At 43.4% G+C, this 72,089-nt stretch overlaps 1 protein-coding gene across 1 annotated transcript; it reads right to left on the bottom strand.

Annotated features, from left to right (window-relative positions):
* Positions 1–11,959: 11,959 nt before the first annotated feature.
* Positions 11,960–44,427, bottom strand: Frrs1 (ferric chelate reductase 1). Its single transcript, XM_051165835.1, has 16 exons — positions 44,274–44,427; positions 40,983–41,206; positions 39,518–39,654; positions 37,640–37,734; positions 36,088–36,235; positions 32,966–33,148; positions 25,064–25,162; positions 23,338–23,485; positions 20,353–20,466; positions 18,546–18,661; positions 16,032–16,118; positions 14,439–14,536; positions 14,118–14,176; positions 12,694–12,837; positions 12,160–12,221; positions 11,960–12,086 (listed from the first exon to the last, which is right to left on the bottom strand). Exons 2-16 carry the CDS (start codon positions 41,176–41,178, stop codon positions 11,994–11,996), a joined length of 1,779 nt encoding a protein of 592 aa, XP_051021792.1. The 5' UTR covers positions 41,179–41,206; positions 44,274–44,427; the 3' UTR covers positions 11,960–11,993.
* Between the last annotated feature and the right edge of the window lie 27,662 nt (positions 44,428–72,089).

The following is a 72,089-nucleotide window of genomic DNA, read 5'->3' as shown; positions in this document are numbered from 1 at the left end:
GTTATAGAGCAAAATCAAGACAGTGCTTCAGGCAGCAAGACTGACTCCAACCAGAACTCTAAACACTGCATTGAACACATCTAAAAATGTCTATCTTAAGAATGCTGGAGACATTCATGATCTTCACTTATCAGGAAAGTGGGACAGAGGGGAGGACATCCTATTGGGACTCTAGATGAGAGAAGCATGGGAGAATGGGGAAATAGAAGGATCCAGAGAGTCCTAGAAACTTTATGATGGGCGGAGCTGGGCCCAGGGGTCCCGCTCAAACTATGGCACCAGCCAAGGACAATACATGCAGTAAACTTTGAACCCCTACCCAGATCTAGCCAACGGCCAGGGCATCCCCCACAGTTGAGTGGAGAGTGGGGTCTAACTTTCACACGAACTCTAGTGTCCCATATTTGACCATGTCCCCTGGAGGGGGAGGACTGGTGGAACTCAGAGGAAGGATAGCTGGATACCAAGAAGAGACTTGATACCCTATGAGCATATACAGGGGGAGGAAATCCCCCACAGTCACAGTCATAGGGGAGGGGAATAAGGGGAAAATGGGAGGGAGGGAGGAATGGGAGGATACAAGGGATGGGATAACAATTTAGATGTAATATGAATAAATTAATAAAATATATTTTTAAAAATAAAAAAAAAAGAATGCTGGAAAACTAAAAGCCAGGCAGAGTGATGCATGCCTTTAATCCCAGAACTTGGGAGGCAGAGACAGGCAGATCTCTGTGAGTTCAAGGCCAGCCTGGTCTACTAATCAGGTCCTGGACACCTAGGGCTCTGTTATACAGAGAAAACCTTCTTGAAAACCCAAAAACAAAACAAATCAAAACAAAAAGAATGCTGGAAAACCAGCCCACAGCTCTACTCCACTCCTTTACTGACGGTCACTACTGTAAGGACTGACTTCCACACTTCTGAGTTGCAAATACAGGGAAGTTACACAAGCTCCTCTCTCCTTGGAGATGGTTCCAAGTGAGAAAAAGACACAAGTGGGGACAATGGCAGTATCTCAACTTACTCAGGGCAGTCCACTGCGGTTGTGGCATTGACATCACTTGCTGTTAGCACTCATGCAAACAACTTTCCTGAACTTGGTTTCTTATCTCTCAAATGAGGTCAATCGTCAATTAATGTCACATGCCCGGCAGGGTTGTCTGAGGACTCAGTAGGTCAATCACTGAACCATGTCATGTGTCTCAGCCAGCCAGGGTCAGTTTTGGCTGAGAAGTCACATATTTAGAGCTAACCCCACAGTACCTCTTATGTACACCTTGCTGCCTTATAGTACTTAAGTTAGAGAAGTAAATGTTTAGGGAGGTATGAATGAAACAAGAAATAAGGTGAGCCAGGTATGGAGGCTTGAGCCTATAGCCCTAGCACGCAAGCAAGCAAGGCAGTGGGATCACAAGCTCAAGGCTAGCCCGGGCTGCCTTGTTAAATTGTCTCAAGAAATAAAAAAACAAATAAATTTTCAAAATAAGAGAGATAGATAGATAGTTGTGCCAGGCAGTGGTGGTGCATGCCTTTAATCCCAGCACTTGGGGAGGCAGAGGCAGGCAAATCTCTGTGAGTTCAAGGCCAGCCTGGCTTACAGAGTGAGTTTCCAGGACAACCAGGGCAGCATGGAGAAACCCTGTCTCAAAAAACAGGGGCGGGGGGGGGTGGTCCGCAGGGGCAGGGAGACAGGGGGAGGTACTTTTTCCCAAGAATTATTCAGTTGTTGTCTTAGTTAGGGTTTCTATTGCCATGAAGAGACCATGATCATGACAACTCTTATAAAGATAAACATTTAATTAGGCCAGGCTTATAGTTCAGAGATTTAGTCCATTATCATCATGGTGAGAAGCATGAAGACACATAGGCAGATACGGTGCTGGAGAAGGGGCTGAGAGTGTTACATCTGGATCAGCTGGCAACAGGAAGAGAGAGAGAGAGACTGAGCAGGGTTTGAGCTCCTGAAAACCCCAAAGCCCACCCTCCAATGACACACTTCCTCCAGCAAGGCCACATCTACTCCAGCAAGGCCATACCTTCTAAAAGTGCTACTTCCTATGAGCCTGTGGGGCCATTTTCATTCAAACCATTACAGTTGCTGTAGTTTTATTTAAAAACTGTATTTCCCACATTGAATTACTGTGACATTTTTTGCTAAAAATCTATTGCCTTTTTAAATTTTGCTTTGTTTTGTTTTTTGTTTTTCGAGACAGGGTTTCTCTGTGTAGCCTTGGCTGTCCTAGACTCACTTTGTAAACCAGGCTGGCCTTGAACTCACAGCGATCTGCCTGCCTCTGCCTCCTGAGTGCTGGGATTAAAGGCGTGCATCACCATGCCCAGCTTATCTATTGCCTTTTAAGTGTCAACCTACATACAGAAAGAACATTTGTTTGGTTGTATTTGTCTGTATCCATCATGCCAAGACCACATTTTAACCTCTAGTTGTAACAAGAACACAGATCAACTAGGGGTGGACCTTCCAAAAAACAAAACGGTGTTGGGCTCTATCTGGCTGTCTGGCTGTCTATCTATCTATCTATATCTATAGATATAGATATATACATAAAGACTTACATTCATACATACATATATGTGTGTATGTATGTAGATAGATAGATATAGATGGATAGATAAATAGATAGATAGATAGATGGATGGATGGATAGATAGATAGATAGATAGAGGATGTGGGTTTTGAATAAGCTACAAATATAAAATGAGATTTTCATCATGTATCAAGGACGTGTTCATTCATCATGATTGACTATGGGCCCAGGAAGCCATGCAACTAGGAGAGCTGTCCTGGAGCAAGAGTGAGGTCACAGGGTGTCCAAACCCCAAACATCTCATCTTGAGACTGGCAGGAGGACCATTCCCTCCCTCTCTCGGGTCTGCATGTCCCAGTGCATGTAGCTTTACACGGCCCCCCTCACCTCTGCCACCCTTGAGGTGCTGAACCTCTGACAGACACTCAGGTGCCAATGATGTGGTGGTCATTGCCCCTTGGCAAGACGGCCTAGCGAGAACACAGAGGAAAGGAGTGCAGGCTATCCTGATGAGATCTAATAGGCTACCGCCAGAGAGTTGGGGTGGAAGGACCACCCCCACCAGAGGTCTAGGGGAGGGGAATAGGCAGAAGAGGGAGGGAGGGGGGAATGGGAAGATAAGAGGGAGGGCATAACAATCGGGATGTAAAGTGAATAAATTATAATAATTAAAATATACATTAAAGAAAAAGAAATGTGAACTGAAAAAAAGAAAGCAAGCAAACAACCTGAGCAAGCAATGAGGAGCAGCCAGTGGGCAACACTTCACCATGGCCTCTATTATCAACTCTGCCGTCAGGTCCCTGCCCAGCTAGAGCACTGTCCTGACTTCCTTCAGTGTTTGACTATGTGGAAGTGTAAGCCAAATAAACCCTTTCCTCCCCAGCCTGCTTTTAGATATGGTGATTCATCACAGTAATAGTAACCCTAACTATGTTAGGACCGGTTTATGTAACTAAGCTCACCTAGAACTCAAAGTAATGCTCCTACTTAAGCCTTCCAAATGCTGGAATTCCAGGCATGAGCCACCATACCTGGTCTTTGTAGTCTTGATATGGTGATTTGAAGCAAACACATTTTCTATGTCAGTTTTTTCTTCTTTCATCTTTTATGCTATTGATGTTACATCTAAGAAACTAATGTTTAATCCAAAGCCAGGAAAATTAGCTTTATGTTTTCATCTGAAGTCTATGATCAAATTTGGATGAACCGTTGTCTCTAGTGTGAGGCTAAGGTCTGAAGTCATCCTGCTGCAGGACGTCACATAACCATCCTTCAGATGCCTCGGCGCCTTGTTCAAAATGTTCGTATGAGCTGAAGAGATGGAAAGAATTAAGGGCACTGGCTGCTATTGCAAAAGACCTGGGTTCAACTCCAGCACTCACATAGAGGTTAACAACTGTCTGTAACTCCGGTTCCAGGGACTCCAATATCCTCTTCTACCCAAATGCCAGGTATACGCATGGTACATGGACATCCATGCAGGAAAACCGCCCACACATAAAATATTTTTAATGATCATAATGTGAAGATGTACTTCTGAGCTCACATTGTGTTCAGTTCCTGACTATCTATAAATGGAACTTTTAATCATCTGTTTCAATTGTTCTCTCAGATGCTAACTGCTTCTGTCTACTAAAACCTAAGCCTAGTCATGGAAGTTTCCAGCCTCTGTACGATCTAACCTAGGCCTAGAATGTTTTCAGCCTCTGAGACTTGCTGCTTAATAAGCTCACCCTTTCTTGTTCTTTCTGAGCTCCGACGGCTGGTTCGTCTCAGCTGTTCTGGCTCAAACTCCTCACCCAGCTGACTCAGTCAAGCTGGCTTCTCTCTCAGGCCCCGGAATTGCTCTGCTTGTCCTCAAACTAACTCCAGCCATCTTTTCTAGACCTCTGGATCCTCTCTCATTCTCTGGCTCGTTTGGTCTTCATCTGATTCTCCTTCTGCATCCTATCTCTCTATTTACTGTCCCAATAAAACTGACTCCTCTCTCTCCCTTTCTCCCTCTCTCCCCCTTCTGCCCCGCCCCTGCACCGCCCCTCAAGTAGCTTCCCTTTCCTCTTCTCCTGAGAGTCGAGTTTATCCTATTCTGTCAAATCTCTGGTTTGTCACTTTCTTTTTCTGTCACTCAATTAGGCATCACTTTCAAACATAGGCACTTCCTTTTACAAACTAACTTTACCTTCATTGTTTAGGATTAAAGGCACTGTACCAAGCTTTTCTTTACCTGCAACTTGCTCTATCCCAGGCTGGCCTTGAACTCAGATCTGCTTCCCTCTGTCTCCTGGATTAAAGCCGAGTTTGCATTCCAGCCTAATCACACAGACCTAGAAGGTCTTTAGATGTGATCTCTTGCTAGAACAGCCACGCTCTGAATTAAAGGTCCTCTACAAATATCTATCCTGGTACCAAGATCACGCTGCCTGTTCTGCTATGGTTTCAGAGGTTTCAAAACTGAAAAGTGTGTGTTCTTTATTGTTTTTAAAATTATCTGTATTACCTATAGGCCCGGCTAGCGATCAATTAAGACACAGACACTTGTTATATTTTTAAATAGCCTTAGTTACCCTGGGGCAGAGCAGATATTAATCTTTTAAACTACCTCCCATAGTGGGGCAGGCATGGAATCCTTGTCTCAATCCCATGTCATCTGTTTCTAATAACTTCTATCAAGTTACCTCCCATCCATAATCCTAAATACTTGTTCTTCATCTGGGCTGGATTCTCCATCCACACCAGCCATGTGCTTCTCCTCCAGCTGAGCCATGGCAGCCTCTTCTCTTCCCTTCAGGGTCTCCCTTCTCCTCATGGTGGTACTTTCTTCTTCCTTTTCCCAGGATCCCTCTCTCTCCTAGCCCCACCTATCTCCTGCCCTGCCCAGGTGGGATGGCTTTTTATTAAGCAAAAGCTGGGTCAGAGAGACAGCAAGCCGTAATTAGCTTCAAAATACATCAGACCATCCCCCAACACTTTCCCATCACTGTGCTTTTTTCATTCTGCTTTGGTTATTCTCGGTCCTTAGGGTAAGGGGCTGGAAAGATGGCTCGGCCTGTTTAGACTGCCTATTGCTCTTCTGTTGGAGCATATCAGTTCACAGCTGGTAACTCCAGTCCCAGGGGTACTCAATGGGTGGGCATCCACATCCACATACTAACACACTTATACACACATCTAAAATATTTTTAAAAAGAAAGGTTAGGGTCAGCTTTACCAACTTCTACAAAAAGGTTCAGCTGGCACCCTGGCCAAGACTGTGTTGACCCTGTAGAATTATTTGGGAAATGATGCCACATTACTGTCTTCTGATCCAAAAGCACCATATTTGTTTGTATTCCATTAGGATCCTCTTTGATTGCTTCCAGTGGAGCTTTCTAGTTTTCCTTTTTTCCTTTCTTTCTTTCTTAAATTTATTCTTAGGATTTTTGATTTATGTTATTGTGGAGGGTACCGTATTTTTCAGATTTCACGGTCACAACCAACATCTGGAGATGCTGTTGCTTTCTGTGCATCGCTGTGTACCCAGCCAGTTTTCTGAATGCCACCAGTCGATTGGTTAGTGGGTCTTATGTCTGTCCACACAGAGGGTTGTGGCATCTACGTGGTCTTGCTTCCACCCCGGCTACACCATACAATCGTCTGGGGAGACCAGACATTCTTGTCCTGTACTGATCATAACGACAAGTGTTCAGTCATTTGCCACCAAGTATCAAGTTGCCACAGGGCCTGCCGCAATTCCTTTCATATCCACAGTCTAGCAGAAATGCAAACAGGCAGGAATTAGGGTCTCCCTCCCCGAGACATTTTTCCCAAGATTCTTTGCAACCTATCCCCGGGACCTGCCCTGAGTCCTCCAGGTCTCTGTCCCAGAAAGCCTCTGCTGGTTCCCCTGACACTCAGCAGCACACTGACTGACGGCCACTATCTTGAAGTGATAAAAGCAAAGCTGGGCTCTGGCTGCAAAACAGAGATCCCGGCCCACCACCCCAGAGTGTGCATTCCTTACCAGAACCTTCCTACTTCTGCTGACTCCAGAAACTAACAGTTTCAATGTTTACACCAGTTGCTTGTCTGTTTGTTTGTGAGGGCTGGGCAAGGGCTCACTCGAAACATTGGTTTTTTGAACATCAAAATATCTGATGTCCAAAAAAGTAATGCTAGAGATCATCAGACATTTAGAATTCATGGTTTCAGGAAGTTTTACTCTGAGCACCATTATCAAGGCCTGAATGAAAACCTAAACAGCTATGGAGGACCACATAGGGAAGCAGAACCCAGTGTAGTTTGTTGCCTTTAGATGTGAACACACTGTCATATGAAAAAGACAAATTTCTTAGTATATCCTGTTGGATCATCCTTGTCCCCAAAACAGAGTTAAAGAGCAGGCATTGAGTGCAATCACATTAACTTCTAAGAAACTGAACTGAAACTTAGTTTATGGCCAGCATGACCTCTCAATCTTTTTCTTTTTTCTTTCTTTCTTTTTGTTTGTTTCTTTGGTTGGTTGGTTGGTTTGGTTTTTTGGTTTTTCAAAGCAGGGTTTCTCTGTGTAGCTTTGACTGTCCCAAAGCTCACTCTGTAGACCAGGCTGGCCTCGAACTCGCAGCGATCCACTTGCCTGTGCCTCCATGAGCGCTGGTATTAAGGGCCTGATCCACCATGCCTGGCTAATCTTTTTCACCCAACAGTATAAATCCCAGGGCAACAGGCAAATCTGCTGAAGGCAAATCCAAATAGCACCAAATTTAGCTGTCTTAAAATGGACAATCCTTGGCATTCATCTTGTGCCTCTATCAAGGTCTAAGACATTTTTCTCCAATCAAAATAAAGGTGCGCACCCACTAAGGAGTCGCCTTCCCCTTCTTCCCTCCATCTAGCCCCTAGCAAGCATCAGCACTCTTTCAGTTTCTGCTGGTTTAGCCATTCTGATATTCCATACACATGAAATTATACAATAGACAACCTTTGTCTCTGGCTTCTTTCACTTAACATAGTATTTTGAAGGTTTGTTTATATTACAGCAGAGACCAGTGCCATATTCCTTTCTGTGGCTAACAACATTCCACGGCATTCACTACAGTGCATTCATCTGCCCACAAACATGTGGGTTGTACCACCCGTCATTTGATGTGAACGGTGCTGCAATGCACGCTTTCCTCGGCTTCCACTTGCTTCTTCCCACTTCAATCATGCTTCGGCGCAGAGTTCAGTTCACTGAGTACAGCCAGAACATCTTACAACCGCCACTACCCATTCCCCAGACGCAAACTTTGTATTCACAGGATGACAATTCCCATCCCCTCGCTACCCACCCTCCACCCACTGACCTGCAGTCTACTTTGGCTCTCCACGCATTTGACCCTGCAGAATCCCATGACAGGAGAATCATATAAGAACTGTCCTTTGTGTCTGGACTATTTCATCCAAGATAAGCATCATACATTCCTATAATAAAAAAAAAAATACACACTTCATATGCAAAGCTATTAATGTTTAACACTGTAATCAAGTGGCAGAGACCTTACCAGCAGCATGTACAAAGCAAGCACCTTTGGTATCATTTTACTCAGTCCTCAGGAAGCTCAGTGAGATAGATTTTTTTAAAGATATTTATTTATTATTATACAGTGTTCTGCCTGAAACACTTACATACTAGAAGAGGGCACCAGATCTCCTTATAGATGGTTGTAAGCCACCATGTGGGTACTGTGAGTTGAACTCAGGACCTTTGAAAGAACAGTCCATGCTCTTAACCTCTGAGCCATCTCTCCAGCCCAGTGGGGTAGGTTTTTAAAGATGACAACGAGAACTCCTGGGATGCAAATGCCATGAACTCAGAAGTAAATGGTGTTCTCGGGCCTCCCAGCTCCTGGCCGTTTCTAATTTACAGTGGCATCTGCCTCCCATCCCATCACCCACTTACAAAGATGCCAGGACAAGGAGTGAGCAGAGAGAGGCACCAGAAAGATGAAAGAACATGAAGTAAAACAGAAATCTGCCAGTTCTGGCTAGGATGAGAAGAGAAAGGCAGTGCGGGCGGGTGAGCAGCAATGTCGTGGGCACCAGAATGAGTGTGGTTAGATAAGGAAGGAAGGAGGGCATAGGAGATGTGAGAGGGCCAATCCAGTTCATAACGAACTTGAAAGATTCGTTTCTCTTTTTCCATTAATAATGGACTATCTTGAATGAGGGCCTTTGTTCTTTGTTGCCCCCCCCCCTTGCTTCTCTAGAATACATAGATAAATAGACTTTCAGCCAAGAGCCACATGGTCCCCCACGGCTTCCTAGTTGGCATCTTCTGTGTTGTCTTTTCCATGGCCTCCTAGGCTGGTGCCGGATATGGGCAGGGGTGAGATATCACCTCACCTGCAGCTCCAAATCCTGATACAAATTGAGAAGTACTAACACGCACGTGATTCCCGTATCCAGTAACAAGTTATAGGACACCTGTTTCCTGGTTTAATCTCTCTCCTCAGACTAGAAGCTAAGAAAAACAAAACCAGACTCAGTGTATGCATGCTAACTTAGCCACAAATTTTTTTTTAATTTTTGTGAAAAACATATTCATCTCTATTTTACAAAATATCCCTTCTTTAAGAGAACATGGTTTTACTGACTGTTTTGACAATATACTTAAACAAAGAAAAAAAGTAGCTATCAAGATATATATATGTATACATATGTATATATATACATATATATTAGGTATATAAATATATATACGTTTTACCCAGATTGTTTACAGAAACAAGAAGAAAAACTGAAGGGCAAGCAGCACCATTTGTACCGTATGAGAACCATGCACAAGGAGCAGAGCTGAGAAGTTTCTAAGGGAAACAACGGACACGCTAAGAGTAAGGGATAGCTTTCCTTGCACAAGTCAATGGAGGAGCAAACCAGAGCAAATATCGCTCCATAAAAAAGAACATGCTATACAGAAACTCACAGCTGGTTGAAGTGCACAGAGTAAGTGCCTATGGTTGCCTGCTCAACATTTGCACAAGATCAAGCCTGTCTGAACTCTAGCATAGGGTTGGAGACGTCCATGAGCCCCATCCCTACCTGAGGACCAATGAACAGTTGATGGCTGCTCACGGGAGTGAGTCAGTATTCTTTGTGATAAATTGACCTTGCTCCCTAGTGAATGGCTCAAAACCCAGGAGTGTATAGATTTAAAAAAAGAAAAGAAAAGAAAAAGCATGCAGTTTGGGAGTAGGGAAGTAATGGAGGTCTGAGAGGATTTGAGGTGACCGTAATCAAAATACAATATATTAAATTGTATTAGCTGGGCATGGTGGCATACACCTTTAATCCCAGGACTCAGAAGGCAGAGGCAGGCGGTTCAATGTGAGTTTGAGGCCAGCCTAGTCTACAAAATGAGTCCAAGACAGCCAAGATTACACAAAGAGACCCTGTCTCAAAAAACCAAAAAAAAATTTAAAATTTTAAATTTTAAAAAAGAATTAATAAAAATATGTCTTTTGAAGTATTATAATATAGGCCTGGAAGTAGAAATCCAGCAAGTTTACCTATCTGTGAACTAAACCAAAGCAAAGTCTACCTTTTCCTGAAAAGAATTTTTCCTAAAAAAAAAAAAAAAAAAGAATTTTTCCTTGACAGACTGAATTAAACATGACTTATTAAGGCATATATTTAGCCTTTAGCACTTACAATGAAAAACTGAAAGAAAATGTTTTCATATAGATTTAAATTGTTGCTCCGAATGTCATTTCTCCTGGGCCACGATGGAGCCTCACACATGCCACTCGGTGACCGTGCCACTGAGCTACACCGCCAGCCCTTTTTCTTTGAAATAAAGACATTCTCAAGGGATAGTATAAACTGTAACATGTCATTCACTGAACATGGACACAAGGTATTCATACCTAAGCTATTCTCAGCTAAGGTCTACATAGAGAAAAACAGAAAATGTTCACTTTCTTGGTTAGAAATAAAAACCTGAAGTTGAGGTCATTGCTCAGAGATGAAAACAGAGTCTTGGGGCCAAGCAGAAATTATATCATAATGCAAAAGAGTAGCCATAGAAATAAAAAATATCCTCCCAATTGTTTTATTTCTTAAATGTGCAATTTTGTTTGGCTAAGAAAATTATCTTCTTTTGTTACAGGGTTGTAAGAATATAAAAGAAAACGTCAGTCATTATAAATAATCAAAGAAAACAAATAAAATATTAAATCAGAAGGTAATAACACCAGTCACTAATTTACGTCAACCCAAAACAGAAAGAAAAAAAAAATTCAAGAGCCATATGTAGAGTGTAAGAAAAATAGTCCCATAATAAAAACATTTAACATGAACAGGATGAGTCCTTCGGTATTACAGCGCCACCCACTGGCTGTAAGTCCTCATAGCAAACATTGAGATGGAAAATGACTAAGTAGGGAAGAAAATAGCACCACCTGTGCTAAGTCACTAGCGCACCAAGGATGTATTCCAAAGGAACCCATCCAGATCATTTCATCTTCACAAGAGATGAGAACACCCTTATTCTGTGTTAGATACGCTGGGCACACTCACAAGAGTGAGTTTTAGCAAATGTGAAAGTCACAGTTTTGTTCTCTAGCTCCTATAAGAACTGATCATAGAGCTGAAACAAGACAGCTCCATGGGTGGGAAAAAAATCAGTGAGATCCCTAATCTCCAAAACGTCCACTGAATAAATCAACCACACATCTACTTTTAACCAGAAGTAATGGAACACACACAGACAGTAAAGAAAATATCCTAACCCCCTGGACTGGAAAAACATGTTTATTTTGGGGAGATGAGTGTTTGAGTGTGTGTGTGTGTGTGTGTGTATGTGTTTCTAGCTATGTGTGTATGTATAAAAACAACAAAATGAAATAATTTTTTTAAAAAGCAAACACCTCTTAAATACGCTAGTCAACATAAACATATCCTATAAAGCAGCATTGGCACCAAATTACAGTCCCCTTAAAACCAGATATAGTGCTGCACACCTGTAATCCCACCACTCAAGAAGCCGAGGCAGGAAGGTCACAGGTTTGGGATTATCCATGAAGACACAGCCAGTTGGAGGCCAGCCTAGGTTACACAAGCCCCGTCTCATTCCCAAATACACAATCTGCGTTTATTCTCTGCCTGATAACTATCTTCATATCCCAGTTTACCATTTTACATCTGGATGCTGAGGGTCACATCACCTCAAGTACAATGTTCCCTTCAAGATGCAGAATTACACCCAAAGGCTTGATTGACGTCAGTGCACAGGCTATACAGCCCACTTGGGTGCGAGCTGGGAAAAGCGGAAGTCAGAATTCCTCTACAGCAACATCTATGGGTCCTTCCGAATTAAAACATGCTCCAGGCAGTCAGTACGAGCTTCAGGTCTCTTTGCTTTGATGATAGTCCAGACCCAAGTCCACCAAAAAAAAAAAAAAAATTAATAGCAACGTCTTTGCGTGCTCATATGTGGCTGATCGCAGACAAGAATATGAAGAGAAGAATCACATTCCCACATAGGTAAATCGCCAACACCGCCTTCTTAAAAACATGGCCCTGAAATGAAAAGGTGAGATTTAGCAGAACGCCCCGTCATTACAGTCTGCATCACTGAGCAAGACACTCTTACCTCTGCTTCCGCAACAGTTAGGGACTGAAGGATCTGAACTCTATCGTCATCCAGGATTTCAACTGTCAAGAACAACGTTAAGTTTATAAGGATGGCAACACACCAGGAAACTAGTCGTCACAAAAATAACATAAAACCTGAGGCCTAGCATGTCCCAGTTTTCTAGGATATACATTTGGCCATTTCAAGCTACTAAAGTGTTGCAAACTTTCTGAACCTGACATGTGTGCACATGCATGCGTGCATGTCTGTTGTGTGAGTATGCATATGCATATATAAATATAGGCACACAAACACACATGGGGACTCCCTGCTTATTCCTTCATTCACGGTCTCTGAACGTGGAGCTAGGCCAACAGCCAGCAAATTCCAGCAATCCTCCTGTCTCCATTCCCTCATAGCACAGGGGTTACAGACACACATGCCCATGCCTAGCTTTTTATGTGGGTGCTGGGGATTTGAACTCGGATCTTCGTGCTTGCACAACATGTACCATCTCTGCGGCCCCACACTAGGGCTTTCCAAGCAGGTTACCTTTTCGAGAGAGCCGGTAAGCGTGTATCTCCAGAACCACCTCAGTCCCGATGTGCCAGACTACAAACCCCATCATTGCATAGGTCTTGTGTGGACTGGGAAGATTCAGTCCTGGTAAATCCATCCCTAGGAACATCGCTGCCACTGCGTAGAAAATAAAAAAGAAATGTGTTCAAATACAGTGCCCAGGAAAAAGAATAACTGTGTACACTACATCAATTAAAACATATTAAACAGCCAGGCAGTGGTGACACACGCCTTTAATCCCAGCACTTGGAAGGCAAAGGCAGGTAGATCTCTGAGTTTGAGGCCAGTCTGGCCTAAGAAGTGAGTTCCAGGACAGCTAAGGCTACACAGAGAAACACCGTCTCGAAAAAACAAATATATATAATATATATTAAACATTTATGAAAAGAATAATCTTTAGGGCTATTTTTAGGGCTTTATTGTAAGATTTATAAGGCAAGAGGACATTGTGATCTGTCAGTTGCTAAGAAAGTACATACAAACTGAGGCTGTAGAGCAGGGACAGAGCACAAGCCAGCAGGCACAGAGCCCTGGGTTCAATACCCAACATCAGTAACAACAGCTGTACCTAACTGTTCCAGAAATGTAAGTCTGCAGTGAAGAAAAGGGGAGAAAAGAGGGAATGACCGCTGACCTCACCACTGGCTCCACACTTAATCCCGAAAGCAACAGAAATAAATATACGGGTGACTGGTGCCTCCCTAGGAACTAAGTAGAAGATGTGTCTGGCACAGGCTTACATACGCAGGTATTTGGGAGGCTGAGACAGGAGGATCACAAGTTCAAGAACTGTCTGAGCTACAGAGTAAGCTCAAGGCTAGACTTGGCAAACTGATGAGCTGTATCCTCAAAACGAAAAAACTATATAAAGGCCAGGGGGTGTAGCTCAGAGGCAGTGTGCTTGCCTGCTATCTATGAGGTCGTGGGGTCCACGCTCCAGTGCTGAAAAGAAGAGATGCATGAGATAACACCACCTGCCTTCAGGGAACCACCGGCCCAATGAGTGCAAACCGTAGGGAAATGGCCTGGCGTTGGAGGGCTTGTACGAAGCTCATTTCACCCACTTCGACCCACAGGACCATCATTTGCCCTGCTTGAGTGCTTGGTCATTATCATAACCTCATTTGTTTGCAAAGGCAAATGTGGGGACATGAAAAAAATGGCGCGGGGCCAAAAGCAATTTTAAAGTCATTTTTTAAAAAAACTTTAAGCTTAAATAATGACTTAAATAGTTACTTGTAGAAATTACTTTCTGGATTTCAATGTTCCAGGCTAATTTCTCCTCAACAACCAATTACTCCAATTACTAATGCATCTAAAATCATTTAAGCCAAATTACAACTTGCAGTGTAAACAGGCAGCAATTATATATGAGCAAGTGCATTGCAGTTACTTACCTGCTATTATTCTAGCAGCTGTCCCCACACTCCAATGAGTCCAGTTAAACACTTTCCTCCTACCAAAAATAAAGAACCAGCCGGTAGTCTTTAAAGCGAAGGAATAATACTTGATTCCCAAGAGACTAAGAAGCATGCAATTTCGCTATTGCTGGGGAACTGGGGAACTGAAACCCATTTTAAAATCCAATGTAGACTGATGTAAATACAATCAATCACTGCATTCTACAAAACGCAAAGTGGTTGTACTTTGAAAAAGAATTAGTTGCCCATCTAACGACACACACATTGAGGGTGTTTATATGTAAGAGCCATCCATACCTCGGGTCATGTAAAGGTGGTCTGAAGGTCGCCAGCAGAGGCTGAAGGACAGCTAAAACCATCACGGTACACCCGAGGTACGGGTGGGAGCCTGCACGCTGAACAAAGGCTGCCGTTAAAATAGTCAATCTCATCTGTCAATTTAAACCTAATTTAAAATGATATACATTGCAGATGAGGGCGTGGAGTGATAGGAAGAGCCAGAGGACCAGGAAGTCGGCTGTGAGCTTGTGTGTTCTGGATGCGGCACAGAACCTTCACCTCATGATAGCTCAGTAATATGGCTGCCTAACTAAGACTTGAACACCACTACCAAGAGGCATGCTAACACAGAAGGGGGAAACGTCACGAAGTCCCACAGGCATGACTGCTGAGAGAGGGAGAATGAGCCTCTCCCCCAGATGAGTCCCCTAGTTATCCAATATAAAGTGTCTGCCCTGAGACCATAGATACACAATCAACACCAAATGGGCACAGTGGATATATTTATATATTTATGTTTGTGTGTAGTATAAAGTATGTGTGTGAGAGAGAGACAGACAGACAGACAGAGAAAAAGAGTGGGGAGGGAGAATTAAAGAAAAAAGAGCAGCGGTGGTGCATACCTTTAATCCCAGCCCTTGGGAGGCAGAGGCAGGTGGCTCTTTGTACATTTGAGGCCAGCCTGGTCTGCAAAGAGAGTCCAGGACAGCCAAGGCTACACAGAGAAACTCTGTCTCAAAAAAAAAAAAAAAAAGGAAGGAAGGGAAAAAAGAAAGAAAGAGGCCATCAATTTGAAGAGTGAGGGAAAAGCACGTGAAGAGCTGGCGGGAGGAGACATGGAAGGGGTTGAAGGGAAGAAGGGGAAGGAAAGGGAGGAAGTGATGTAAGCATTGTATTTTAATTAATTTATTAAAAATAGTACTTCAAAGTGAGTCCAGGACAGCCAAGGCTACACGGAGAAGCCCTGTCTCAAAAAACAAACAAAAACAAAAAAAACAAAACAACAACAACAACAACAAAGTATATATAAGGCACTAAGCACTGCTGGTCATATAGTAGAGATGCAATTTCTATTAGCTTAATTATAATCATGAGAGATTTAATTGATCGTGTTCCTTAGACATCACACTTGGGCTGGAGAGATGGCTCAGCAGTTAAGAGTGCTTACTGCTTTGCCAGAGGACCCAAGTTCAGTTCCCAGTACCCACATCAGGCAGCTAACCACCACTACATTTGCCCTTGGTGCTGAAGTTACATACATGTATACACACACACACACACACACACACACACACACACACACACACCATTCAAATAACAGAAGCAAATCTTAGCCATCAACATTCTATAAGGAAAACCCACATGCTAAAAGAAATGTGTAAAATGTAATGCAGCCTAAAAATACATTTCAGTACCAAGTAATCTGTACTCATAGTCTCCCTTCATTCCTGAGCCCCAACCAGGTGACGTCATCAGATAACTCAAAGAAAGGAGGAGAAAAGGAAGGATATACCCAGAAATGTCTCACTATCCACCTCTGAGAACAAAACAGCAATCTGCTTTGACACCATAATAGATTTAGAGGGCACATCCACTGGAAGGCATACTTACCCAACTCCAGCCCCCTCTGTACACAAAAGGCAGAACAAAAGCGATGCAGGTGAGCGCAGATGTAGCAAGCATGAGCATCCGGTGCACCTGCAAGAGGAGATGGCAAGGGAGAAAGATGGCTAACTTTATCAAAGACAGCTGGTGTCACAGCGGGGCGACCACGGGGGGATTTGCCGAAGGTATACATTCCACTTCCATCACAACAGTAGAAATAAAACATCATAGACCATTAAATTAAAGAAAGCTAAAGGAAGCTAAGGCTGCCACCTCATCATTCGAAAGGACTCATAAGGCTTTGCCTACTCACAGCGGAAGGAATGGGGACCTCACACACAAAGCACGCTTACTTGAGACCTTTATTGCCCTGCAAAGGCATGTATTTACCTCTGTCACCATGCAGGGCGCTATGCCATGCGCAGAGGGACAGCGGGGAAACAAAACATACCGTAGCCTGGAAGGCTTGTGGTATAATCAAAGGAAATAAATGAAAACTATATGGAAGATATAATTCTTTGTGGAAAGTCAAGAGAATCCTGAGAGTGAAAATAGGCACTGTTATGTGTTGGGCAACTGGTGTCAGTCAAAATTATTGTAGGGAAAGGGGACCCTACATGGTACATAGTATAGAACATAGTGGCCCCGTAAGTTTCTGTGAATATGTGGATGTCACCACACCGCTCCTATACACGTGTACATCAATACCGTATGTTTAAGAACAGCAGAAGGATGGACTAGATGGCGCCATGGGTAAAGCCGCGCGCTGCACAAGCCTGGTGACGAGAATTCGATTCCTAGCAGGTTCTGTATCCTCCCAGCAGCGGGAATGGAGATCTCACAGACAAAGCCCACTTACTTTGTACGGAGAGAATCAATGCCACAAAATTGTCCTCGGACTGCCACATACTCGTTGCGGCACACGCTCCCATACGCACACATCGTGACCATGCATACCCACATGTGTGCTTGCACATGCACGCACACACACACACACACACAGACACACACACACAGACAAATAAATAAATAAATAAGTTTAAAGGTAAAGGCAGTAGAAGACTTGGGCTGATAAAGGAGATGGTCTTCCAGCTGGAAAATCTCCAGAGCAGATTGGAGGAGGAGGAGGGGAAAAGAACAAATGAGTAGGCATGAGAGAGCTCACAGGCAGAGACACATAGCCAAAAAAGAGAATAAATAAGGGGCTGGAGAGACGACTCGGTGGTTAAGAGCACTGGCTGCTCTTGTAAAGGACTCAGATTCAACTCCCAGCACCGACATGAAGGTTCACAACCATCTATAACACCAATTCTAAGGGATCTGGTGCCATCTTCTGGCCTCTTCAGGAACACACATGATGCAAAACACCCATACATATAAAAAGTAATAATAATAAAATAATCCTTAGAAAATGTTTTAAAAGAGAATAAATAACCCTGTCAACCAAAACAAAAAATGAAATAAGATAAAAGAAACCTCAAAAGCGACAGTTCGTCCATTTTTTTTAGAGACAGGGATCTGCACTCTGCTGGCATACACTGATGGCTCACTCCATAGGCAAATATGCATAATCTACAACCCTGGAAGATAAGGCTGATCTTCCGTCCAGCAGAAGGTTCTTGCTGAACCTCACTATGTTCCATAGGACCCCGTTTTCCCATGCACAGGAAGGCTCATTGCGGAAACTTCCAGTTTCTCTCCCCACACATAATCAGATGATTTTGACTGTTAGGTGGGGAGAGTCCAGCTCGCACAGGCACACCTCGCAGAGGACAGACATGTTGTGAGCACCATCATGTCTTCCTTCTGTTTTCCAGCCCTTCTTGACTCAGACTAACGTGGTGCAGTGAGTCTTTCTCAGCTTCTCCCACTACAAACCTGGGGTAAGGAAGGGTGATTTGTTCCTGACATGTTCCCCAATTCAGCCTGCTCCTGGAAAAGCCATATTTTTGTAAGTAATCTTGCATGAGCTCTCAGTTGGTTAGGAAGCTAAGAGGATAGAAAACCTACAATAGCTGTAATTGAGAAAAGAAAAAGGAAAGCACATGTGGGCCATCAAGAAGGCTTAGCAGGACAGCCAAGACAACACAGAGAAACCTTGTCTCTCTCAAAACACTAAAAAAAAAAAAAAAGGAGAGGAAGAAGAAGAAGAAGAAGAAGAAGAAGAAGAAGAAGAAGAAGAAGAAGAAGAAGAAGAAGAAGAAGAAGGCTTAGCAGGTAAATGAATCTGCTGCAAAGCATGCTGACCTGAGCTCTGTCCTAAAAACCACATGGTGGAAGAAAACTGACTCCCAAAAGTTGTCATCTGACTTCCACACAAACACTATGTGCACACACAGGACACTCGCGCGTGTGCGAGCGCGCGCGCGCGCACACACACACACACACACACACACACACACACACACACACACACACACACACACACAAAACCAAATAAATAATGTAAAAAGCACAAAAACATCATGTTGCAATTTCGAGCAACATGGAAATGGCTTTAAGCCTTTTTTTGTCACCTACCTGAAACCAAGCTGCTTGACCGAGGAAGAAAGCTTTTGACCAAACAGATCTGAAGAACCGGGCAACCAGGACTCCTATGCTAACTGTGGTCATCCATGCCACAAACATTAAGGCACCTACAGGAGGAAAAAAAATAATGCAATGATTCATGCTACACAGTAGTAAGCTGCTGCATCAATGGTCAAGCCAAGTGGTCAGAAATACAAACAGCAAAGTACATTAGGGTGATGGAAATATGCTCTCCTCCCCCCCACCCCCGACTCACCCACCCTCACCCCCCGGCAAAAACTCCACTCTATGTCATAGGTCTTATTAGGCCACCACTGTTGCTTATAACAACCAGCAAGGTACCAGCACACACACACCCCACCTGAGTGCTTTACATCTATTAATCAATCTGGTATTTGCCACAGTCATATGGGTATTTATATTACTATTCCCGTTTGGATCAGTGGGAAAACAAAGGGTCCAAGCATTCAAAAAGCTCAACTATCACAACTGTGTCCTAACCATCCTTCCAACAGTCTGTCTGCAGCTTTCTTCTCCTTAATCTTTACAACAAACAAAAGGCAAAGGCATGTGACTTCAAGTCTATTCCTGCCCAACTGGAGGTACAGCAGGAGCAGAAGTCCAGCTGAAGATAGGAAAGTGGTTTTCAAGGTGAGCTGTGGTGGAAGTCATGGGGAGCCACCGCCATGACGGAGGATGCTGAAGAATATGAAGGGAATACGGTAAGAAAATCCCCAGAGAGGTTAATAATTTGTAACAGGAGACGGCTCTCAGTGTTTCCCTACTTTTGAATTCTACCTTTCAGACAATAAGCCAGGGCATTTTGCAAATGGAAATCAACTTTCCTTGGTAGACCCAAAGCTTATGGGAGCCTTTTGTCCCAGATTGGTGATATCCCTCAACCAAACACCCATAACCTAAGCACGACACTGAGCACTTCCTGTGTTCAACTACTGACACGTCATCAGGATCCAAGAGTGAAACTGCATTTGTCAAACCAAACCACTGCTACAAGTAAACAACCAAAACTGCAGAGCACTTTTTAATTAGCATTTATTTTGATAAAAAACAAAAATCATAAACATTAATTAATCCAGTAATATTCAACTCTGGCTACAGTTAGGAACTAGAGCAATGTTTTAACTATAGATGGAAGGATTTAAAATTCTCACAGCTGGGGCTGGAGAGATGGCTCGGAGGTTAAGAGCACTGGCTGCTCTTCCAGAGGCCCTGAGTTCAATTCCCAGCAACCATATGGTGGCTCACAACCATCTACAATATGAGCTGATGCCCTCTTCTGGCTCACAGGTGTACAAGCTGGCAGAGCACTGTATACATAATAAACAAATAAATAAATAATAAAATTCCCACAGCTGATTTTAATGGGTCACCAGTGATAATACTACTGAATTAGGCTTCCTTTCCACTTTCAGTTTAAAAAATGGCAAACAGCCGGGTGTGGTAGGCAAGCCTTTAATCCCACACTTGGGAGGCAGAGACAGGTGATTATTGTGAGTTCAAGACCAATCTGGTCTCCAAAGCGAGTCCAGGACAGCCAAGGGTAACACAGAGAGACCCTGTCTCAAAAAAAAAACAAAAACAAAAACAAAAAACAACAACAACAAAAAAAAACTTGGCAAACATTCAGATAGGCAATCTCCCTGAAAATGTTCATGTTTAAAGATAAGAATCATGAAAGTTTGCTAAGTGACCTGTGCCACTGTTCCTAATCCAGCCAACACCTGCTCATTGGTTAGCTTATTCCACAAAATGTAATAACGATGCCCCGCTAACTCACCATGAGCCTTCAAAAGCAGTAAAGAGTGGGATCCTCCTACGTTCTTCGGAGTGCCTGTCACGTCATATTTTTCGTATGTTATCAAAGGTTGCCGCAAGTGCCTAAAGATTCGGCCTGAGAGGTGGACACAGAATAGAAAGAAAACATCTTGTGGTAATGAAAAGCAACCAAATAGGAAAAGTTGGCATTCCCATTTTGTAAATGCAACATAAAGATATATATATCCACATGGTGGATCACAACCATCTATAATGAGATATGGTGCCCTCTTTAGGAAGATAGAAATCTAAAACAATTTTTCAGAAAAAAAAAAGAAAACATTATTATTATATTTTCCCTTTCTCTTGTTCTTTTGGGGTTTTGTTGTTTGGTGGGCTTTTGTTTTGTATTGTTTTGTTGAGATAGGTTCTCACTATGTAGCCCACAGTGTAGACCAGACTAGCCTTGAACTCACAGAGATACACCTGCCTCCGCCTCCCGAGTGCTACCATGTCTGGCTTTATTTTTGTCTTTTATTACTATTTATTGTACATAAAATTAAATCAGAAAAATATGGGATTATTCCAAATGTGTGTATATATATGTATGTATATATGTGTGTGTGCATATATATGCATGCGTGTGGGTATATGTATTATGTATTATGTTTATGCTACTCTACAGGAAGAATGACTTTTAAACCCTGACATGTGGTTGATGATATACCCAGTGACATTGCATTTGAGAAAATCTACTTTTCCTTTCCTAGCAGGTATCAATTACAAATATCCTCTTGGTTAGAAATAGGGCTCCATGTCTACCTCCCGTTTTCCTTGCTGAGAGTTTGTTGGCTTGAACCTGTGCAGGTCCTGCGCCCACTGACACCATCTTTGTAAGTTCATATGTGCATCAGCCCTGTTGTGTCTAGAAGCCGCTGTTTCCTTGGAGTTGTCCACCTCCTCTGGCCCTTACAGTCATCCTGCCTCCTTCTACATAATGATTTGGAACCGAAATACATGCACATGAATATTTATAGCAACATTTTACATTGTCTTAAATAAAAATATAAACTAAATGCCCATCACTAGAACAGAATAAATTACAGAACCTACATAGTTTTAGAAAGCTATGCAAAAAACAAAAACAAAATCAAAAAAAGAAAGAAAGAAAGCTATGCAAGTACAGAAAAGAGTTAAGAAACTTAATATAATAGACATATAAGCTTTTGTTGAAAACAAATGATAGATATCAGGCAACAGGCTATATCACAGTAATTTCAGAAGGACAGGGCTTGTGAATGTCTCAGCAGGAAAAAGTGCTTACAGTGCAAACCCAATAACCGGCCTGGAAGGAGAACTGACTCAGCAAAGTTGTCCTCTGACCTCCACAAGAACACCACAGACTGCGTATACCCCTACACACATACACACACACACACACACACACACACACACACACACACACAAACATACAATGGAATTAACTAAATTAACTTATAAAAACTTTATGAAAGATACAGGTTATACTGCCTGTATAACAAAATGAAAAATAAAAATAAAAAGAGGGAAGATGGTGCAGACAAATGCTTAAGCTTTTTGGGTAGGGGTGCCGGGGGGTTGGTTTTTTGAGACAGGGTTTCTCTATGTAGCCTTGGCTGTCCTGACCTGACTTTGCAGTCCACACTGGCCTCGATCTCACAACGATCTGCCTGCCTCTGCCTCCCAAGTACTGGATTAAAGGCGTGGGTCACCATGCCCAGCTCTTAAGCTTTTTTAAAGCTATCCGTTTAAATGGGAAATCAAAACTAAAATTACAAGTCTTCTTAGAGATGGTAACAAAAAAGACACTTCAAAACTTTTGGTTACAAACAACCAGAGTAAAGGCAAAGTATTGAAGTGATCACTTAACTTGTAACTGTGTGCAAAAATGTAACTGGCTGGGCATGGTAGCCCATGCCTTTGATCACAGCACCCCAGAGGCAGAGGCAGGCAGATTGCTGAGTTCAAGGACAGCCTGGTCTACAAAGTGAGTCTAAGACAGCCAAGGCTACACAGAGAAACTGTCTTGCCGGAGGGGCGGGGAGGAGGTGTAACTGTGCTGGCTAGTTTTTATCAACTTGATACAAACTGTAGTCACCTGGAAAGACACCACAACTGAGGAATTGCTACCATCTGACTGGCTATTAGACATGTCTATAGGTCTTTTTCTTGATACATGATTGGTGTGGTAGGGCTCCACCCACTGTGGGCAGTGCCATCCCTAGACAGGTGGTCCTGGGATATGTAAGTAGCTGAGCAAGGCAGAGGAAGCAGTGATCCTCTGTGGTCTTTGCCTCATTCCTGTCTCAAGCACCCACACTGGCTCCTCTTAATGGTGGAGAGTAACTGACAAATACAACCTTACACACACACACACACACACACACAGACATTGCTTCTGGTTGGAGCAACAGAGAAGCAAACTAAATCAGGAATGTAAGCATCGGGAATGTGACGTCAATAGAATCAATTAAGTGCTTTGTAATCCTGACCACAGGTAAAATTAGTGTCATAATGAATGTTAGAAATAAACAAGGTAGCCAGGTGGTGGTGGCGCACACCTTTAATCCCCCAGAGGATTAAATGCCAGGGAGGCAGAGGCAGGAGAACACTGTGAGTTTGAGGGCAGCCTGGTCTACAAAGCGAGTCCAAAGAAAATGAAGATGAGGCTGAACATGGGGTACTGCACGCCTTTAATCCCAGCCCTTCATAGCTAGAGATTGGCCAATCTCTTATTAGTTCAAGGCCAAAGCAGGGGCTGTTGGAATCATAAGCAACTCTGCCTTATAACCTGGCTGACACTCTGTGTAGTCTTCAGAGAAACAAAGGCAGAAACACAATGCAAAGTCAAAAAGAACCCCTTCCACACCTTAAAATGAGCAATTGTAGTCAAATTTGCAAAGGAGAGGGAGGGAGGGAGGGGAGAGAAACAACAGCGTTCCAAGGTAGATTTAACCCAACTGCTTACCGTCATGAGCTGCGCCTTCCGCAAGGAATATGTAGTAGCTTGCATTTAGCACAAATCTGTTCTTAACCCCGGGCAGGGTGATGTTTCTTCTGAATGAACACTGTATGACACCATCCGCCAGCCTCCAGGCCATATCCTCGAGAGTCCCCTACAAACACACAAGGGGGCTCCTCAACACTTTCCAAAAAGTTGCTAAGAATAAGGTATGCTCAAAACCCTGGCCGGTTGTTTCCTTCCTCTAAGGTTGGGGAGGAACGTGTTTTAATGGCAGTACCCTTTCTTGATTGTCCCCTTCAGAGAATATCAAGATTTTTTTCACTATTATTCCAGTTCGCCTTTATGCCTCTTGGCCAACGTTATTTTTCACTTTGAGCCAGAACTTCACGGTTCCTCTCCTTTGATTAGAACATCTACCTCGTGTGTTAGGCCTGACTGACCACCAGCACAACAACACAGAAATGGAAATGATGAAGAAGAAGGGAAAAAAAAAAAGCAGCAAGCCACACCCTGGAGGCCGGTGTGCAGGGCATCCCAGAAAGGCCAGGCACATGGTGACGTCATGGCGAGAAGCTAACGCTTAGTCACAGTTCATTCACTGCGCCATTAAGGAAGAGCCACTGCTCCTTCAGAGCCCATTGGCTTGTCAATTGTCCTATGAGAGAAAAAGAACTGCTTCACATTGGCACAGATGCCAACCAGGGGCACACAAGGCAGCCACCTGGGCATCGGTGCCTGTATGTGTTCCTCCTTCCCACTAGCCAAGAAATACATCTGCCAAGAAAAATTAAGTAAATAAATAATATTAAATTTAAATTAAAAAAAGAAACATGTCTGCAAAAAAATTAAATAAATAAATTAAATTAAATTTAAATTTTAAAAAAGAAACATGTCTGCAAAAAAAATTAAATAAATAAATTAAATTAAATTTAAGTTTTAAAAAAGAAACATGTCTGCAAAAAAAATTAAATGAATTAATTTAATTTAATTTAATTTAAAAAAAAAAAAAAGAAATGTGTCTGCAACTAACGGAAGTTTGACTGTTTATCTGTGAGACAGGGTGCAGTCCAGGCTAGCCTTGCACGTACTAGGTAACCAAGGGTGATCTTAAAACAGTTTCTTTTCTTCTTTTTCTCTTTTTGGATTTAGAATTTACTTATCTTTCTTTATGTGCATGTACGTATGTGAATGCCTGGTGTCCACACTGGTCAGAGGAAGACATTGGATTCCCTGGAACTACAGTTACAGAAGGTTGTGACCCACCATGTGGGTGGTGGGAACAGAATTGGGGTCCTCTGAGAGAGCAACAAATACACTCCACCCCAATCTAGAACTTTTGACCCACATGTTCCACAGGGTATGCACTAGCATCTGTCACGTGCCAGCACACCCACGCTATATGCATGCGGGAGACTGAACCCAGGGCACCCTGTCCAACCCGTCCTATAAGCTTTTCAAAAGGTGCAAATAAAATACATTTTCATAAGATGTAACAAAATAAAGGATTTAAGTGGCATAAGCAAGACTTAATCGTTTCCTAGCAGAGAGCATTGTCTTGTGCTTTCTAAGAGCAGGGTGTTTCTTGGTAATCATCCTGTGAACAGTACTGCTGTGGGGCCCCTGCCTGGGCTAGGCTAACTGTCAGGGCTGGAGGCACAAGCACATCAGTGGCAGCCACACAGCAGGAAGGTGGACCAACAAGATGCGTTCTCGGCATGTTCTCACTCACCCTGGAGTCCATCACAGGATGAGTTCGCCCTGTCAAATGGGAAGGCCGTATAAACACTGTCTGGTCCTCACGAATGCACAAGTAAGCATCATCGTCACCCTGAAAAACAAGTGCATTATTCAAAGGGGTCTCTAATCAGATAGCATTTGATACTTTGAAAGCATAATTGACTCAGCAGAAAATGATCTATGAAGTCTGGAGAACCGGTTGCTTATTTGCTGGCTAAAAATATAATGTCTTAGCTACGTGTAGTATCGCACACCTTAAACCCCAGTTCCCAGGAGACAGAGGCAAGCAGAGATTAAGGCCTCTGTGAGCTTGAGGGCTGCTGACACAGCTACATAGTAAGACCCTGTCTCAAAAATAAATAAGTAGTTAGCTGGGAGTGAGGGCACAGACCTTTAATCCCAGCACTAGGGAGTAAGATCTCTGAGATCTAGGCCAGTCTACCCTACACATCAGTTCCAGGCCAGTCAGGGCCACACAGAGAGACCCTGTCTCAAAAGCTAGTTAATTATTTAAGAATAAAGGAGCACTAAAATTTCTATCTAAGATAATAGATCAAACAGACATGTTGGAAGCCTTGTACAACCTAACAGTAGAGCACTAGCCTGGCATGTAAAAGACAGACTAAATTCTTTACAAAACAAAACAAAAACAAAAACAAAAAAACACAAACACACACACACACACACACACACACACACAGCATGCTTTCTTGTTCCTATACCCACAAATGGATGCCACCATTAGCACTGCCATGCGTACACATTCAAACATTTGCATGTATGTCTATCTTGTCCTACTCAGTGGGGAAAATAAAGTTTTGTTATCTTCTTTTCATTTAACTGTGAGCACTATACAAGAGGCTGACTTACAAATAAATGCACATGCCCTACATACATCAATGACATGAATTGTAACACATATATTTTGCTAAGCTATCAAATATTGCTGCATATTGTATATATTCACTGGATTTAATGTGGCATCACTGAGGTAAAAATACCAGAGTCGAGGGAGGAACATTTTTGTCTGTATAATTCTCACTGGCCCTTTGGTCTTCAATAGTCCTTAACTCTGAAAGTTAGGTTGTTTCTCTTTAGATTGGCTATAAGAAGACAGGCTGCAACTTCAAAGTACATTGGAGCAACAGCACAAATTAATAACGTCAGTCTGAAATCACTGTCCTATGTCCCATTAAGCTAACAAGGCCTTTAGTTACTGCCTTCTTTTGTATTCTTTATTAATTGTTGCTACATATCTGCATATACATGCTCATATATGCATATACAATGCACATATACATTTGTATGTGCATACGGTGGGCAGGTGCACACCTTTAAGCCCAGCACTCAGAAGGCAAGTGCAGGTGGATCTCTGTGAATTCAAGGCCAGCCTCGTCTATAGAGTGAGCTCCAGGACAGTGAAACCCTGTCTCTAAAAAACACAACAAAAACAAACAAAAGCATAAGGTGGAAAGTAATTGAGAAAGACACCTGGCTTCAACCTCAGGCCTCCACATGTACCTGAAAATAGGTGCACATATCGAAAAAAATTTATTTTTTAATACAATCAAAATGGTAGCATAAGAGGCAAGCTGATTAGAATCACAGGCATCCTGAATATCAGAGAAGACAGCAAACCAAAGAATAGGGGCAGGGAACTCAGTGTTCACTCTCCTAAATGAAGGTGAGAAAAGACGCTACTATTTAAATACTGATGTTACAGAAAGCCATGTTTGGAGCATGGAATCACCCCATACGGGAACCGCAGCCAGGAGATTTTGGAGACAGGAAGACTAGGGAGGGGTTCTGGAACAATACAGAAAGACCAGGTAGACCAGGAAGCCACATCATAGATGGTGGCAATGCAGTAGAGAATAAAAGCACAATGTTGGAGCTGAATCAAAAGTCCATAGGGGAAGGCTGGTGAGGGCAGGTAAAGTCCATAGGGGAAGGCTGGTGAGGGCAGGTAAAGTCCATAGGGGAAGGCTGGTGAGAACAGGTAAAGTCCATAGGGGAAGGCTGGTGAGGGCAGGTAAAGTCCATAGGGGAAGGCTGGTGAGGGCAGGTAAAGGCCTTCAGCAACAAGGGGGGAGGAATGGGAGGATACAAGGGATGGGATAAACATTGAGATGTAACAAGAATAAATTAATAAAAAAAAAAAAAAAGAAAGAAAGAAAGAAAAGAAAAATAAATAAATAAAGGGAAGACTGAGAAAGTGTTCACTGCTACACAAAAAAATGAGGTCATAAAGTTGAATGGGTAGGGTATCTTGGAGGAAATGGAGGAATAAAAGTGATCAAAATATAACATGAAATTCTCAAATACATAATAAAAAATTAGCAACACACACACACAAAAAAAAAAAAAAAAAAAAAAAAAAAAAAAAAAAAAAAACAAGCCTGATGACCTAAGTGTCATCTCCAGAACCTACATACTAGAAGGAGAAAACCAACTCCCACATGCTAGCCTTTGAGCCCCACAAGGACACATTCAAAGTAAGAAAGTGTAAAGAAAATAACAGGGCCTCTCTGTGTTAGCTTTAGCTGTCTTGGACTAGCTTTGTAGACCAGGCTGGCCTTGAACTCACAACGATCTGCCTACCTCTACCTCCTGAGTGCTGGGATTAAAGGCGTGCGCCACCACGCTTGGCTTGAAAATAACATTTTTTAAAAGCACATGGGAGGGCAGAGGTGGGTAGCTCCGTAGTCCAGTTCCCACCTGTCCCAAACAGCACAGTCATAATCAATCCATGGAAGCTCAGGAACATATTAGCACTCAGATCTTGACTTCTACTAATTATTCCTAGGAAAAAGAAACAGGTTATTTTGAGGGATGGTGAAAAGTATGAGTGGAAAACATCTTTTGACCCCAGAGAAAATTAAGACATGCTTTAAAATGGATAGATGCCAAGAGGGGCCAGAAGGCAGGCAGAAGAGGCTCCATCAATAAACTACAACGCAGTAGACAAGAAGTTTCTACTCATCGCTGAGCGGCGGGGTGGCTCAGCAGGTAAAGAGTACGCCTAATGGCCTGAGTCCAATTCTCAGCACCCACAGAAGCATGGGAGGAGAAAGCTGACTCTAGAGTTGGCCTCTGATTTTCACATGCATGTTTTGCATACATGCACACATGCGTGAACACAGAGGGGGGGAGGGAGAGAGAGAGAGAGAGGGAAGGAGGGAGCGAGGGAGAATAAAACTTTTAAATTAAAAAATTAAACCTATCGATCCATAGTTCAAGTCTCAACAAGAGGAAGAAAGCTCATCTTCTCAGAATATCAATTGGAAAGTTAGTTAGAAAGTCTCTACCCTGCAAAACCAGATGTGATCACTGGCTGAGGAGTGTCTTGCGCTGAAGACATTTGGTAATGGGTAACTGAAGGGCAGAAAGTTCACAAAGAGTTAAAATAGCACCTTGCGCATTATTTGCTAAATACAAAGACCAGCATTTTACACCTGCCCCATAGAGAAAGCTGGCAGACACCACTGTCAGAACAATGTGCACCTTGATTTGATACACTGATTCACTATTAGTGAATCATTATCAGTACTGTGCCAAAGAACAGTATTAGTACTGTGTGTGTGTGTGTGTGTGTGTGTGTGTGTGTGTGTGTGTGTGTGTGTCCAGTACCTAAGGGAAAGTCAGTGGATGATGTAAGCTCCTTTCATTATGTGGGTCCCAGGGTGAACTCAGGTGATCAAGATGGTAGCAAGTAGCTTTACCCAGTAAGCCATATTACCAGCTCATTATGCCAAAAATCTCATATTTTGGGCTGTGAGCCTTGCCTTTAACAGCTGAGCCGTCTCTTCAGCCTTGCACCAAAACTCCTAATGTGAATCTACCTTGTAAATAACAAAATGCTCTACAAAACTGCTGGCCTGATAGAAGAAGGGGGGAAAAATCAAGAGAAAAAAAAAAAAAAGTAGGCACCAGGCGTGGTGGTGCACGCCTTTAATCCCAGCACTTGGGAGACTGAGGCAGATGGATTGCTGTGAGTTCAAGGCCAGCCTGGTCTACAAAGCAAGTCCAGGATGGCCAAGGTAACATAGAGAAACCCTGTCTTGAAGAAAAAAGAAAAAAAAAGAATTTGCTTTTTAAAAAAAATTAGCTACAGGGGAACATTATTGGGACAACTGGGGGAAATGGAATATAAACTATATAATGCACAAAATGATTGTGTCGTTATCAAATTTTCTCAATGTGAGGAAATGGTGGTAATGGCATGAGAATGTTCTTGTTCTCAGGACAGATGTACGAAAATCTTTGGGATGAAATGCTGCCGCATCTACTTACCCTCGAAGAGTTTAAGAGGGGGAAACTATCTATATATGCCACGCAAGTCAGCTGAGACAGAGGAACGCCAAATCTAGAGCACTCATCGTACTATTCTCTGTATGTTTCTGCAGGTTTAAAGTTTATGAAAGGAACAGTGAGGCTGAAGATGTAGCTCACAGCAATATGCACTGAGGCCTTGAGTTCAATCCCCTACACCAAAAAAAGAAGAAGAAAAGAAAAAGAAGAAGAAGGAGAAGAAGAAGAAGAAGAAGAAGAAGAAGAAGAAGAAGAAGAAGAAGAAGAAGAAGAAGAAGAAGAAGAAAAGAAAGAAAGAAAGAAAGAAAGAACATAGGGCTGGAGAGATGGCGGAGAGGTTAAGAGCACCATCTGCTCTTCCAGGTCCTGAGTTCAATTCCCAGCAACCACATGGTGGCTCACAACCACTTGTAATGAGATATGGTGCCCTCTTGTGTTGGGTAGGCACAGATGTGGGCAGAATACTGTATAAATAATTAATAAAAAAGAAAAAGAAACAGCAGAAATGGAGAAGCTTGAGGAAGAAAGAACAACAATGGAATCTACAATCTAGGGTCCAAGTAAGATCAGAACTGTGAACAACCTGGAGTTTGGCCAATGAAAGATTACGTATGCAACAAGGTAACACACGGCGAGCACAACATAGCAAGATGCATACGCTGCCTTCATCTCCACCCCCTAGCGTAAACTCCTAAAGATCTCTGGACTCTCCAACGTTTTTATATGTTTTTTAAAGATTTATTTATTATTATTTATACAGTATTCTGCCCACACGTGTGCCTGCCCACCACAAGAAGGCACCAGCTCTCATTACAGGTGGTTGTAAGGCACCATGTGGTTGCTGAGAATTGAACTCGGGACCTTCGGAAGAGCAGATGGTGCTCTTAACCTCTGAGCCATCCCTCCAGCCCTATATGTTTTGTTTTTTTAATGGTGTGTTAATAGGTTGACTGATGACTGGTGGCCCCTGATACCCATAGGATTAAAGGATTAAGATCCTAACCTCATCCCTAATATAGTAAAAGGGTAGAAACCGCTGAAGGTTAAGGTGGTCTCAGTGGCCATGCCGATGGGATGAAGTACCTACAAAACTCTAAGAGGAAGGAAGGTTTGGAGAACCTCCAGATAGCTGTGCTTGAGGTTCGTAAAAGAGGCCAGAGAGATGGCTCCCCGGCTAAGAGCACTGGCTGCTCTTCCCACGGAACTGGGTTTAAAGAGGGGTATGTCCAAGAGGCTGTGGAAGCTGGTGCCACTTCGCTCACACACACCTTGCCGTGTGCACCTCTTTGGTATTCTTTGGAATATCATTTATAATAAAAAGGAAAAGCATGTTTTCCTCTGGTTTTTTTTTTTTTTTTAAAGAGGGAAAGGGGGATAGAAACTAGTAATGTGTTTTCCTAACAGACTTTATATCACATAATAAAAAAAAATCACAGATAAGGAAGGCCAAATTGCAAAAAATAAGCAAGCCACTGTTAGCAAAAATTCAGAAAATTATACTTTTCATCAGTTGTAGTGATAAAAGCAATTGCTGTCAATTTATGAGTCAATTTTTCTAAGGTAGGATTTAGGTTATCCAATCAGCGTTTAGAATATCACACATCTTCAGTATCTAAATTTATATTATATAGGCAAAAATAAGAGGGCCCTGAAGGTAGTGTCATGGGCCTTTACTCCCAGCATTCAAGAGGCAGGGACAGGCAGTGCTATGGGGGATTTGAAGCCAGCCTGGTTTACAGAGTTCCAAGCTAGCTAGGGCTACATAGTGAGACCCTGTCTCAAAAAATAAATAAATAAATAAATAAAAAGTTTATAAAAATACACTAAAGTTTTTTAAACTAACAATCTTAAATAGAAATAACCATTTTAAAAGTATACTCTGAAGAGGATCCATTTCCACCAATTTAGGCACCCAGGTGTACAGCTGATTTTGATCATTAAGCATTCTCATTGGAAACCCAGTGCACCTGCATAATTAAGTCTTTTTATAAACACTTTTGATGAGCACCCTAAGAGAGATAAGTAGGATTTCTAAGTGAGATAAAAATATCTCAAATTAGAGATAAATGCCTTTGTGCCATCCCACCTACAATTCACAAGTACTAACGTATCTGTGGGAGCTCCATCAGCACACTCAACACAACTAAATCCTTCCCGCCCACATTCACTCTGGCCAGTAGGAGGAAGTGTGCTTTTACGTTATAGCATGCATTTGAGCTACACAGAGCGTTTCAATGACAAATAGGTACTCTGTAAGATGTCGTGTAGAATGATGCATAACTGACAGATGTAAATGAACACCGTGGCCCAGAGATGCACCTAAAGGAAATTATGTGTTTATCCAACAAGGCCTTTTAATCCTCTCTGGACTCATCTTCAGCTCTGTTTCATAGCCAATTCCATCGCATTCGCACAACAGCTATTACCAACCCCCTTTCCTTATTGCTTTAGAGCCACGCTTGGCTCCTAACTCAACCTCATTACTCATCTCAGGCACCAAATCTGATTCATTTTGCTAGTGCTGAGAACACCCGAAAGAATAAGCTGTAGGTCTGAAGGTAATTACAGGGAGGAAGCAGGGGAAATATTTTTTGCACAATTACAGCCTTATCTTTCATAAAAATGGATAAAGCTTCCCATAAAAGTAGCTCTGAAGAGAAAAGGCTGCAATTGTCTTTAGGAAGGGCATAATGTAGCTGTGGTGTTGTTACTGTCGTTGTATGTTGCCGCTGGCCTCAAATTCGCCACCACCTTGAACGCCTGATTCTCCTACCTTCATCTCCTGAATGCTAGGATTAAAGGCCTGTGCCACCTTCTTGGGTGGAATAAATCTTGGTTCTTCTTTCATAGCCATGTCAGAGTTCTGTTGTATCTGATTTTGTCTCATTGTTTTGAGCTATGGGTCCCTAAAAACAGCCGTGCTGAGTTTAAACCCTGACGTGTGGAAAAGTCTACAAAGACTTCACCTTTCCTCGTGAGGGAGCTACGCTGGGAGTCATCCACTCTGCTCACTGCCAAGCCTCCATGAAGAGGACTTACATCTGCACAAGGGTCCTCCTTCCTCTCCCAAGGGAAACTGGACGCTGCTGCAGCATTCTGCTTTTCCCCAGGAGCACAAGGCTGCCACCTCCAGAATCCCTAAACCCATCCAGCGCCCCCTGCATGGAAGAGCAAGAAGCTGCACATCATACAAAGGAGCAGTCAGAACACGCCGTTGCACTTGCTGGTGGAAAAACATGCGACTGACTGTAAGACAGTGGGCACACTGTAAGATGGGGGTGGGGACCAACAGTAAAGGCACAGGCTTTAGTTCTGGTGCCTGAGTGGTCTGAAGGGCATTACAAACAGGCCATTTTATGCAGTCATTTCTTTTAACTGTGATTCCTGCTCTTAGAAATAACTGCCTGACTACTGAAATCCTGAAACAGCCATGACATTCAGGTCTGTTTTTACTCTTTCCTTTCCTATTCTACCTTTAGGTCTGATCACTCAACTCTGGAAGACCCAGCTAATCTACTGCTGATGACAGCTCACCCTGGTGGCTCTCCTGCTATCATCCCGAACAAAAGCAAAAGATACAAACCATCCATCGGTCATGAGACAATGCAAATGACACGTAGCCTTCACTGGGAGCGCTCATTTCAACCACCACAGACTGGTTATCTCTGGTGAAGGACAAGAAGACGCAGGCGGGCTCTCGCTCTGGGTCACAGTTCAAAGGACTCCTAACACAGAACTTCTTGTTCCCACACTCAGAGGCACTGAACTAGAAAAATAAAAAGCACCAGAAGGTCTTAATTATAAAACAAGCAGTTTACTACCAAGGACTGAACAGCCAAAAAAAAAAAAAAAGTTTTTCATAGAAATTCAAAGAAGGGAGCACAAGACGCATCACAAATGAGAGATGACAGGAGATTCTTCAGCTGTGGATTTTTAAGCCTAATTAGTTTTAATTACAATTTGAAAAACTATACTAGTTGGCCTCAAGTGTAGTACAAGAGTGCTTATGCTCATTGAATATACAAAACACTTCATACCATCCAAGGCCAGGAGCAAGGTTCCCTGTACATTGAGAAATCTCCTAGAGATAAGTCTCCACTGGCAATCTTGCCTGACTGGGTACCCTCTAATTTTCAGATGGTATTTTTTTTAAAGTACAAAAGCCAAACACGGGCCAATGTTTAGGTAAATCTTGGGAACAGCTTTTAAAATACATATTCAGGGGCTGGAAGGATGGCTCAGTGGTTAAGAGCACTGGCTGCTCTTCCAGAGGTCCTGTGTTCAATTCCCAACAAATGGTGACTCACAACCATCTGGCCTGTGGGTGTACATAAAGGCAGAGCATGGCATACATGATAATAAATAAACAATTTAAAAATCCATTTTAAAAAAATACCCATTCAGATTTGAAGTGAAACAATACAGGAAAAGACGGGACACTGCATATTCCACTATTCCAACAATGTGTCGGGAGGCACAGCCAATGTTCTACCATGACTGAACCCAGAGGCTCCCACCATGGCACCTAAGGAGAACCCCCTGAACCCACCCACACACCACCACCCCCAAAAAATCAGCTTTACAATTTGGCAGAGAAAACAAGCAGAGCTTGTCAGGGTGGTATGTGAGAAGAGAACAGAGCTAAAGATTCTGTCACCAGGCTTACTGGGGACATACAGACTAACCATTGGGGTGAAGATAGAAGCCACTAGGGCCTTGGAAATGTGACTGTGGTCTCTGAGCTCTGCTTCGGTCTAGTCCACCTGTCAAAGAACCTATTTCTTTCTCTAAGGATCTCTTCTCCTTTGGCAAGTCAAATAAACCCAGAGCTTCTTCTAACCCTAAAAATGCCACAACTCTGAATGAATCTCCCTACGATTACAGATTACCACCTTAGCACATGGTAAAAGTTCCGGGAAGAACTGACCCTTGTACTGACCATGCGAAAGGACAGTATTTCCTATTAGGAAGCTGATGTACAAACCGTTTATTCACTTAAAGCAGCTTTTAAATAATTATTAGTGAAGCAAGAACTAATGCAGACAAGAACCTCTTAATTGTACAGTCAAATAAAAGACCACCATTCATTTTAATGTGATCAAACATGGAGGTTTTTAAAGCTGCAGACTCGAAGGAAGCCAAATAAGACTACTACTATGTAGGGCAAATGGTTTACTTAGTCATTTTTTGTTTTATTGGCATTTATGTGTCTGTGTGTGTACATGCTCGGGATGCAGGGAAGCCAGAAGACAGCATCAGATCCTCTGCAGCTGGAGTTCTATGCAGTTGTGAGCCACCTAATGTGGTACTAAACTCGGGTCCTCTAAAAGAGCCACCTCTCTGGCCCCTTATTCAGTGAAAGAAGAGATATATAGAGACAATAAGGAAAGAGAAAGGGGGCCAGAGGACTGGTTCTCAACCTGTGGGTCGCGACCCCTTTGGAAGGTCAAATAACCTTTTCACTGAGGTTGCCTAAGACCATCAGAAAACAGATGCTTGTGTTACGGTTCATAACAGTAGCAAAATTACTTATGAAGTAGCAACAAGAATAATTGTATGGCTAGGGGTCACCACAACACAAGGAACTGTTTTGAAGGGTCACAGCATTAGGAAGGTTGAGAACCACTGACCTGGAATTTACCTCTCATCTGTGAGGTTCAGGTGGAAAAATGTATTCATTACTTTGATGGCTATTCTCAGTAAGAAAGAGCTGCACATGATCGTTTCTCATCCTTGAGTGAAGCTGAAACCAGAATACTTTCCTCTAAAGGCCCACAGAAGGCAGGCAAGTCAGTATTCAGGCAGAAACGTGTTCTTTCAACTACGGCAGTGTGCCGACACCTTTTCATCCCATACGTGCACTTTTGAAATAGCAGTCTAATTCAAAGTGTCCTTCAGAGAAAGCCTTCCTGGGGTTTCAAATATGCATTACCCTTGATTTTTATTTTCAATCATTCTTTTGAATCAGAAAGAGTAAAGAGATTTCCAGCCGACTCAATTGCAAAAGATTTTTTTCTCTAGGGCTCAGCACACTGAATGTTCTGGTACTGTTGGTGCAGGAGGTGGGGGTATAGGGAGCACTTGTAGCTCAGGCTAGCCTCAAACTTCCTACCCTGTTTCATTTGTTTGTTTGTTTACTGAGGGGGAGGGAGTTGAAATAATCTTACTATATAGTAAGACTGGCCTAGAACTCACCATGTAGACCAGCCTCTGCCATACTCAACTGAGTTCCCCCAACATTCTAATCTTAGGAAAATAAAACTCAAGACTCTCCTCTAGGCAGTGGTGGTTGGTGCCTTTAATCCCAGTACTTGAAGGCAAAGGCTGGCAGATCTCTGTATGTTCGAAGCCAGCCTGGTCTACAAAGTGACTTCCAGAACAGCCAGGGCTGTTACAGAGACACTTCCTCTCAGTTTAATAGCCGGGGGAAAAAGGAAGAAAAGAGAGTAAAAGGAGGGAGAAGCTTTCTCAACTTCATTTTTAAGTGAGCACACACTCCCTGCTTGCTAGCAAAGCTACCTGTGAATGTTACCTATACTTTGAATGTACAATCTTTATTTAAACCTATAAATCATAATTTTGTAGTGAAGACTTCCTTCAAATTTCTGCAGAGAACCCAAAAATTCCCTCCCATAGCCAGGTACAGCTAATGCCAGGAAAGCTCCTAGAAATCACATTTGGCAAAGATGCAGAAATATTACTTACCGGCTTGGTTAAGTGAGAGACAGAAGATGATGTTGTCAAAGGTTGTGTTGTGGCTTTAGGTGTTGTAAAGGGAAGAGCACTTGGTTGGGAAATTACATGGCTAGGGATCTTCACCCAGTAGGTTTTATATTGCCGCACAACTGTGGCACTGAAAGAGAGCACCAATGGGATCAGACAAACTCCCACAGTGGTCTATCTCAAGAAATCAAAACTTCAAGTGGAAAACATGTGGGAAGAGATAAATGAAAACCACACATGTTTGGGGCAAATCTCTAACAATCATCCTCCACCCATTACTAGATAAAGTCTATTGCTCTCTCTCTCTCTCCACCTCTCTCACTTTTCTTATGAGTGCTGGATCACACAACCAAACTCCATGGGTTTCTGCTCCCTGACCCAAGAGCACACTGCTAAGTCACTTCACAGTGAATGACCAGTCACACTCCTCTCAAGAGCGTGTGTATGCAGCAGCCACCGAGCAAAGACCTATAGAGGCTGCTCACTGAGATCCACCTCAATCTCTTACACACATGTGAGAAGCAGAGGTCCAGAGTGCTGGGGCCTATGGACAAAGATAAGCAGAAAACAGACATGACCAGAGAGAATTCTCTCCTGTAAGATACACTTGGGTCCGGAACACCACTCAGGAATCATGACCCGGCCTTAAAGACGCTCCTAGCCTTGTGCAGATGACTAAGGGAAAGGACACTATTGTAATTCTGGATTCACAATTTCAAGAGGCATGCAGAGGTTGATTTTCTGATAAGCTGGCTACAAGTTGCAGTGCTGCCAAAGAAGTCGTCCAACTTTGAGCCCTGTCTTATTTACACTCTCACACTAAAACAGGAAGTATTGCTCTGTACACTACAGAGTCAAGTACTAATTGATGGCTCTTATGAGTTCTAAAGTAGTGTAATACTTCATTCAGTCAATGATGTCTACTAAACGTCCCTCAAGTACCAAGTCCTGCCAGGCCTGTAATCCAAGCACCTGGGAGGATAAGGTAAAAAGAAACTTTAAAAAAAAAATTCAGTACAAAGTCCTGGGCATTGTGTCAGAAGTTTGCTGTTCAAGGAAAAGATAAAAAGCCAGGTCCGGGGCTGGAGAGATGGCTCAGAGGTTTAGAGCACTGACTACTGTTCCAAAGGTCCTGAGTTCAATTCCCAGCAGCCACATGGTGGCTCATAACCATCCATAATGAGATACCCAGCCTGCGGGTATATGTGTAGGGAGAACATTGTATACATAATAAATGAATAAATCTTAAAAAAAAAAAAAAAAAAGCCAGGTCCCTTTGGGAGTCAGAAGCAGGAGGATTGCTACATGTTTAAGGCCAGCCTCACCTGCGTAGGGAGCTCCTGGCCAAGCAATGCTGCATAGCAAGACGCTGTCTCAATAACAACAAAAAGAAATGGGACAACTTTTCTCTTAGTAACTCATAACAACAAAAGCTCTCCCTACACCACTGAACATTCGGTACCAAAGTGGTTCACTTTATTATGGTTTTAATCTCAACGGCAGTGGCTACGGGGATGTGAGCTCTCATACTCACAGAAATCTTATGTGATTTGGGGCAGTGGTAGGAGCGTTCCAATAGACTTTAATTTCTGTCTTCTTGGATGAACTTGTGTGACTCACAGCGATGCCCTGAAATAAAATAGAAAAGAGCAACCATCCTGTCACTCAACAGCGCAGCAGTTGTGCAATTGGTCAGAAGTGCAATCATCTGCAAAATGAATGACCGCTCTAGGATGGTAGCATTGGGATGAGAATATTTTGTGTAGAGCAAGGCCAGGTCCTCAATAAAGTCATACCTGCTGGCTGACAATGTACAACTCTGATAAATTGGGACATCAAAAACTTAAATGCTGAAGGAAACCATGAAATATTGGGTGTGTCATTATTTGAAGATTCTTTGTTTTATTTTACACTTTACATTTCTATTCCTTCTGTTAATAGACATAAATAAAACAAGATTCAGCAGGCCGGTGGTGGCACATGCCTTTAATCTCAGCACTCCAGGAGGCAAAGGCAGGTAGAACTCTGTGAGTTCGAGGCCAGCCTGGTCTACAAAGCAAGTCCAGGACAGCCAAAGCTGCACAGAGAAACCCTGTCTCAAAAAAAAAAAAAAAAAAAGGAAAAGATTCCTCAAGCCAGGCGTGGTGGCACATGCCTTTAATCTCAGCACTCGGGAGGCAGAGGCAGGCAGATCACTGTGAGTTCGAGGCCAACCTAGTCTACAAAGGGAATCCAGGACAGCCAAGGCTACACAGAGAGACCCTGTCTCAAAAAAAAAAAAAATCCTCAAAAGGAAAAATAAACAATTTCAGGCCTCCAAACATATATCCTATTTTAGCAAATTCTGCTTTTGAACAGTCCCATTTTCCACATTCTTTCACCTGACAACCTCCTGCATATTCTTCAAAGCAAACCTAGAATTGCCCTGATGCAATCTGTGACTTCCGTCGCTCTATTTCCCACAGTGTATGCACGACAACCTAGGCTGTCATGCTGCTCTGGTTATGTGTCTGTCCCAAGTGAACATGTCACACCCTGCGCCAGCTACCCTGTTCCAGGAACTCTCTATTCTGAAAAAGAGTTCGAGTTTTTCTAAGAAAAGGAGTAGCTCTTGTTTATTACCATATCTCTTGCACTTGGCATAATTCCTGACATGGCCTTTATTGAGTAAGTGGATAAATAAGCAAATGTCAAAACTTACACCCCTGTCCCATTCTAAAACTATGTCTCTTCAATACTGAAACAATTTAAAAATCAGTAACTGGGAGCCAGTAAGACAGCCCAGCAGGTAAAGGCATTTGGTTTCCAGTGACACAAGTCTGACACTTGAGTTTGGTTATCAGAGCACATGTAAGAGTGGGAAGAGAAAACTGACTCCACAAAGTTATCTTCTGACCTCCATACATGTTGCATGTCCCCTGCCCCTCCTACACATACACACACACACACACACACACACACACACACACACACACACACACACACACACAAGCACACTAGAAGTTGTCTTAAAATTTGTTTTGTTTTGGAGTCAGGGTTTCCCTATGTAGGCCTCGCTGTCCTAGGACTACCTCTGTAGACCCAGGCTGGCCTCAAATTTAGAGATCTTCCTGCCTCTGCCTCCGGAGTGCTGGGATTAAAGGTGTGCACCACCACGTCCAGTGTAACTGTCTTAATTTTTAAGTCAATATTTGCCAACATCATGTAAATACCACCAAGTATAAACTCTTGAAGCCACTATTCTACCTGCCCAAGATGTTGCTATGGAAACCAGTGGTAAGATACGATGTCTGTAAACTTGTTTAAATGTCCGTTACACATGGCGATGCCATCGCTGGTCATGCAGTCACCATCCTAGAGTGAAAATAGCCCACAAGAACCAAGAGAAATCAACTTCAACCCACACACAAACCTTTACATCTTCACAAGTCAGAAGCTGCGACACTTCACGGTCAATCAGTGTGAAGGCACCAACAGGAGGGCCACTCAAATCCTCGGCGTCACGGGCTTCTAAGAGAAACCCTCTAAATGGTGGTCCTGATAGAGTAACTGAGCGACAGATAAAAAAAAAAAAGAAGGTGGAGCAAAGGATTTAGAAATATTCCATGAGAGGGTGTTTAGAAGCAGCTCGTTTAGTTTGGATCAGGTATATCTCTGTAAAACCACAGAGGTTAGAAATCATCCTGCCGAAGGATGACTAAACCATGTTCCATAGAGCATGCCTGTCATGATTTGGGGTGTTCTTTGGGGGGAGGCGGTTGGTTGTTTATTCTGCAGTACTAGGTATTGAACCTAGAACCATATGCCATACTGGGTAACTACTCCAATACGGAACTGCATCTTCAACCATCTTGTACTTTTTATTTTGAGACAGGTTTTCAGTAAGTTACTCAGGATAGCCTTGAACTCATTCTGTAGCACAGCCTGGCGTTGGATGATCATCTTGCCTCAGGCTGCTGAGAAGCTGGGATTATAGACCTGTGCCATCAGGCTTGGCACCTTGAGATAGTAATAGGCATTCCGTGGGGGTGGGGGAGGTAGGGGTGGCGGGGGAGAGAGGTGGGGGGGGTGCTAAAAGCATGAGTGATGCCTAGGTAACAATCTATAGGGAAAATTAATTTAGAAAAGTCTAGATAAGAGTAATAACTTGGCAGGTGTAGGCACACACCTTTAATCCCAGCACTCAGAGAGGCAGAGGCAGGCAGATCGCAGTGAGTTCGAGGCCAGCCTGGTCTACAAAGCAAGTCCAGGACAGCCAAGGCTGCACAGAGAAACCCTGTCTTGGGCAGAAAAAAAAGCATTCCTATTGACACGATGCATGTCTATCATTGCAAAATACAGGAATTTCAAAATGCTATCGCAGATTTGTTTTGTTTTGTTTTTCTGAGACAGTCTTGCTATATCCGTAACCCAAGCTGTCTCAAACCCTGCCCTTCCTCAGTCCCAGAGGGCAGGAACTAAAGCACATACTACCACACCTGGCTATAGGAAAACCTTAGCAGTCAGCCTACATTTTTCCAGGAGAATCTGGGAGACATAAGAGATTACATTACTTTTTACAGGGGGAGAGGAACAACATAAAATAAATTTAGTTAATAGTTAATAGTACTCAAGATACTGTACACAATGTTAATTTAATATATACTTTGGTATCCTAAAAAAACTTATTTTAGACCTTGTCCTTAATTATTAATTGATTACCACTTATATATTATAGACATTGGTAGTAAACAAAAAAATGAAAGTAGACAGTGCCATGGTAACAGCAGAAATGAGTAGGCTAAAATGAAATTATTTAGTTCCGGTCACAGTAAAAACTCAACAAGCAGGAAGAGACTCTAACTCAAAATGCATGTCATTATCTCCAGCACTCGTACCTTGGACCTGGTCTCCAGGTTTGAACTTCGTCTGACTCACTGTGACTTGGTGAACTGGCTCAGGCTGCGGGCTGTGGCCGTGCTGGGGGACCATTCCGTCACAGGACATTGGCACTCTTCCGTTGGGATAACCAGTCACAGAACAAGCGAGCAGTGCACACACCAGGGCACTGAGGGTAAACCCAGGAGCTGCCATCTCCAAATAAAGACTAACAAGACGCCACCTACAGATATAATTAAAATACGGTATGACAGCTCTTATAACACACGGCAGGAATCCCACATAACTACTTGCTTTCAATGGTTGGTTCTCCAAATTCTCAAGATGCATAATAAAAATATGAGTGTGCTCTGGTGCCTCACATTTGACCATGTCCCCTGGAGGGGGAGACCTGGTGGCACTCAGAGGAAGGACAGCAGGTTACCGAGAAGAGACTTGATACCCTATGAGCATATACAGGGGGAGGTAATCCCCCTCAGGAACAGTCATAGGGGAGGGGAATAAGAGGAAAATGGGAGGGAGGGAAGAATGGAAGGACACAAGGGATGGGATAACCATTGAGATGTAACAAGAATAAATTAATAATAAAAATTTTTTTTAAAAAAGAATAGATGAAATAAAACCTTTTGTGTTTCAGCTGTGTTGATGGTATTTATAAAGCGAGTAACAATAAAGTTCTTAATTGTTTAAAAAAAATATATGAGTATGGTATGTGATCTAAATCTGTTTCACCAAACACCAACTGTGAGACTTCAGCAAGATTCTATTTCCCTGCCTTAAAAAGTAAAATAAAATAAAATAATAAAAAATTCAGTTATTTTAACAAAATGAAAATGTTACCCAAAGTCCAAAAGGGTAGCTAGTGACAGCGCTTTTGGTGCTAGCACTCAGAAGACATAGGCAGAAGGATCTCTTTGAGATTGATGCCAGCCTGGTCTACATAGGGAGTTCCAGAACAGCCAGAACTACACAGTGAGACCCGTCTCTAAAGAAGAAAAAAAAAAAAAAAACAGTTTGATGAAAGAACAGTAAGTGGATCCAATTAAAACAAAAGGTGTCACTCCACCTCACCCCAAGAAACTTAAAGGACGTCCCTTCTGGATTTAACAAGCATCACCTGAGTAGATCTCTGCTGTGGCTACTGCCAACCTCCTATTAAACTAATAAAGGTGGCAAGTGAATCATTTAATTTGTAATAATATCCAGAAACACTATTTTTGTTTGGTTAGTTTGGTTTGCTTTTTTATTTATCTGTTTTTCAGGACAGGGTTTCTCTGTATAGCCCTCACTGTACTGGAAACTGGTTCTGTAGACCAGGCTGGCTTTGAACTCAAGAGATTTGCCAGCCTCTGCCCACCGAGTGCTGGAACTAAAGGCATGCACCACCACCACCCAGCCAGAAGCAGTGTTTTTATCACCTGTAGTCTCAGACATGTCTGAATTAAGAAAGGGCTGTCAGCTAAATGCCATGCAAACCTCTTCTTGGCTTCTTCTCCCCAGTTGTGTGTTAGAAAACCACCCACTCAGACAGCCCCATCCTCTCACAGCCCAGATCAACAACCTCACTCCAGGTATATATTCAGGACCTGAGAACCCAGTTTTCCAAGGGGCTATGAGTAACTGGCCAGGGTCATGTTATATGGCAAAATGTGAGGTTAACACCAGACAGGTTGCAGATGAAAAGGCCCAGAGGCGGTCATTTTCCACAGAAATGAAACGCCCGGCAAAGACTGTAACTCTTAATTAAGCAGAATGCTTCCAAGACCTTCTATTAGGAGCAAACCTGTTACTAGAATTTTAGGGGAAATGCACCCAGCTCCACGCACCCCAACAAGCTAGAGTCGGCCACCCATCCCCAAACTCCAATTGAATAGATGTGAAATGGCAAAAAGCAGATGCAAGGGACTCGATCAATGGATGAATCAGGAGAAGGCAGAGCAGTGCAGTGACCTGAAGAATTGGGGTGGTAAGCAAAAGGCACGAGAGTGGACCGGCACACTGGATGGTGGTGACGCATGCCTTTAATCCCAGCACTTGGGAGGCAGAGGCAGCAGATCTCTGTGAGTTCGAGGTCAGCCTGATCTACAAAGTGAATTCAAGACAGCCAGTGCTACCCAGAGAAAGCCTGTATCGAAAAACAAAAACAAAAACAAGCAAACAAAAAAGAGTGGTCTGGTTCCCCATAACATCAGTTCTGGTCCAATGACATCATTGCTGCTGTGGCTGATTGCCCCTACTCTGGGGTGCAGCATCACCCCATCATAGGTTAGTGCCCTCCTGCCCTCCTAGACTGCACTCTTTCTGGAATCCAAGGTGAATGCAGGCTTAGGACAATGATTCTCTCTCTGACTCCAGCCTTGAGCATTTTAGTTATCTCGTGGGCTCAAGTGCAAGAGGCCCAGCAGAAGGTGGTGGTCACAGTGTGGAGTATCTGATCTTGGCCTGCAGTATTATGGCAACTAGGTAGAGTTATGCGCTATTCATTAAGAAAATACAACAGGGCCAGTGTCGTGGCTCGGCAGGTAAAAGCATTGACCTCCATGGCTGACTACCTGAATTTGATCCCTGGGTCCCATAAAAAAGCAAAAGGAGAGAACCAACTCCAAAGAGATGTTCTCTGACCTCTGCACATGTGTTCTCTCTCTCTCTCTCTCTCTCTCTCTCTCTCTCTCTCTCTCTCTCTCTCTCTCTCTCTGTCTCTCTCTCTCTCTCTCACACACACACACACACAGAGAGAGACAGAGAGAGAGAGAGAGAGAGAGAGAGAGAGAGAGAGAGAGAGAGAGACTAATGTTTTAAATGTTTAAACTTTTTTAAGATCTGGGAGTAGAGGTCAGTGGTGAAGACCCTGCCTGCCTAGCTAGCACACACAATTCCCCAACCCGTTATAAAAAATAAAAATAAAAAAAAAATTTAAAAAAAGCATGAATAATCCAAAAAAGAACTAATCAAGTGCATTTGTACCACATTCAAGTTCTCCACTCTGTGCAGCCCCAGCTGATGCCTGAGGTGACAGTCTGTCTTAACTACGAGGAATGAGCTGCACAAAACCATGGGGGCTGGAGAGATGCGCCACAGTGCACTAAGAGCACTTGTTGCTCTTTCAGAGGACCAGGGTTTGGTTTCCAGCAGCCACAACAGTGGACTCTTGTATGAGTCAGGAGTTCTCTAGAGTCACAGCACTTATAGAATATATACACATATATATTCCATGGTGTGTACACACACACACACACACACACACACACACACACACACACACATCTATGAGATTTATTGGAATGTCTTACAGGCTGCAGTCCAGCTATACAATGACTAGCTGTGAACAGAAAGTCCAAGACCCTAGTAGTTGCTCAGTCCACAAGGCTGGATATCTCAGCTGGTCTTCATTATACCCTGGGATCCCAAAGAAGTCGGCTCTCAAGCCAGTGAAGGCGTGGATGTGCAAGCGCAAGCAGACAAGGGCAAAAGCTTCCTTCTTCTATCTGTACAAACGCATAAGCAAAATACATCAGAAACACTCACGCCAACTATAATCCTCATTTCTGCAACTGGTCACATAGCCTTAGCTGGTATTCATAACTACCTTCCTTTACAACCCTCCACCATGGCCAAGCCCCTCAGCAGGACTTAGCACTTTCCATGGAGGAGTGCCCCACACCTTCATTCCTGATGGGTCTGTGCCCTTTGTCATCCTGCCTGGATTAGGCTGTTGTAGTTGCCCATTGACTTGAACCACAGGACTGAGAGAGGCCCTAGAGGGTCTCCGGCACTACAAACATAATCCTTCTTAGCTCCATTGTGGAAAGCAATTCACTTTCCCCAGTGTAATCCGGATCAATCACCCCTCTTAGCACAGTTATTCCTTTTATTCCTTTCTTAGCCTGTTGGGTAGTTTTTGTTTGTTTGTTTTTCTCTGTGTAACAACCCTTGCTGCCCTGGAACTCACATTGTAGACTAAGCTGGCCTCTGCCTCCTGAGTGCTGTAATTAAAGCACCACCACAGTACCTAGTTAATCTTGTTGGTTTAAGGAAATTAGAATCCCAAAGTGGTGGGGGTTGGGGGGTGGTCTGAGTTCAATGACATGTTTGTTGTGGCTCCTGGGAGGGGCATTCCTCCCTCTGGAACCAAAACTACCAGGCCACCAGAATTTAGGGTCTTCAGGAACAAGAAGCAAAAATTCTCTTAATGGGTCACCAGAAACGCTAATGAGTGGAACTGTTCCCTTTTCCACCCTTTCATTCCTGGACCCGTGGATCCTGGCTGTGGGAGAAGCCATACTATATACTGGATGCTGATTCAAAGCATATTCTGCCTTCTAGAGAACCCTGGCCCAGCCCTTCAGGCTGCTGCCACCTAACTGGTGATGCAACTGTGACTTCAAAAGGCCATCTCGTCTTTCTATCAGGCCAGCTGACCCGGGAAGCTGGGGAACATGGTAAGACCGAGGAATCCGTGATGATGACCCCACTGTCACGCTTCTCTGGCCGTGAAGTGAGTCGCTTGGTCAGAAGCAATACTGTGTGGGATACCATGACGGTGGCCACGATATTCTGTAAGCCCATGGATGGTGGGTTGGGCAGAAGCATTTACATACATGAAAACAAAGTGGTGTCCTTTGCCCGGAAGTGGTCCAATGTAGTCAACCTGGCGCCAGGGAATAATGCCGTATCTGAGGCTCAGTGTTGGTCTTTGCTGTTGGCAGATCTGGCACTAAGCCGCAGCATAGCCAAGTTAGCCTTTATGAGTGGAAGTCCATGTTATTGAGCCCATGCATAATGCCCATCTCTGCCACTATGGCCACCTTGTTCATGTGCCCATTGGGTAAGGACAGGAACTACTAGGGAAAGAGGCTGATGGTCCATAGAACAGGTCATCCTATCTACTTGATTACTGAACTCCTTCTCAGCTGAAGTCACCTTTTGATGCGCATTTACATGGGACCAAGTATCTTAACATCCTTTGCCCATTTGGAGAGATTCAGCCACATACTTCTTCCCCAGATGTCTTTCTCCTCAATTTTCCAAACACCCACTTTCCAAGTCCCTGACCATCTGGCCAATTCTTTGGCTACAGCTCATGAATCCCTGAACAATTGCACATCTGGCCATGATGCAAACCGTAGCGTCATGTGTGCTGCCAAAAGTCATGCCCGTTGTGAAGATTTTCCTTCTCCAGTGTCTCTCAGGGTTGTCTCAGAAAGGGGGTGTAATGCTGTATCTGTCCACTTCTGGGATCTACCTGCATAGCATGCAGAACTATCAGTAAACCAGATCCTAGTCTTCTCTTCCTCAGTCAACTGATCATAGGGACCACTGCATGGCTATCTATAGGAACATGCTTGGCAGCAGATGGCATTGTAACAGGAGTAGAAACCAGAGTCATTTGGGTAACTTGTTTGTGCCTTCAGGACCTGCTCGGGCCCAATCACATATATATACCACTTCCATTACATAATGGATTGCTGCTGTGCATCTCCTACTTTATGACTTTGTGGGTCAGATAACACCTAGTTCATGATGAGCAGTTCAGGTCACATGGTAACTCGGTGGCCTATTGGGACCCTGCTGTTAAGGTCAAAATCTGGCATCACCAGATAGCCGCTGAGCTCAGTGTTAAAATGACCTCAGATCCTCTAAGGAGTATCACATAGCCTTCAGGGAGACTCCAGGCCCAACCCTTTCCCAAGAAACCCAGTCAATGTGCAGCTGGGAATTAGTGGAAATACCCTCCCTGATGCTAATGAGATGTCTCAGTACTCAGTTTTCAGCTAATAATCTTTTTTCCATACCTCTAACTGTACTTGGGATTCTTCCCCGACACCACTCCCCCATGCCCACAGGATAAGTAAGTACTGCTTTCCCCTTTTTATGATAGGACTGTGATGCAGCATGTAAGTGAAGTATCCCTGGCACTCCCAGCCCCAGTGAGTCAAATACATTCACCCCCCAAAACCCGTCCCACTGGCCAAGGTTTATAATGTCCCTGTTTTACAAGAAATAATGGGGGGGGGGCACCAACATATACGTCACCAAAGACAGTCTGAGACTTGTCATTTATTCTAGGAAAAGAAGGGCTCCCCTCCTCCCTGAAGGATTCGCCACTCAACCCCCAAGCTTGACTGCCAGTCAGGCAGCCATGCACTGCTAGCCTCCGGGACCATCTGCCATTCACCCATGTGTCAGCACGGATCACTGCCACCATCTTTCTTGCCTTCTCACAGCACTCTGTCACTGCAGTGCTTCTCAGTGAAGGCAAGTAGCTGGCTGTTCTCAAAGCAGCTACTCTGTCCACCTGGGCCAAACTGGGCTCCCGCCACTGCCTCTCAGGTTCAGAAGTCTGAGTCTCTGTTACCGGCTGTTCTCAAAGCAGCCATTGACTTGCCCAAGTCAGGCTGGATCCCTGTTGGCACCTAGCTCAGGTTTTGGAGCCCTACGCTCCTCTCTGCCAACTATCCTGGTACTAACAGCCCAGCTAAAAGAACAGTAACATTTATTACGGAGAAATCTTTTCTCCTGAGCCTCTGGCTGAACTGGAGATCTGGCACAGATCACAGTTCTGTGTTCCACTCTTCTCTGCTGGACACTGGCGGTCCTGGAAGAGGTGGAACTTTTGACCCAGCGCTTCAGCCTTTCTCACCTGGGAGCTGACAGGCGTTGTGATCAGGTGCTATCTGGACCTCCCAGGGAACACAGAAAGACAGTGTGACACATTGTCAAACATTCTGTTTCCACTAAGGTCCAATAGCAGGCCAAGAGTTGTCTTTCAAAAGGAGAATGTTACCTATGAGGCCTGCCAAAAGCTCCAAACAGGGCTGGAGAGATGGCTCAGAGGTTAAGAGCACTGGCTGCTTTTCCAAAGGTCCTGAATTCAATTCCCAGCAACCATATGGTGGCTCACAACCATCTATAATGTGTTTTGGTGCCCTCTGTTAGCATGCAGGGGTACATGAGGCAGAGCACTGTACATTTAATAAATAAATAAATATTTCTTAAAAACTCAAAACAGCATCCATACCTGCCACTGACACCTTGACCATTGGGTCTATCGGATCATATGGTCCAAGTTAGTAGAGCAGCCTGCAGAGAAGCCTGGACCTGTTGAAGAGCCTTCCCTGTTCCAGGCCCCACACAAAGCTAGTAGCTTTCCAAGTTACATGGTATATAAGCCAGAGTAACACACCCAAGTGTGGACTGTGCTCTCACCAGAATCCAAATAGGCCCACTAAATGTGGTGCTTCCTTCCTGGTGGTGGGAGGGGCCAAGTACAATAACTTATCCTGTTGTAGGATATTTGATCCCATTGTGAGCCCCAAGATTGTGAACTGTAAAGATCTGTTTCTAGTCGCAGAGTAGCTCAGCCCTAGCACACACCTTTTATCCAAGAGGTTTATGTACATATGATTAAATAAAATTAAACCTAGGTCAAGAGGCAGAGCAAGAAACCAGCTGACGGAGAGTAAACAGAAAGGAAGGGCACTGAGTTGAAGGGTATTTGAGACAGTGTGAAGAAGAAACTTCTAGCTTTTGGCTTTTTCCTCTAGGTGTGAGCTGAGTAGGTAGGTCAGCTGAGTGCTTTCTCTGCCTCCCTGAGCTAGTAGGCTTTCACCCCAGCATCTGGCTCTTTATTTTGTTTAAAACAACAACCTTAGAAGGAATAGCTCTGCATGCCTCACACCACTGAGCTCCTAAGACTTTCACTGAGGTCCTTACATTTTGGTTACATTTATTTCCTGTCCTCTGATATGCATATGTGCTACCAATAAGTTCAAAGTGGTTGCTACCTCCGGCTCACTTGGTCCAATCAGCATGCTGTCAATACAGTGCACAAAATGGGATATTCTGTGGAAGAGACAAAAAACAAGATGCCTTCTACGTTATGACACAGGGCAGGAGGGTTAATATATCCTGGAGGTAAAAACTGTAAAAGTACATTGCTGGCCTTGGCAAACTGAAAGAAAATTGCTTCCAGTGGTCCTTATAAACAGGTATGAGAAAAATGCATTAGCTAGAACAATAGCTGTACACTGTGTATGAGGAGATGTGTTGATTTGCTCACACAAGGCCACTACATCTGGCACAGCAGCTGCAAGCAGAGCTACTACCTGAGTGAGTTTTCAATGGTCAACTGTCATCCTCCAGGGGGATGTGGTGGGAACCTCCCACCCCTGCATCTTTCAAGTCCTTCATGGTGGGACTAATTTCAGCAGTTCCTCCAACAACGTGATGCTGGTTTTGATTCACTCTTTTCCCTGGCAGAGACAACCCTAAAAGCTTCCATTTAGCCCTTCCAACCATAATAGCCCTCATTACACAGGTCATGGAGCCAATGTGAGAATTCTCCCAACTTGTAAGTATACCTATCCCAATTATACATTCTGGGACTAGGGAAATAACCGCAGGCTGAGTTCAGAGACCCACTGGACTTCAGCCAAAACTCCATTAATCACCTGGCCCTCCATAAGCCCATACATTAACTGAAGAGCTACAATGTCTCTTGGGATCTCCCGGAATCACTGTCAATTCGGAGCCAGTACCCAGTAGACCCCAAAAAAAACTGATTGTTTCCTCTCCCCTAGTGTGCAGTTACCCCTGTAAAAGGCCTTAGGTCTCTCTGGGAAGACACTTGAGAAAGGCTAACAGTAAAACTTTTAGGCATTTTATCAAGGTCCTTCCTCAGGGGAGGAACCTGGCTATGCCTGCATTCAAGGGGATCTGGGTCTGCATATCAGCTCAAGTCTGGAAAATTGATTCACTGCCCAAAATTGCCTTTTGACATGATTCAATGTAGCCTTTCTTCTACCTGTTTGAGAATTTTTCTGTTTATTTATTTTGAATACAGTGCTCTGCCTACATGTACACCTGCAGGCCAGACGAGGGCATCAAATCACATTATAGATGGTTGTGAGCCACCATGTGGTTGCTGGGAATTGAACTCAGGACCTCTGGAAGAACAGCGGTGCTCTTAACCTCTGAGGTTTATCTAGATCATGCCTGGAAACCCCATGACTGCTGGGCCAGGATCAGTGGTCCATACAACAGGATGGACCTTTGTACTTTACAGAGTTGTGCCACTGTAGGACTCCATTTGCCTGCACTGACCATTATGTATTCAGCCACTATGAGCATTGGTTTGTCTGTGCTGCCCATTACAGTAACTACAATCACCTTGCCCAATTAAACTCACTGCATTTACTCCATCAAACTGAGCAGCAGCAGCCCCAGCACTAAGGTCCAGCACAAGGAAAACTCTTCAAATGTGCTGGTACCCCTCTCACCACTCTGTGTCTTACAGGGTTAGTGAAGTGTGTGTCTTCTGGGCCTTCCCACTGTGGATGGTTAGATTTACAGTGTACCCTCTGTAGCACTGCAATTGCCCTGAGCCTTAAAAATTCCATCAACACTAAGTGAAGAGATACCAGGCACCACCAGCTCCTTTTCAGTAAGCCAGCTTTAGACAAATGCTTCAGCCAACCTTTCAAACACACTTTTGACGTCTTTCTTTTTCTTTTTTTTTTTAAACAGTGAGAGCTTCCATGTTAAACCTAGAATTTCTATCTAATCAGCACACCCATATCAATAAATTCAGCCTGATCTAGTTTTACACTCCTTCTACCAATATCCCACACCCTTACATCCGTTCCCATGCATATTGCCCAGACTTCTGATTGAATACATTAGAAAACTCATTAAGGTCTTAAGCAATGTAGCGCACCTCCTCACGGACTAAACCTTCTGTCTCCCCTCTAGGAGCCTGCTCTGCCTTAAGTCTGGATAAAGGTCTAAAGGCAACTACTGGTGGCCCCTCCTTCCTCACGGACATCAGTATAGTCTTGCCTGGCATCTCCTTCAGAGAAAGTCACTGCTGGCTTAGCGGATGATGACAGACTAATTTCCCCAATGAAAGGGGTAAAGGGCAATATTTCAAAAGGTGGATCTTAGGGTACTACTTCCTCAGGTGAGATAAACCCTTGAGAATCTGAGGGTTCAAAGTTCTCAGCTACAATAGCCTCCTCCCACACATCCACATCCTAAGTTATAGGATCCCTTACTTTAACCACTGACACCCTGAGGCTGGGACTTGAACTTTTACTGTAATTCAACAAAGCTTATACTGTGGGTTTTGGTTTGATTTTTCTACAAGCTCTGTGGCTGCTGGAGAGAAGACTATCCTCCAGGTCACACTTAGAAACCTCTGGACTGTCTAGCACATCTGGAGCAGGTTAATGTTATCACTGAGTTCTTTGGTGGGTTTACCAGTCCCAAGGACTGGGGCCAAGGAAGTCACTAAGCAGAGGGAGACAGAAAAGCTAAGAGGTGGGGGCCAGAGAGAGAACGCATGGGCTCAGAGAGAGAGGAGAGAGAGGAGACACAGAATCAATATGTGTGGATTACATAGTGAAGAGCCTCTCAGGAAGAGGAAGCCCAGGCACTTTGGTCTGTTAAATAGGTATCTCAACCTCTTGTTCCTGGGTGTGAAACCCGCCAGTCTGTGACAAAGACAAAGAGAAGGTGACAGTCTTACCTACAGAGGAAATAATAGGTACACAGAGAAAGAGGAAAGGGAACAATCATTTGGTGAGAATCTGGCAGTTAGATGCTATATTCGGTGTAATTCTCATGGCGAAGACATTAATTATCACCCTATAGGGATGAAGAAGCTTGGGCAGATGAGATGCTCAGGAGGCAAGTCTAACGGCCAGGACCCATGGGCTGTCTGCTGGACATCACAAACATGCAGTGGCACATCCAAGTGCACACAATAGATGATAAATAGATAGACAGACAGACAGATAGATAATAGATGATAGATAGATAGATAGAGACATAGATAGATAAGAGGCTATATTTTTAATGAGGAAACCAAATGCTGCTAGTAAACGTGCCCAGCAAGAAGCTAGACTTGACAATGAACAATGTGAGTGGGGAGCTCACTGCGGCAATTGACGACATCTAAATAGCTCTGCTGGCTAGTTTTACGTCAACTTGACACAAGCCCGAGTCATTTGGGAAGAGGTACACCCAATTAAAATGCCTCCGTAAGATTGGTCTGTCCATAAGCCTGTGGTACATTTACTTATTTCAGAGTTGCTGTGGGAGAATGTAGCCCTCTGTGGGTGGTGCCACCTCTGGGCTTGTGGTCCTGGGTGCTGTAAGAAAGCAAGCCTTGAGGAACAAGCCAGTAAGTGGCAAGCCTCCACCCATGGCCTCTGCCTCAGTTCCGGTCGGCAGATGCTTGCCTGGACTGGGATGTGGAACTAAACTGAAGCCCTTTTCTCCCCCAGTTACTTCTGGCCATGGTGTCTATTGCAACAATAGAAACCCTAACTAAGACAATAGTCTGACTTAATTAAAAATGTTGCGTTGATATATGAATCTGAGGGCCAATATAGAGATTTCTTATAGAACTAAAGCTCTAGGCAGAACAGCCGTACAGAAACAACTAGTTCAGTGCTTCGGGGCAAAAGAGAGCAAAGCAGTGGTAGAGCAGATGTTTAATCCCATCACAGGGTTAAAATAGACAGAGGCGGACAGATCTCTCAAGGGCTATACAGAGAAACTCTGTCTTTAAAAAATAAATAAATAAATAAGCCCAGCAGTGGTGGTGCACGCCTTTAATCCCAGAACTTTGATCTCAGAGGAGGCAGGTAGATCTCTGAGTTCAAGGCCAGCCTGGTCTACAGAGGGAGTTCCAGGACAGCCATGACAACACAGAGAAACCCTGTCCCCAAAACAAACAAAACAAAAACAAGAAGAAGAAACTAGAGAAATGGCTCAGTGGTCATGAGCTCATGCTGCTCTTGCCGAGGAGCTAGTTCAATTCCCAGAACCGGAATCAGGCAGCTCACACCCGCCTCCAACTTCAGTTCCAGGGGGGATCTGATGCCTCTGGCTTCTGCCAGCACCTGCACTCACATGCACACACACAGGAACATAAAAACGAATCTTTTGAACATGGGTAGTCACACTTGCCATCTTGTGTCACCGCTCTTAACTCCTACATCAGGAATGAGAGCTAACGTCTACCACACTCGGCAGTGGTTCACAGCTGGGGCTTCACCGATCTTCTGCTTAAACCTTCTCAAATATTTCAGAAACTCTGTCTCCCTTTCATCCTAGCAATTTTTCTTTCCCAGAAAACGTCTACCCCAAGGAATAAATTGCCTTTGGTAGCTGAATCTCAAATCATGGGGAAACCAAAAACTGGGTCAAGTATTTCCACTTGGCCAGATCGAATTAAAAAAAAAAAAAAAAAAAAAAAAAAAAAAAAAAAGTTCCAGAGTTCATTTTCACAGGAGGAAACAGGAAGGGGGAAAAAAAATGACCTGTTAAAATTAACAACTGGGGGGAGGGGGTGCTGGAGAGATGGTTCAGTGGTTAAGAGTACTGGCTGCTCATCCAAAGGTCCTGAGTTCAATTCCCAGCAACCACATGGTGGCTCATAACCATCTATAATGAGATCTGGCGCCCTCTTCTGGCATGCAGGCACACATGGAACAGAGTACTTCTATATAAAAATAAATAAATCTTTTTTAAAATTTAAATCAAATTAACAATTAGAGTGATGACATTTTCAGAGAAGGTTCTGAAAACTCAAGGCTGTAAATGGCCCAATGAATACCAATCTGAGGTCTGTCAGAGCTAAACACTTAAGACAGTTGAGAAGATTTTTGAAAACCATAAGTGTAAATGCAAGATGAAGATGAAAGCTGAGAAAATTGCGGGGGGCAAGGCGGGGCCTAGCATGCCACAGTCCGATCTTTCTTTTTTTCTCTGCTCACTTGGTCATCAGCAAGTGGTTTTCCCATATCCCTTCCTGATCTGGATTAATGATTAGAAACAAATATCTCATATCTATAGGGCTTTTGTCTGGAACATTTTATATGCCCTTCACAACCATCCTCTTCTCATAACAAAAAGTAGTGTGAAACTAGTAGACAAAATAAAAGCAAAACCCACTAATCTATAATTTCCCAGAATAAATATTTACCAGACTTCTGTTCTACCCAAGCCATCACCTTCAGCATTGTGCATGCATGGACTGTAATCTTTATAAGACTTACACAAAGGCTTTTTACTGATGCACATGAACTTCAGAAAGCTGTCAAAATAAAACACTGCTGGGGCTGGAGAGATGGCTCAGTGGTAAGAGCACTGGCTGCTCTTCCAGAGGTCCTGAGTCCAATTCCCAGCAACTACATGGTGGCTCACAATCATCTATAATGCGATCTGATGACCTCTTCTGGCCTGCGGGTGTATACACAGGCAGAGCACTGTATACATAATAACAAATAAATAAATCTTTTTTTTAAAAAAGTTGTTGTAAAAACTTTAAAAAAATAAATAAATAAAACAAAACAAAACACTGGTGAAAGTGGTAGCACATGCACTCAGAAGGAAGAGGCAGGTGGGTTCCTGTGAATTCAAGGTCAGCCTGGTCTACATAGTGAGTAGTGAATTCCAGAATAGCCAAGGTTATGTAGAAACTGTCTCAAAAAAACAAAAACAAACAAACAAACAAACAAGCAAAAAACATTGTCTAGAATGACAAAGGAACAAACTAACTGGATTCATTATAATTATTTAGAGGTATAAGAAGAAATAATAGAAATATTAAGAGTTTCTAAGGGACTAGAGTATGGTAATGCATACCTTTAATCCCAGCACTTTGGAGGTGGAGGCAGGTAGAGATTCCTGAGTTTAAAGCCAGCCAGGTCTTTGTGTGTGTGTGTGTGTGTGTGTGTGTGTGTGTGTGTGTGTGTGTGTGCGTGTGTGTGTGTATGTGTTTTGGTTTTTTTGAGCAGGGTCTCTCTGTGTAGCCTTGGCTGTCCTGGACTCACTCTGTAGACCAGGCTGGCCTCGAACTCACAGAGATCCACCAGCCTCTGCTTCCCAAGTGCTAGGATTAAAGGCGTGCGCCACCACGCCCGGCGCCAGCCAGGTCTGGAATGTAAAAGCGAGACGTAGTGGACTGTCCACATCTAAATAGTATTTGCAAGATGTAACAGAGCCATCCTACACGTAAACTCACAGTGGCTGTGACTGCATGCACAAGACAAACATTTGTTTCTAAACAAATTAGCTGTGAATACCTAGAGATTAGGGCAACTCATAAAGAAATCTGTACCTCGGGCTTCTTCTGAACTGTCTAGCCATCAGGGAACACTAAGCCCATCTTCCCCCATGGCCAGTGCTGACACCCTGCCCTCCTGGGCTAGGCAGAGGGGGCTCACTCACACAAAAGGACCACACTCACCACCTGCCGAGGCTCTGTGAGCTCTACAATGGAGTTTCTCTGTCTTCCCTTACATTTGGGACCCATGCAACATTTTTTTTTTTTTTCCTGAGACACAGTTTCTCTGTGTAGCCTTGGCTGTCCTAGACTCGGTTTATAGACCAGGCTGGCCTTGAACTCACAGCAATCCACCTGCCTAACCTTCCCGAGTGCTGGGATTAAAGGTTTGCACAACCACACCCTGCCCCATGCAGCATTTATTATAATTCTATTCCTTACTAAATTTCCTGCAGGTTTATAGTTTGAGACAAAAACTACAAAGTTTCGCATTCTAATTGTATAATAACTATTCAGAAATACACTAAATTAAAGGCACACCTTTAGTCTTACCATTTGAGAGGCAAAGGCAGAGGCAGATGGATCTCTGTGAGTTTAGGACACCCAGGGCTACACAGAGAGACCTCTCAAAATAATTTTTAAAATTTTTAAACAATAAAAAAATAAAGAGAAGAAAAAAGAAAAAAATACATTAAATTGATCACACAATAGTTAAATTTGTTTCCTATTTCAAACACTCTGTCACTTTTCTTTTTTGTTTGTTTTTAAAACACCTACATTTTTTAATGTCCTCTTAAGTGCCCTCAACCACTATCTACCATGACACAACACATCAGACTGTGCAGACAATCCTAGATTTTTCTGTGTTTCAGTTGGCCCTTTAATTTTTTTTTAATTTTATTTACTTATATTTTATGTGCATTGGTGTTGTGCCTGCATGTATGTCTGTGTGAGGGTGTCAGATCTTGGAGTCACAGACAGTTGTGAGCTACCATGTGGGTGCTGGGAGTTGAACCTGGGTCCTTTGGAAGAGCAGTCAGTGCTCTTAACCGCTGAGCCATCCCTCCAGCCCATGGTCCTTTAATTTTTCAATGCATTTTATTTTTTACTGGGGGAGCAGTGCACACCTCAGCATGCATGTAGAAGTCAGAGGACAGCTTGGAGACGTCATCATGTGCATCCCGAGGCTTGAACTCTGATCGCCAGGTTCTGCACCATCTCCCTGGCCCTGAACTGATGATCCATTTACCCATTATCATCTGGCAGGGACACTGTTGTGACCCAGAGCAAATTATTTATTCCCATTCTCATGTAGTCTTCTTATTCTTTAGAGACAGTGCCAGTAATACATAGGCTTTTGTACAAAAACTTAAATAAAACATCTAACCAGGCGTGGTGGCACACACTTTTAATCATAGTATTCAGAAGGCAAAGGCAAGTGGCTTTCTATGAGTTTGAGGCCAGCCTGGTCTACAGAGAGTTCCAGGCCAGCCAAGGCAATCTAGTGAGACCTAGTGAGGGCTCCAGTTAAAACAGCAGCCTTTTTAGCCGGGTGTGGTGGCACATGCCTTTAATCCCAGCACTTAGGAGGCAGAGGCAGGTGGATCACTGTGAGTTCAAGGCCAGCCTGGTCCACAAAGTGAGTCCAGACCAGCCAAGGTTACACAGAGAAACCTTGTCTCGAAGGGAAAAAAAACAAAACAAAACAAAAAAAGCCTTCTGGGGTTGGAGAGATGGCTCAGCAGTTAAGAGCACTGGCTGCTCTTCCAGAGGTCTTGAGTTCAATTCCCAGCAATCATATGATTGCTCACAACCATCTATACCCTCTAATGCCCTCTTCTGGCATGTAGGTGTACATGCACATAGAGTACTCATACATAAAATAAATAAAATCCTTTTAAAAACATAGGGTTAAGCCAGGCGGCAGTGGCACACACCTTTAGTCCCAGCACTCGGGATGCAGAGGCAGGTGGATCGCTGTGAGTTCGAGGCCAGCCTGGTCCACAAAGCAAGTCCAGGACAGCCAGGACTGCAAGAGAAACCCTCTCTCGAAACAAACAAACCAAAAAAAAAAAAAAAAAAAAAAAAAAAAAAAAAAAAAGCATAGGGTAAAAAGAGCCTCCTTTCCTTGGAATCTTGCCTAACTGTGCTCTTCTCTTAGATGTGGTATTACCTAATAAGAACTTGTATAAAAAAAAAAAAAAGAATTTGTATCACATCCTCCTGCCACAATTGGTGACTTATGGGTAGCAAAAGAAAAGGCGTGCCTATAATGCTTTTATAAATTGAAATTTAAACAGAGAGGTGTGAAGGCGGAGCAAGAAGGATATATTTGCCTAGTAGATGGCTGCTAAAACTCCGCTGAAAAAAACCTCCCTCCACAAACTCTAGCTGTGTTACCAATAAGCCAACAGGTTGAAATCCCACCGCTGTATTAGCCAAGCATAACAGAATCGTTCTGTTCCCTCCCCCCGCCCCCCGCCCCCCTTTTTTTTTTTTAGTTCAAGTGAAGAAAAATGTAGCCGGACGTGGTCGCACACGGCTTTAATCCCAGCACTCGGGAGGCAGAGGTAGGCGGATTACTGTGAGTTCGAGGCCAGCCTGGACTACAAAGCAAGTCTAGGACAGCCAAGACTACACAGAGAAACCTTGTCTTGAAAAACAAAAAAAACAACAACAACTGAACTGAAAATTTAAAGTTTAGCTGTGTTAGGAAAACTTCCAGCCGGCTGGTGGTGGCACACGCCTTTAATCCCAGCACTTGGGAGGCAGAGGTAGGAGGATCTCTGAGTTCGAGGCCAGCCTGGTCTATAAAGTGAGTCCAGGACAGCCAAGGCTGTCTTGAAGCCCTGTCTTGAAAAAAAAAAAGAAAGAAAAGAAAACTTCCAGGAAACCTTCCAGATAGCACATTTGCTAGTTGAAATTTTGCCTTTGACCTTTGGCATCATGACAAAACATTTTTTTTTTAATAAAAATAAAAATAAATAAAGTGGCGGAACACACACACCACAAAGTAACTTTCACACGGCAATTAAGACACTAGGTTTAAACGTAAAAGCAAGTTGCCACTGTTCAATTTCTCTTATAGTGCACAAACTAAAGTCAATACTTTCCTAGCTGCCACATTTGTCTGTCCTTGCAACTACCCTTTTCTTGGGATTAGGGTTCCTTAGTCAAAGTCACGAGGCATATTAGGAACCCAAATCGTTAGGGAGATCAAGAAAACCTGCTGGCGAGCGCAGCCCTCCTCCAGCCTCCTGACTGGCCCCTGTCAGCGCAGGTGCCTGCGCTCTCCGCTGCCGCCCAACTAGCTTCGAATTTTATAAGCTTTGCCAAGACTCTTGACACAGAAAACTAAACAGAAGGCGACACTTACCTTAAGCAGCAGAGGCAGCCCGACCGACTTCCGCCTTGCCTGCCGCCCAAACCCCGGAGCCGCAGCTGGGCGGAGCCAGTTTACTGAGTAACCCAGTGGGCAGGCTGGCAACCCAAGCTGTACTACCTGATTTCCAAGCATGGGACTACATATCTGAAACTAGAAGGGCTTTGTTTCTCTAGGTTAAAAACGCTCATTAGTTTTGTTATTCATTCTTTATTGTTGCACTGAGGAAGGAGACTTTCTTTGGTTTTCTCTACAAACCTGTTTGAATACATACATACCTGTTGCCTTAAGACAAAAGGCGTCTTGTGTCTAAGCGAGGTAGCAAGCTCAGCAAATAAACAGGATACCCAGTTCCACCAGAGTTCCATTTTGCAGTGTGAGTATTGAAGTAGGCAGTATCAAAGGCATGTCGTAGTTTTGTTTTTGCTTTGGTTTTTTTTTGTTTGTTTGTTTGTTTTTTAAAAGATTGTGTTCAAAATTTTATTTTTGACAACTTTGTTTTTTGTAAGATAAAATAATGTCTATTAAAATATTTTTAACATTTAAATAAAATATGTATTTTTTATTTTTAAAAATTGACATTTTCCAAATGTTTCTGGTTCCTGTCTTAGAAGTTTAATGGACACAACAATTTTTAAAAATTTTTTTATTAATTCATTCATATTACATCTTTTATTCTTAATGATTGGTTAAATATGGAATTCAAATGTACTCTGAGCAATTACAGAACCAGCCCTCCCTCCTTGGGTTTTGTGGTGGTGGTCTTGTTGTTTTTCCAAGACAGTTTCTGTTACAGGCCTAGCTGCTCCTCTGCCTGCTGAGTGCTAGATTAAAAGAATGTGCTACCATGCCCAGCTTTAGATAACCCCCTGCCTCTCCCATTTTATCTAGCAGCCCTCCAGGAACTCTTCAATCACCCACAAAAAGTTATAATGAAATCAGGGTGCACAGCTTTGTTTGGGTTTTGGTTTGGGGTGGGGTGGAGGGGGCCTAGACAGGGTTTCTCTGTGTATCCTTGGCTGTCCTAGAACAGGCTCTGTAGACCACGTTGGCCTGGAACTCACCGGGATCCGCCTGCCTCTGCCTCCGTAGTGCTGGGATTAAAGGTGTGCACTACCACCTCCCAGAATGCACAAATTATAAGATGTAAAAGAAATATTTTTTTTTGTAAAGTGCAACCCAAAATGCATGGTTTGTTTTTTTTGTTTTGTTTTGTTTTGTTTTGTTTTGTTTTGCTTTCCATTTCCTCTTAAGCCTTTAATCTTTGTCTTACATTATTTTGAACCAAATAGATGTTCATGGCTAAGGAAAAAACTGTATTTGAAAATGTTAGCCACGTCACTCTTAAACCTTGGCTAGCCTGTGCTGACTGGGAAAGGATCAGGAGGCATGCTTTGACCTGTGTTTACCATTGCTCAACACCAGTAAAGTCACTAATTCCATTTGAAGAGGAGGGAAAGAACACTCACCTCTAAACCGTCTAGTAAAAACTACTAACAATTAACAAACACCCCACCCCTGCCCCCACCAGCACCCCTGGAGATTAAAGAGACACTTTAAGTAAATACAGTCCAAATCTTGTTTTCTAACCTAAGGGAGCTTGGAACATTAAAGCTTCTCAATTAAGTCAACCGATTTCCAGCTCAAAGCCACCTGTGGCCACCCATCCTCCAAAAGCCGGATATAAAAAGCTGAACTAGTAATGAAAAGCAAAAGCAGAGATTTATTTAATGTGTTTGGCTACATAGGGAAGAGAAACAAAGAGGTCTGATGACACACACACACACACACACACACACACACACACACACACACACACGTCAGTCTTCCCAGCTGGACACAAGGGTAGGGTTCAAATAGGAAGCAGGAAATATGCATAACTAAGCAGTCAGGTCAGGGTGTGGTCCCCTATGTCAAGGTCTCAGCTCTAGGTATCTTTTGCAGGGTCATCTGAAAAGTTCTTAATCTTTCTCTAGGAGGCAAATTCCTCCTCTGGAGACCACCCCCCCACCCCCCCCGGCCCTAGTCCCCAAAGCTTCAACCATTTGAGCTCCCTGCAGGATATTTCTGGAAAGACACTGATTTCAATAGTTTGATCGCCAAAGAGATGAGCACAAATGTCTCCATAGAATGTATTCATTCCAAGGAGCTGGTGCATGCCTTTCATCCCAGCTCAAGAGGCAGAGAGGCACGCAGATCACCGTGAGTTTGAGGCCAGCCTGGTCTACAAAGGGAGTCCAGGACAGCCAAAAATACACAAGGAAACCCTATCTGGAAAGCCCCCCCCCACCCCACCCCCCAAAAAGAATGTATGCATTCATAGACTGGCTGAAGCGCTCTTAGGAAGTTGTTCGGTGAACAGAAGGTGAGGCGAGCCCTCTTCACTTCCAAGTCCACAGCTCTATTCCTTATCACCTGCTCCCAGCTGTTCACTTCTACAGCTGGTTTCTGCTCCGGCTACTTATCAGTTGTCACAAAAGCCTTCAGGACCCCTTTACAACTCTTAGCCTGCTGTGAGTCCTTCTGTGAGTGTCGAGATAAACCTTCTGAAGGCCCATAGAGGCAAGTGAGGCGTCACTTGGGCCTTAGGCGGCTCCTAAGGCGCCTCAAAAGATCCTGGTCCACTGCACACAGCGTTGAGCTATTAGGACTCCTAGCACACTAGTAAAGTCTCAAAACGGATCCAAGGCTAGGGGCGGTGACTGCTTCCCCCTTCTTTATGGAAGTCTCCTGAGGTGACCTTGCCCCCCTCCCCCCCCCACACACACATACATTTCCTTATAGCTACACCAACCTGAATGATTGCTATTGGTAATTGAGGCTAGCATGGGATGGTCTGGTTGGGCTTTCAATTGTTTGAAGGCTCTTTTTTTTTTTTTTTAATTAATATATTTTATTAATTTATTCATATTACATTTCAATTGTTATCCCATCCCTTGTATCCTCCCATTCCTCCCTCCCTCCCATTTTCCTCTTGCTCCCTTCCCCTATGACTGTAACTGAGGGGGACTTCCTCCCCCTGTATATGCTCACAGGGTATCAAGTCTCTTCTTGGTAGCCTGCTATCTTTCCTCTGAGTGCCACCAGCTTGTACACTGCACAATAAAGTTAGAGCCGCACCTTGAGTCAGGTCTCCGAAGTCTGATTCCTGTGTGGGCTCTGTTGTCGCCACTCATGCCCCACCCCCACGCCGTTCCTGGTCCCCACAGAGTCCCTTCCTTTGGCTATCAGGCAAAGGACCCCCAAGAAATTATAGTTCTCCCAGGAAACTCCTCTAGGGAGAAAAAAAAGCCGGAGAGGTGAGGACAGCCAGAGGAGGAACTTGTCCCCAGAAGACATTTACAGGCTGGCCTTGTAGCCTTTGCAAGACAGAATGGAAACCAGACACTGGTAAACATGACCACACTCTGGTTATGTCTCTCTTTTGCCTTCAATTTAAACTTTCCCTTTTTAACAAATGTCAAATATGAGTCTTTTATGAATTACTATAAAACTTTATTTAGGACAATGATAAAAATCTTTTTATTTCTCCCACCTTGTAAGACCTTTATGCAAATAGTTTTAATCTTCCCCACTCAGTAAAACTGTTGTTTACACAAAGGGCCCCAGATCTGTGTGGCCTGGAAAAAATGACCTTTTTCTTGGGGGCAGTGACCCACTTCCCCTTTTTCCTTCATTTCCTGTGTGCCAATATTTTTCAGACTAGTCAATTGAATAAGATTGTGACATCAGACCCCAACCGACGGGGAAAACACACAGCCACCACCCGAGTTAGAATAAAAACCAAACGTACTTTTTGTCTAGATATGTTCCTTCTGAAGATCACACTTACCCTCTTTTTTTTTCTTTTTTGTTTTGTTTTGTTTTTTCAGACAGGGTTTCTCTGTGTAGCCTTGACTGAAACTCACTCTCTTGATAAGTGTCGCCTTTGGCTTGTCCAGACACTTCAGCTGAAATGGTAGTCTGTTTCTTCAGAACCCTGAACTATAAAACCCTCTTGCTGAAGCTGGGTGTGGTGGTGCACACCTGCAAGCCTAGCACTCCGGAGACAGAGGCAGACAGATCTCTTTGAGTTCCAAGCCAGCCTGGACTACAAAGCAAATCCAGGACAACCAGAGCTACAGAGAACCTTATCTCGAAAAACCAAAACCAAACAAACAAAACAAAAACAAAAAAAACCTCCTGCCAAGACCCCAAAAACCTCACTAGATCTCTTGGCTCCTCTTCCCAAAGTTGCCACATTGATTAAATCTTTCTGCCTTTCACTGTTGATTTGGTTCTTTTAATTGGTATATTGAGTAGGCAAAGCTGGCAATGGAGAAGGCAGAGCCTGAGACCCTACATCTGGTAACAGCCTCAAAGATGTTGTGTATTGGGCAATGTCTATCAGTACTTTTGTATGGAAAATGAATACAAACCAGTAAAATGGCTCAGTTGGTTAAAAGTGCCAGTCACCAAACCTGCTGAGCTGAGTTTAACCCAAGAACTTGAATGGTGGCACAGTAGAGCATAAACATGAATGAAGCCACTGCCACAATTTTGAACCAGATGTGAAGTAAGTTTTTATTAACTGCTGCTTAGGAAGATGGATACTGGCCAGGGCCATACTTAGGATTTCCAGAAAATAACAATGAGCTAAGTTGGCCAGGTACTTCTAAAGGCAAACCCATAGGATCTACGTACTTCCTGCCTTTGTCCAATAAGGGGCAAGTACATCCTGAGGTACTTCCTGCCTACATACCTTTCTCCTAAGTGTGATCAAGTACATCTGGTGCAGTGGGGTCAACCACACTTGTTTAGGGAAATGAGAGGATGGCTTGTTAATCATATAAGCATCACAGGGGTATCTGTTCTTGGACTAGGAGCTTAAGGTTAGAGGCATTTTTGTTTTATGTGTCTCTTAGGCACAATAATTAAAACTTAAGACATGATTTTGGCTCTCACAACACACACAAACACAAGATGCACACAAAATAACAAATTAAAATATTTTTAAATATATATACATATTTATGTGTAAATTCATACATAAAAGATAATAAAATTTACTATATGCGATGAGGACAGGAGCTAGAAACTACTCCAGTAAATCAGGGACCCCAAAGCAGCAAGTTCTAGGAATGTCTTTCCTGGAATGCTAGAAAAGAGTTCTGGTTTGTGGTTTCTCATCATCACCTCTTTCCCTTGCCTGGAAGCCATACCCGAAGGTAGAACTGAGAGGAGGCAGGGAAGTTTCCACCACCAATCCTTAATAAAGCCTTCCCACCCTCCACACCGCCCCCCCCCCTGTGCTGGCAGCTCAATGCCCCGCCCCCCAGCCCAAGGAGGTCTTTCTGTACTATCTTCACTTCAACCTAAAGCATCAATATAAACTTCTCACTTAAACTCTCCCTCGGTGCTCTTGAACTGCATTCCTTGATCCAAGAGACAACTACCTGGAAGCCACCGGCTCTCAGCTGCATTGACCATCGAGTCTTCTCAGACCCTTCCCACTCAAACTAAGTTTACCAAGGACAGAGAAAGGCTCTGTCAAAGTTAAACGCACTCCAAAATTTTCCATATCACAAGCTAACAATATTCCTTTGTTTGATTGATTGGATGGTTATTATTTATTTTTAACATGTTAGCAATACTTTATTGTTGGTCGTGTGCCTTTTTCAAAAATAAGAATGTAGTGAGAAGAATATTGGCACGGGACAATAATTACAAGAATCTAGATCACAGAACTAAAACTGGCTTTGTTCTCAGTTCCAGAATCAGGCAAGCTTTGTCCATCAGTCTCATCAGAGGCAAGTGAATCTCTATGAGTTCTAGGACAGCCTAGTCTACATAGTAAGCTCCAGGATAGCCAGAGCTATATAGACTAGGTCTCAAAAATCTATCACTATCATCACCATCATCATCATCACCACCACCACCACCACCATCACCATAATCAACTTTAAAAAGGCAAAGGGGGCCTAGGTGTGTGGCTAAGTGCTAGAACATGGGCTTCCCACATGCTAAAATCGTGGCCAGCACCAAAACAATGAAGAAGGCTAAGGAATAATGCAGGAGGGGCATGAGATCATCTTTGGCAGGCCACTTATCCTCTGTGGTTTTCTTTTGTTGCTGTTTGGTTAGTTTGTTTGGTTGGCTTGGTTTGATTGGTTTGATTCATTTGAAGCAGAGTTGAAATATGTAGCTCTAACTGTCCTGGGAAACTCTACGTAGCCCAAGCTGGCTTTGAGCTCAGAGAGATCTGCCTGCCTCTGCCTCTCTAATGATGATTTTAAGTGCTTTTCTCCATGTTTTTTTGTAACTCAAGGGTATAAAGATGGGGCCTGCAACCAGGACTGCATATCTCTGAAGTCCTGAGACAGTATTCTTGGGATTAAAGGCATGTGCCACCACACCTGGGAAAACTAAAAATCTCTACTGAATAAATGAAAGCAGTCGCTTTAAAAAATGATTAAGCACCCTTGTTCATTGAAGCATTACTCACAATACTAAACGAGGAAGCAAGTCTTATGTCCAACAGGGAGATATATAAAATGTAGTGTGTCAGACAATAGGAAACTATTAGCCATTTTCTTCTGCCTTCTTCTTCTTCTTCTTCTTCTTCTTCTTCTTCTTCTTCTTCTTCTTCTTCTTTTTCTTTTCATTTTTAGAGACAAGCTTTCTTTGTGTAGCCTTAGTTGCACTGAAATTTGCTCTGTAAGACAGGCTGGCCTCAAACTCAGAACTCAGAGATCCACCTGCTTCTGCCTTCCAAGTGCCGGGACTAAAGGCATGCACTACCACCGCCCAGCTTCCCCCTCCTCCTCCTCCTCTCTTCCTTTTCCTCCTCCTCCTCTTTTCCTTCATTTTGGTTTGTGTTTGTTTGTTGTTGCATTTAAGACAGGGCCTTACTATTTGCTACTGGCTGGCCTGGAACTTGCTCTGTAGGCAAGGGTAGCCTGACACTTGCTTTCCAAGTGATGGGATTATAGGGATGCACCAGTTTACTCAGCTTGACAAAGAAGTATGACGCGTGGTACACAGTGATGAACCCTAAGGGCGTTATGCTAAGTAAAATAACCTAGGCTTCCAAGCTGGGAAAAACCCTAATATGCCCATGGAATTTTCCTGGTGACTGGAATTAAAATAGTGCCTTCATGAATCCAGGCATATGCCTGTAATCCACTCCAGACACTGAGGGGAGAACCTGAGTATGAGGCCCATCCTGGGCTGTTTAGCAACACCCTGTAACAAATAGACGACAATGACCTCGCAGTCAAGTAAAAGATCATGCTTTCTGAGTCAATCCATTTGGGTTGAAACCTCAGCTTTGCTGATTAATACCTGGCTGTCAGTCAAGCTGTTTAACCTCCTAATCTCACTTCCTTCATTTGTGTAAGAAAGCTGTAATCCATAAGTAGGATGGTTGTTGACATCATCTCATGATGTAGTATTTCATCCCATTAGAACCCCTGTGCTCCTGAAGACTGGATTCTGACTCAACCTTTAATAACTACCATTAGAGTCAGAATCTACACATATGTAAGATGCCATCCCCACAGCCACACAGTCACCAAGCACCCTGCCTTCCACTCCTGAGTCCAAACGTACCCTTAGGCCACTTCCCAGCGCTTGACCCTGGGGAGTCAGTAGCAATGGATGGAATGTACACTCTCCAGAAGCAATCTGTGGGTCAGGGACTATATCATTACTTTTAATTCTCTTTTCTGGGAACAAGACAAAGAGCAGCTGTTAACTACAGGGCCTTACTTTAATTAAATGGTTGAAAGACAGGAAGCCCCCTGTTTTATTTTGCTTTTCCCTTGCTCAAACTCATTTTGAACTTCAGTTCATTTGAAGGCTGGTATTACTGACCGTAATGAAAGCATATTAGACATTTTTCAACCTCTTTTAATTGTGTAATTTTCTCTTCTGCCATTTTAATTCAGTGGTGGACAATATTAATTTTTTTGCAGTGAAATACCGCAGGCATGGCACTGCTGATCAAAGTGAAATATGAAATGCTTGACTCAGCTTAACCAAGAAGATAATAAAATCCCTGTTGATTATCTACAGAACAGGACACAAAGATCTCGGTGATAATGGGCAGTGTCCCCTTCTATTTCCTATCAATTACAGTTACACTACACTAAAATGCCTGTCCTATTACTATTAAATCTCCTAAAGCAAATGTAAAAAAGAAATAAAAAAGTAATAAAGTAAAATGGAATTCAAATCTAATCATCATTAATCTCTCTCTCTCTCTCTCTCTCTCTCTCTCTCTCTCTCTGTCTCTCTCTCTCTCTCTGTCTCTTTTACTTACCAAGTTATAACAATGCAAGAATGGTATGATTTACTACACAGTGTTGCTTGGCAGTTCTTGAACTAAGGGTCATTTATTTATTAGATGATGCATCACATTTTGAGGGTCTTTAATACATAAAGTAGTCTCAAGTACTGGAAAAGGACTACACACTGTTACAGTAAGAACAAAAAGCAGTCGGTTTATTAATTTAGTAAAGCATCATTTGTTTTAAACACAAAACATTACATAATGAAAGCAACATTTATAACCAACGTTCTGGCAACTCATTTAGCCTTCTCTCTGGTCTATTTCCCCCTCGATTAAGTAAGCTTTCAAAATTATGGAACTTTAAAGTTGACTAATGTCAAGTGCAGAGGTAATATACAAGCTCTCAGCTCCCAGGAGCCCCAGTTCAGTGGAACTGACAAGGATGTTTTAGTCGATGTAAATGGCCGGGCATGGTGGCTCACACCTTTAATCCCAGCACTTGGGAGGCAGAGACAGGTAGACTCTGTGAATTCGGGGCCAGTCTGGCCTACAAGTCCAGGACAGCCAAGGTTACACAGAGAAACCCTGTCTCGAAAAACCAAAAAAGTAAAAAATTAATAATAATAATAATAATAATAATAATAATAATAATAATAATAATAATAATAATCAGTGTAAATGATTGCTTCATTGTTACAGGGACTTCCTTATAAAGGTGTGGAAGCCGAGAGAGAAAGTCATACTGCTTGTGTATGTCTTTTCCTGAGAGGGAAAACAAGGAATTCCTCAATGGCTAGGAAGAAGGGCATCCTGGACAGAAAACACAGGGTTGAGGGAGGTCACGTGTCTCACAGATGTGAATGGAAATGGTCCTGGACTGGACAGTGGTTCCCACTCTTCACCTCACAGGAGAAAGCAGTTGTTCTTCTGCCGTTTTGGGCTGTACACTTAAATACAAGAGCAAAAGGCACTTCCCCCAAAAGTGTCCAATTGCATAAAACTTAACAGAAGATACCAATGTGGGATCCTGTGTTGTGGTTAACTTACCAGTATGGCCTAATGATGTTTATTGTTAGGCCTCTAATTATTATTACGACAGTATTTTCTAACCTGCTAGCAATCAATCAAGACACAGACACGTGTTATATTTTAATATACCCTTAGTTAACCTGGAGCAGGGCAGATATTAATCCCATAAACTACTTTCCACAGTAGGGCAGGTATGGGATACCTGCACGTCCCCCAAAAGTGTCTAATTGCATAAAACTTAACAGAAGATACCAATGTGGGATCCTGTATTGTGGTTAACTTACCAGTATGGCCTAATGATATTTATTATTAGGCCTCTAATTATTATTACGACAGTATTTTCTAACCTGCTAGCAATCAATCAAGACACAGACACGTGTTATATTTTAATATACCCGTAGTTAACCTGGAACAGGGCAGATATTAATTCCCTAAACTGCTTTCCACAGTAGGGCAGGTACGGGATATCTGCCCCAACCCCATGCTATCTGCTTCTAATAATTTCTATCAGGATACCTCCCATCCATAATCCCAAATACTTGCTAATAATCTTCATCTGGGCCAAGTCCTCCATCCATGCGGGCCATGTGCTTCTCCTCCACCTAACCCATGATGGCATAACCTCTTTCTTCTCCCTCTTCCTCTCCTCGGGTCTCTCTTCTTCCCATGTGTCTCTCTGTCTCCCCCGCCGCCACCACCTGGGAACCTCAGCCACACCTCTCTCATTTGCCCTGCTCAGGTGTGATGGCCTTTTATTGGTCAAACAGGTTAGGCTCTTAGGCAAAGTACAGGGGGTCAAAGAGACAGCAAGCAGTAATGAGCATCAAAATAATCAGACCAACCTCCAACAATCCTGACAGAGCAACAGTATCAAACCAGGGAAAGCAAATCCGTTCTGCTCTTAGTCAAAGCAACCACCCCACAAATGTGGGTTAAAACAAGAGGCCAAATAAGAAAATCCAAGAACAGGAGTGAGGCATAAGGACAGGCTCAGAAGTGGTAACAGGGATAAATTGGAGAATAGAGCAAGAACTAATGGTTCTAACCAAAAGTGAGAGTTGAAGCAGAGGCCATGGAGGAGTGCTGCTCACTGACTTGCTCCCTATGCCTTGCTCAACCTGCTTTCTCATACAACCCAGGACCACCCACCCAGGGGTTGCACCACTTACAGTGGAATAGACCCTTCCACATCAATCATTAATCAAGAAAATTCCCCCCAAAGACTGGCTTGCCCATGGGCCAATCGAATGGAGGCATTTTCTCAAGTCAAGGTCCCTCTCTTCCTGAATGGCTCTGGCTTCTGTTAGGTAGACAAAAACCTGACGCACTATTACAATACAATACAACACTATTAAACAGGAACATGTATTTTCTTGTTTATCCCCAGGATCTCATGTCAATATCAATATCACAATAAAAAAAACATTCTAACTATTAAGTCCCACAGTCTATAAGAATACAAACACTCTGAAAGTTTAGTCTCTTTAAAATATCCAAAGTCTCTTTAAAAGTTCAGAGTCTCATGATATGGGCCCTTATAAAATAAAAAACAGGGAGCTAGAGAGATGGCTCAGAGGTTAAGCGCACTGGCTGTTCTTCCAAAGGCCCTGAGTTCAATTCCCAGCAACCACATGGTGGCGCATAACCATCTATAACAAGATCTGGTGCCCTCTTCTGGCCTGTAGGTGTTACATGGAGGCAGAACACTGTATAAATAAAACAAATAAATCTTGGAAAACAAACAAAAAAACAAGCTGAGCATTGTCTTATTACAAAAGGAAAGAGTCAGGGCACAGTCTCAACAAAGTCCAAGAGTGTAAAAAGCTCAGTTTTGGACATCCAGGACTCACTCACCATCTTCTGCCTCATCAGGCCTGAGCATCCCACCTTCTCAGGCTTTGCCTTCCACAGCACATGGTGTGTCTCCTATGCTCGGGCCAGCTCCACCCCACAGCTGCCACCATCTTTGGTGGTTATCTCACAATCCTGGCATCTCCAATATCTCCAATGTCTCTACTGTCTCTGAGCTGCATCTTCACCAGTAAGTAGCCTCTCCTGGGCTCTCTTCAAGGCTACCACACAGTGCCATTCCTCAGCATCTTTCCATGAGCCCTTCAGTCCAGGAGCTCCCACTGAAACTGGGAGTGCACCTTTCACCTACTCTGTCCACAGCTGGGGAAACTGGAAGAAACCAGTCAAGACCATTGCTCTCAAGCTTGATCTTGCAGAGTTACCAAATGGAGTTAGCTCTCAGTAGAAGCATGCAAAATAGTAGAGAGAGTAGAAGAATATGGGAGGGAGGGAGACAGAGAGAGAGAGAGAGAGAGAGAGAGAGAGAGAGAGAGAGCATTGTCTGGATTATGTGAGTGTGCCTCAACAGTGGCCTATAATCCCAGCACTTGGGAGACAGAGGCAGGTGATCACTGTGGGTTCGAGGCCAGCCTGGGCTACAAAGTGAGTCCAGGACAGCCAAGGGTACACAGAGAGACCCTGTCTCAAAAAAACAAAACAAAAAAATAAAGATTGTTTTCTTTTCTTTTTGTTTTAAAGACATGAGCCACCACACCTGGCTGTTTCCTTTTCTTAAACGATTCCTTCAACATTTGCAGACACTGCAGGACATCCACGGGGCTGCATACCTGCTATTGCAGACGGAAACCCATCAGCATCCGTTTGGCGCTTTAGCCGCAAAGCCACGCATACTCTTGTACTCTTAAACTGCATAATCAAAATTCATTTGACTCATTTGCACCCACCCCTGCGCTTCCCACCCAGCTTCTAGCTTTGAGGAGCAGCCGCTTCATCTCCACTGACTTTATTAGAAAAGACACTGGTCAGCCTGACTCCTAGGTTCATGCTTTGCTTTTCTCTCTGTCTGTCATTACTCAATTTTTCTCATTCACCTCACACTTTAGACATTACGACACTCTTTATGTTTCCATTTTCATTTTACTTATCAAATCCTATAATATCTTCAAGAAAAAAAAAAAATCTTCTGCCTTGCAGGGGTTGTGGGGGCAGAGCACAGTAGTAAAAACTTGCCTCAGTAAAGGAAGGTACAAAAATTTTGTAACTGCCTAGAGTTGACTCTATCTAGCCCAAGCACCTCACTCTCTCCCCTATGTACATAATACATATATAAATACACAGCATGGGGCTGGAGAGATGGCTCAGTGGTTAAGGGCACCAGCTGCTCTTCCAGAGGTCATGAGTTCAATTCCCTGCAACCACATGGTGGCTCACAACCGTCTATAATGTGATATGATGCCCTCTTCTGGCCTACAGGTGCACATTCAGGCAGAGCACTGTATACATAATAATAAGTAAATAAAATTAAAAAAAAATATACTCGGTACATCAGTCAGGTAGATAAACCTCGAGTTCTCTAGGGTCAGATCCTTGGACTCCCTTCCTCTGGCCCAGGAAAGTTATGTGAATCTACATCAAGTTAGGTGCAAAGGCAAGCATCCCCGTGGTCATCGGAGGCCAGTTTTTTGTCTTCTTTCCATGATCACTTAGCTGTTCCCTTTTCTTCTTCCCTCCATCCTTGGGCAAATTCCACAAGTGTATAAGCTCCCCAAGAATCAGTACTTATGTCCACATTGCTCCCCTTCTTGTAATGGCCTCTCCTTGCCCAGGGCCTGCACAGAATACTGCTGAACCCATCAGTCAGAGTCCACTTCAGAGGGCATCTCCTTGGCCCTATGCGATGGCTCAGAGGGCCAGGCCTCACAAGCCAAAATGGATTCTTGAGACACACATGGTACAAGGAGAGACCAACTCCTGAAAGTTGTCCTCTGATCTCTACACGTGTGCCGTGGCACACATAGCAAAGAAATAAATAAGTAAAGTTTTACAATGCCGTCTATTTACTGGATTTTTCATTTTATTATTTATGTATGTTGGTGTCTTGCCTTCATGTATGTTTGTGTGAGGATGTCAGATCCTCTTGAACAGGAATTACAGACAGTTGTGAGCTGCCATGTGGGTGCTGGGAATTGAACCCAGGTCCTCTAGAAGAGCAGCCAGTGCTCTTACCTGCTGAGTCATCTCTTCATCCCTACTTACTGTTTTATATGGCTGCACTATTATTCCCTAAAACTTAGAAACCTTTTATTTTGCCTTCATTTTTTTGTTGTTGTTGTGGTGGTGGTGGTGGTTGTGGTTATTGTTGGTTCTATTTGTTTTGGTTTTGCTTGGTTTTTTTAGACAGGGTTTCTCTGTGTAACCTTGGCTGGCTGTCCTGGAACTTGCTCTGTAGACCAGGCTGGCTTCCAACTCACAGAGATCCACCTGCCTCTGCCTCTGCCTCTCCCTCCCAAGTGCTACTGGGATTAAAGACATGCACC

This window comes from Acomys russatus, chromosome 23 (assembly GCF_903995435.1).
Source record: "Acomys russatus chromosome 23, mAcoRus1.1, whole genome shotgun sequence".
Taxonomy (NCBI): Eukaryota; Metazoa; Chordata; class Mammalia; order Rodentia; family Muridae; genus Acomys; species Acomys russatus.
Note: the sequence above shows the minus strand (reverse complement) of the source record. Positions and strands in the feature narration are given on the sequence as shown.

Coding starts and splice junctions, on each gene's coding strand:
- Frrs1 (XM_051165835.1), bottom strand. CDS start 41,178: ATGGCAGCTCCTGGGTTTACCCTCAGTGCCCTGGTGTGTGCACTGCTC. Junction 36,236..37,639: donor CCAAATCACATAAGATTTCT/GTGAGTATGAGA, acceptor GCTCTCTTTCAG/TGCCACAGTTGTGCGGCAAT. Junction 12,087..12,159: donor TAACTGTTGCGGAAGCAGAG/GTAAGAGTGTCT, acceptor TTTTCATTTCAG/GGCCATGTTTTTAAGAAGGC.